Below are 72,089 nucleotides of genomic sequence, written 5' to 3' on the forward strand. Positions count from 1 at the left end.
ATTGCAGACTGCATTGCATCGCATCACATGACCACGTGGCAGGTGGGTCCTATCACCCCCTCGGCATGTTAGAACAGCCCACGTGGTGTCAGGCGAGCTTGATTTTGGCAGTGAACTAGAGGCTCGTAGACACGCCCACATCCCCCCATTGGCTGATTGCTGCCCTTCCCTCACACACCCCCTATCTGTAGCCAATAGAAACCAGTGCCGGCTGAGCGCTGAAGTTAACCCTTCTTACCATGCTCGCGACAACGTTCTTAGAATGAATAGTGATACACAGAATTCGATCGTGACTGTTTTAATAATAATAATAATAATAATAGTGGTTAAACCTGATAGCGCTATACAATAAAATATGTGTTTTATTTTGTGTGATTGGAGTGTTGTAGTATTAGTTTTATTCTTTGTAAGTTTTCTTTTCCCTACAATGATTAATTCAAATTATACATTTTAAAGTCCATGCCCACTACAGGAAGGCGGACTCTGATATGTTATTGGAAGGGCTACTTTCTTGTGAAGTTGCAATTCATCAACCTGGCTGGCTTCATGCTTAAGGCATCTCATTAATGCAGTGTGTGAGCAGCTCGCAATGTATGAAGGAGTTACTGGAGGTTGCATAAGAGAAACCAGGGACGGGTTAAAATAGGCGGGGGTGCAGGATGCAGTGACATCAATGGGGGCTTGGCAGGGATGGGAGGCATCACTCAATGGACCATATTGTAAAACAGAGAGAAGATAGAGGGAAAAAAGCCGGTACTGCTCAGACACAGAGGGGAGAAAGAGGACACTGCCAGGAGGAGAAAGTTTGACTGGTTATTGTTAGAGGCACACTTAATTTATTAATTCATCCAATTAATTTATAGTCATGATAGCTTCCCATTTATTAGCCTATTTCTTCACCGAACTCAATCATGATCAAGTACAGAAGGTAAGCGAATAATAATGTGTATAAACATACTGTTTAACCTTTCTTTTATTATAGTATGAACGTTACATTTATATGTATATAAATGTGTGTATTTACTCAGATCAAAATGATATACAATTACAGCTACGTGTTTAGTGATAACGTGTATGGTATGTAAGTGTGTGTGTGTGTGTGTTTATATATATATTATACAATTACAATGCTATTTGATTCACCAGACGTGTTGTTCTTCCTAATGAAAAATTACAAAATTACATGTGTGTGTGTGTGTGTGTGTTTGGGGGGGGGGGGGGGGGGGGGGGGAGAGGGGCGGAGTGTTGTGTGTGTGTGTAGACTATATTGCACCCATTCCTACTTGAAAGCGCGTGTATAGAGAGAGAGATAGCGATAGAGTTTAGATTTAATGATTTTAGATATTATTTTTTAGCTCGAGGCATACAAAGTGGATACTGTCCTTAAAGATTGAGTTGTGACCCTGTCTCAAAAGCCTTTACATTTGCAATTGTGTTTGTTAATTTAGTAGTTCCTGCTTATCTATGGTACTGACAAAGTTATACACTAAAGTATGAATTGGTGGGGATTCAAAATGAGTTAAAAATCTTAAGCTACTATAGGAAAAATTATATAATTCTCATTTGCCTACAGAAGCAAACCTATGGTATTTGGCACCCAGGACAGAATTGTCTGTTTGTCTCTTCTTAACTCCTTTGCTTGTCTACCCTTTCTTGTGTCTTTTCTTACCCCCCTCAGCACCTACTTTATTAGTCGTTACCCCACATTCCCCCTTGTGTTTCTTCTCACAACCTCACCCTTAGTCTATCTGGTTTGTCAGTTCACCTCCAAGCTCCTGTGTGGTTTCTAAGGGTAGAAACCACCTATTATGACTTTCTTTGCTCCAACTGCCTGCTGGTGATTCTCCATAAAGCATCATCCCCTTTTGTGTTTATTGCAATTCATCCATTGTGTGTCTCGCCTTACCCTCACCTCAACAGTTACATGGTCCAAGCTTGTAATGTGGCCGAACAGGACTGTGAGAGAGGATCCTCTCGGGTTTGTCAGGTCACCTTCAGTCTCCAGATTGGACAGCATGCTAGGTTAATAGAGAGAGGATGGGATATGATCTTCGATCCTCGCCACCTCTCCTTACTCACAATGCCGCTTGGCGACTGCAGCCTTGGTGGACTTGAGCAGAAGAACATGAAGAGCCTCTTCCTTGGTCATGCTACAATCTGGGACAACTTGAGAAGCCTATCACCCAGGGGAATGTGCCCCCACACCCCCGTCCTGTTTGTACGGTACCTTTCAGCTGTTAAGATTTTTTTGGCCCACATTTTGAAATTCACTTTGAATTCCCAACAGTTAACACTTTACTTTAGTGAATAACCCTGTAATTTCAAACTTTGTTGCTCCTTAATGTTAGAATTAACAAGGTGCCTTCATTGAAATTACTCACCTTAATTAAGCATGAATGTTTTTAGTATTTAAAAGAGTTTGCATGCGCAAGGTGACGTCTTGCGTGAGTGGGTTTACTTACATTTCTTGTAAAGGAGTGCATGTTTCAAAAAATGATACATGTTTAATGAATGACGGCACCTTCTCTCACTATCTGCATATTTTAGTGAGTTACGTTGTGCGTGAGAGGCCCTCCCCAAAAACCAGCATTAAGATCCACGCTTAGTGTCACACACAATGAAGGGACAATGAGGGACTGATGCAGCCTTTACTGAGTCAAAATGACCTTTACGCTTCTGTGGTCTTCGGCAAGAGAAACCGACTCTGAAAGCATGTCCAGGTCATTCTAAATGCCGCATTTCTAAAATTAGTTGGCTTCCTGAATTGTGACCTCTAAAGAAAGATGTCCTTGAATTCATTCTTTGCTTACTGAATGTGAATGGCTCACGCTGAATGGAGCAGCTGTTTTATATATATATATTATATTTGTATCAGTGCTCTTGTATTCTCTTTCTACTGGTTTGTTCAGGCTGGTTTATGAAATATGGCTGTAACAGGAAGCATGTTTTATTATAGGGAAATCGTTTTTTTCACATTATTCTTCCCAGTGACATTTGTTTCTGAAGTTCATTTGAAAATCTAATGAATGACATTCCACATAAGCACAAATAAACCATCAGATGAAACGCGCAGGTAAAGCACATTGCGACTTCCTCCAAGATCTCGTTCTTCAAGACTCTGTCCCTTCACCAATTCTCAAACTCCCACTCTGGTTTTTTATCCCTTCATCCACTTTAAAGGCCAGCTACAAAAAATATTGAAATCATAACATACTTTATCCTGATCTATTTATTTAGTGTTTAATTATTGCCTCATCTTTGAGTTTCAAATGTGCATTCTTTAAATTTCTGAATGGCATAACTTAATATAACCGAATTATAAAGCCCCCTCTACTATAAGACACCTGCATCCTTGGTTCTCTCAGTAATTGCTCTGTCTGTGTTTGCATTCTCTGATTGAAAGGTTTTTGTGACATTGACTGCGATTGTGAGACTTGTGTAGGATCGATAGTGAAGGTTGCTCAGCAGTAGGCCTGAAGAATTTTTGGAGGATGGCACATGGGGAAAAGAGAAGCAATTTGGGTATTTTAGTCCAAGTGGCCAGATTGCTGACCTTCTGGAATAGGGCAATACAGAGACAGAATGACCTTGTCCAGATGCATCATCCACATTAAAGTGCGGGCATCCAATTAGAGCTTGCAAATGGAGCGAAAGGAAGACTTATATGGAGCGAAGTACTGCACATTATGTGCATGTATGCACGTTATATACTTCAGTCGATGGGGTTAAAGGAGAGGTTATGTTTGGCAAAAGATATTCTAATTACTGGTCGTTGTTTGGATTAAATAATTAGAAGATGGAGAAAATGTGAATCGGTATCATAAAGCAATAGGTTACGTTTAGCATGAATAGGAAAGCAAGTCTATGAAATTTAGATTGATTTTGGCAAAAACAAAACCTCACTGAATAGGCCTGATCATGGTCATCATGGTTTGTTCTACCGTTTTTATTTCTGTTATTCCATTTTTCATATTTAGTATGCTATGCAGAAAAACCCAATGCATCAATTGTTAATTTTACTAATTGTTATTTCTGTGCTATGTTCTGCAATCTCTTCTTGCATCGTACAGTGTGCTTAGCCTCACGTTCCTTTGGTCCAAGGAAGTTGATTTTTCTTACTCATAGGGTGAGTTGTCAGAGTGACTCAGATTAAGAATGGTCCATTTCAGGCATTGCTGATCACCAGCTCTTAACCTTTTCACTGCTAAGCAACCCTAGAGGGGGGTGGGGGGCAATACACAGTGTTTTACAACCACCTGTCTCCTCCCTCCAGCTGGATGTGTGGTCCATCAAGACCCTTGCAACTGACAAATTGCTACAATATCATGAGGAAATAATTGTTTATTCCTGCCACGCTGCAATGGCATGTTCACAAAACTAAGAATTCAGAAAAGAAGACGTTTTAGTTGTTTGATCCTTTTAATGGAATCTGTGTATTTTTGTCTCCTGGAATACGGTGTGGTTAGACAATTAAGTATATATGGAGGTTTAATCACTAAATAAGAAGTTGTGGTGAGTTATCTTAATTTAGTTACACAATATCGGTCAAAGTAATATAATATAAAAATCCTCCAGGTCATTTGTTAGTCATTTTTTTCCATTAGGATTATTTTGGCCTAAATGCTGCAAGTTGGTTTGTCAGTTTACCCATCCACATTGTTATTTGATTAAACTAAATCAATAGGGGTGCACTGTTAGAATCGGATCGATAAAGAATATATAAAAAGATTAACCCCCAGCTGTGGTTGAACTACAGTTGCAGTGAAGCAGTATCATGGGTGCTGTAGTTCTTCAATGGCTGGGATCTTTATTCGGACCCCCGGCATTAATAATGAATTTTGATTAGTAATTCTGCTAGTTTACTGACCTATTACATCTATGCTAAAGGTGTTTTTGGCTTAATAGTGCTTAAAGAATTAGGGGAATGGGGCAACAGACAAGGGTCTTTTCACTTAATGCTGAATTTGCAATTGCAAATTCAGCTTATTTCATTTGGTGTAATTCATTTGGTTTTTAAACATTGCTCTATGGTTAGGAAACATGGGGGGATGGTTGCACTCACCTAAACATGCTTAAATGGGGTGCTGCTGGGGGCCATATTATACAATAAACAATACACAAGATCCAGCGCCCTCTCCTATCCACTAAACAGCAACTTCAATGTTGACAGATTTTATTAGTTTGTAAAAGTTTTTTTTAAAAACACCTAATCTAGGCAAAAAAATGGGGATTTAGTTACATTATATGATCATACATTGCATAAGATGGGGTACATTGACGTTGTGGCAGGCTTATGCAATGTATGATCATATAATGTAACTAAATCCCAATTTTTTTGCCTAGATTAGGTGTTTTTTAAAAAAACTTTTACAAACTAATAAAATCTGTCAACATTGAAGTTGCTGTTTAGTGGATAGGAGAGTGTGCTGGATCTTGTGTATTGTTTATTGCTCTATGGTTAACTGTATTCACTACTGAATGCTAATCAAACAGAGCCAAAGTGATCCGATATTTTCATTTCCATCTTGTTCCTTCAGGGAGATTCATTTCAAAAAGCTCAACCTAATTCCAAAGTGCAGACACATTTTTATTGTATTTCCCTGCCACAAAAAGAATTCTGCTAATATAAGAGTAGCTTTTTGGATTTAATTTGGGGGTATCCTTATTAGGTGAAGGGGGAGGGGAAGGGGATTGAAAGAGCTGAATTGCCCTTTTGTGAATAGCCAAATAGGTTAAAACAGACAAATTGTTACAACTGAACAGCATTTGGCTCCTGTTTGGCATGTAGTGAATAGACCACACAATTACCAACTGCTGAATAACTTCAACCTCGGTAATGTTCAGCAAATTGTTAGGAAGGTGGGAATCATGGGATTTGTAGTCACACACAGCTAGAGGGCTACCTTCTAGCCACTTGTGCTATACATCAGTCCTGGTGTCCTCAAGGCACATGAATAGCCCAAGAGTAAGGGCAATTCTGTTCAAGTGGGGATACTGACAAACTCTAGACCAGGGTTCGCAAAAGGTAGATGTTTTAAAACTACAGCTTCCATGATGCTTTGCCATTCTAAAGGCATGTAAAGCATCATGGGAGTTGTAGTTCTGCAACATCTGGTGGGCTACCCTTTGAGCACCCCTGCTCCAGGTCATTTTATAGTGTAAATAATGTAGTGAATGTTTAGCTAGCAGCCATTTTTGTTCCCCGAGATGCAGTCTTGCAGAGCAATGTGATGTGATAGTGTCTTTTATTAACTAAAGTGTATAAGCATCCATAGATCTCTGCTGCAATTGGTTGGAATCCAGGTCACGCTTCCAGCTTCAGGGGCAGCTATAAACCTGCGTTTAATCACGTTCCACTTCCTGACATCATCATCTCTTTTTTTCTCTGGAAATTTGAACACCCCAGCAGTCTGTAACATGCGGAGGTGGAGTTCAATTACAGCTCAGCAACACTTCATTGATGGAGTTTCAGTTTCTCATTAACCCTGCTTCTCCCCCATACGGTCTTTCCCCAGCTATAATGAAACTTCTCTGTATATCTATATCTGATAAAGCACAGAATGAATTACTTAAACCAGAAACATGTAAATAGCTGAAACGTACTAAAAATAGGCAAATCATCTTAATGGACAGATCACATGTACAGCATGCCACACAGCATATCCAGTCTAGCTTTTAAAACATTTATTATAATTTAACTATAAACCTAATGGCTGTATAGAGAAGTATAGTAATTATCTGATTTCTGTATTAGTTTTTCCCTACCCTGGTATAGCAATGTTCAGTATTAGCATGGCTGTGTTGGCGTGAATATGTATGAATGTGATGTTTGGTGTGTGTGTTTTATTTTATAGTGAGGTTACTATTTGGATAGGTACGCAATTGCAGTTATATTTCTGCATTTGTTGCACGCTGTTGTTCAGCTTCATTCTGATTGGCCGGCATTTGCACAAATTTCTGCGTTACCTTTTAGTTAATACAATTTGTAATTGATCTCAGATAGTATGTGCCAATATTACAGTGCTACAGTGGCTCATCATTGAGATACTTGTAATCCATAGATGTAACCAAAGAGCGTGCCCCAAAAAACCTTGACCATATTGCTGACATCTATAAGCAGAGCGTTATTTTATGAATGAAAACATTGCCTGGAGGGGTTTAGCAGTGAAGGCAGAGAGGCCTTTACCCCCAAAAAGGTTACAAAAAGGGACTATGCTATACCGAATAACTTGTATCGTGTATGTCTTATCCTGATCTAAGTCACTGACAAGTATAATTGCCAAATTCCCATCACTGTATTTATTTGCAAGGGACTTTTCCTACATTAATGTTACTTTGCAATTAGACTGTGTTGGATATGTGATGATAGAAAAAAACTGCACATCTTTTATTTGGTGAACTCTTTCTATGAAAGATCTAAAGATTGTATTTCTAGCTTACAGATCTAGTTCTTAGTTCTTAGTCAGCTTCCTGTGATATCCTGAGAGCACCATTTATTTTACGTTGTGTGTGTAAAACCCAAGCAACTCATTTTATACAATGTATTGATCTGAATGGTATAAGAGGAAGTCTTAAAAACAATACTGTTAGGAAACGTGTAGTCTTAATGACACTGGAGTATTGGCTCATGTGAGCTTGCAATATACTGGTGTTATGAAAACCACATCTCAAAACGTTGACATTCAAATAGTATTATGAGAAAACTAACCCAGTAGTTTATAATCTGGAAAACTAATAGTTGTCTCCGTACAGAGTTACTTACAAACTAATGGAAGACTGTGCCCCAATTATGGAACTAAGTGTTATAAGCTAACAATTAAATTACAAAGCCTAGGCGATCAGGATAAGAAAGACTTATGGTATAATTTTCCAAGAAATCTTCACATAATGATACAACGCCATGTAAACTGTGCTGTTTTAAGATGATGTGCAGCACTAGTAGTGGTGATTAAATTAGATTTTTTACATGATATTTATCTTAACTGTAGACATTAGGTGATCATGAGATTTTTAATATTCAACTCCTTTTCCTACATCAGTTGCGTATTGCAATTTATATATAGCTCAGTTTGTTTAGCTTTTACCCATAGATATTTATAATTTAAAGGTCCGTCCATATAATACAATTAATCATAATTGTTGGTAAATAAAATTCCAGTCACACAAAAAAAACATTACTACCACTAAAATATTTATGGGCATAAATACACTAAAGCATAACAAAGTCAAAGTATGACGTTTCCTGGTTAAGACATTGTGTAATATTGCAAGCATTTTGGGCCCAAAATAGGGACTGTACTTCCTAAATAGGGACACTTGGGATGTATGATTTAATAGTCCTTGGAAAGGAGTTTAAACTATAAACCAGAATGTGAATTCCCATTATTGGTAAGAAAGCAGAAGAGGAAGAAAGGATGACAGTGAGCCGCAGTTAAAATCAATACACTGTAAAAGATGTGGGGAAATCACTGGCCCCTTACAAATAACTGAAATGTATTTCCTAATTTCGAGAAGCCCATTTACAGTCAGAGAAGTTCTTACGCCCCTTCCTGCACGTTGCAAGGGGTATTGAAACCAGACACGATGCTATGCAAGGAAACTGCATGACTCACTTACAGTGTAACAGCACAGACACAAGAAAATGCCACGCCATGTACTAAGCAGAGAAATTCCTATGATGAAAGCAGAGCATGTGATTCTGTAAGAAATAGGATATTATACTCGCAGGCATTGTATCACATACCGAGAGAACTAACCGGTTTTACATAAGGCGTGCCAGCATAAAGAACAATTAATGTGTTTTTCCAGTTACTTGATATATTTAATGGCATCAATAGAACAATTATTATTTAAAGATCTTAAAGGGGTAGTAACAGCCATATAAATCAGATGGGGAGGTAATCTAGGTTAACTTTACATTTCAATAACTATAAGTCATGTGATTATTGTCATTAGTCTATTATATAGGAAATGAGAAAAACATTTTTTTTTTAGGCATTTAAATTTACTAATTAAAGCCATTGTACAGTGCTACGGAATTTGCTGGCGCTATATAAATAATAATAAAATAATAAAATAATAATAAAAAGCAAGCATATTTCAGACAGACTTGGGTGCTGGGGTCTGTACTGTATTTCTTACTGAATTGCTATGAAAAATCTTCACTCACAAAACTTCACTGATAAAAAAACAATTAAAATTGTTACTTTATAAATTCATCCATGTTTTAATTTTGGTTCAGTTTATCTTTTTTTAAAAGCTCCTCTCATCCTCAAATGTGTGGGATTGCAATTTCCCCTTCACATAAGACACGTGATATACATAGCTTGTTTTTGTTTTATATACTGTATATGTCTGACAAGGGTATGATTCTCTCACAGTGCATACTGGGTGTTCACAAATTTCACACTTCTCCGTCCAAGAAACTCATGTGTACAAATCATTCTGAGATTGAGGTGTGAACAATGTGGGAACGTGTAAGTTCATAGGCGTTTCTGCACTGGGATAACTGAAGCTTAAACCTCTTGGCCCACAGCAGGGGTGCCCAACAGTTAGATCCCCAGATATTGTAGAACTACAACTCCCATGATGCTTTGCATGCCTTTAGAATGCTTTCATAGTTACATAGCTGAAAAGAGACTTGCGTCATGGAAGCTGTATATTTAAAACATCTGGGGATCTACCTTTTGGGCACCCCTGGCCTACAGCATCTGGTTAAATGTTCATTGCTGAATACATTACTTACTATATATTTGTTATCAGTTTGACCAGTACAAGGCACAAGTTCATTTTTATTATCTTTAATGTGCAAAAATGTTATTTTTGCATGGCCTTTGCACTTTAGCCACATATTTATTTATACAATACAAAAACAAACATGGTGTTTGCATAATGTGGCATCCATCTGGTATCTGGGATGCACGTTGTTTTACTGCCGTGAAGAACTTACAATCTAATTCTCTTGCCTAATGCGCATGGAGGTAAAATACATTGCTAAGAACTGGAACTTATTTTATGTACGTTTTCAGTAGAATTGGAACTACAACTTATGTTTCCCTTTTTTAGTAAATATATTAAAAAAATGGTTATTCTTTCTGTGAAGGGAAAAAAATGGAAAATGGGGCAACACACTGGTTAACATGTTTGGTTGTTGAAGGCTGTAGACCCAAAGTTACAGACATGCTAATTGTCTTGGCTTAGGCAGGGTGCAGCTATATATTTAATTGCTAGGTTTAACAGTTAAAATCCATGCTAAGCATGTTTCATTATCTTATGATATCTCTGCTGAAGCCACCAATCAGAAACCAGTGACTGTACATTTCTGCACCATGTATTTTTTACAGCAGAGGCTTACAATCTAATTAGTGCTACCAGCTATTGGTAATTGTACTTCCCTCGCCTATCTGCAAAAAAAATACTAATGCAATGGAAAAAAACGACATTAGAGGATTAGGTCAGTCGCTTTTTTACAGTGCCACATCCTGGAGACATAAGCAATTACCTCTGTTCACAGGGATGGTACCAGGAATTAATCTCTTTGGTAATTATAGTAACTTTCCTAAGTCTTACAATTTAACTTTAAAAATTATTAGTAATTTATGAATATGGCCATCTATTTATGGCTACCCACTTTTGTTTGAAATGACAGATTGCAGGATATTACTAGTCTGACCTTGGTAACGTTTATAGAATGTCAGCGTTATCTGAAGCTATTGGGATAGACATTCTTTTCAAGTGAGTGCAGTTTAATAACACTCAATAACGCACTTTAATATTACGCCACCTTCAGATTTCTGCTGTTCAGACTGGTTAAATTCTGCACATCAATCAGTAAATGTTTGCTTGGTCGAGACCTGTGATCTGCTGCCTTCCCAAGCCTATCCTATATTCCTAGGAAATGACAGGTCATTTTTAATGATATAGTTCTGGTTCTGGATCACTAAGGCATTATTTTATAGCTAACAAAGCACAATTGCATACTTGGCAGTAACTACATAATAATACTTATTGAGATTAAAGTTCCTCAGATATAGCAATATTTCCCTGACAAATGTATAAGAACATTTTTAAAACCTACTTTTTGATGAAAAAGCTGTATGCACCAGGAAACATATTTCAGTAGAAATAAAGACGTGGGAACAAGGCAAGTGCTTTGTGATTCTTGCTGTACATAAAGATAAGTATGATAATTGCTAACAAATTTGAAATTTAAATGTAGCCCAAATGGTTCTCATCTGCCTTCACAATCTAGAATCCAGTGAATTGTCAGTTTTTAAAAAATTTTTAATATGACCTCTAAATCTTGACTACTTGCTCACTGGCCAAAGATATAAGCTATATCCAACCGATGAGGCCAATGACAAGCTGAAACAATCATCTTGGATTGCTGTGTCTCTCTTCCAGAGGAGACGTGTGTGTTCTTGCAGTTCTGTCCTGTCTTTGCTGGTGGGCATTGGTTGATATTCTTAACTGTATTGAGATTACCTGAGCGGTGACTGACTTCTCAAAAAGCAGACAATGAAGCTTTTGTCCATTTTTGGTGATTAGGTCCTGATACCAATTGAGAAAGAAACACCATTGGACAACCTGCCATAAAAATTTAATATATCTAAGATTTCCCTCCTTTTCTCTTACCATTAGGTGGACAAGTATCTCTATCACATGCGCTTGTCAGATGAGACACTTCTGGAAGTGTCAAACCGGTTTGAAAAACAGATGGGGAAGGGACTTGGAGCAGAGACCAACCCCACAGCTTCTGTGAAGATGCTTCCGACATTTGTGCGATCCACACCAGATGGGACAGGTAAGACCACATGTGAAAACAATCAAATAAACAAATAGGATTTCTAGTGCTAACAGAAATATAGGTAGGCAGCTGAAACTACTCAAGCCAGAGTCTCTTCTTTCTGGTAGGGGATATGGTGTAGTATAGTAGTAAGATAGCAGCACCTGTTGATTGTATTCAGGTCCAAGTAACAGTCAGAGGTTATACAAAATAAGAAAACAGGAAAACACAATATAGTGTTTTTTTTATTTTCTTGTGATAAGTGCAGGGAATTAAAAAAAAAAAAAAAAAAACATACTTGCAAGTTTTGGAGCTTCAGACTACCTCCAATTATTTGTGTTTGGGTGGTATTATCCCCATCTGTGAAGGCCATTTTATCCACAGGCGGGTTCATACCACCCAAGCGCAAAAACTACAATGCAAGACATGTGACTTTTAACCCACTGTTACAGTGTCATTCCCACTTATTGCAGGATATTTAGAATATCACACACATATGGCATTGCTTGAATTCTTTAGTTAAAGAACAATCAAATACATAGGATACAGAAAAGAAAAAAAGGGGGTCAGGGGGGTACATTACCATAACAGTTTTTGCAAAATGCATATAAATTTATAAACAATAGCATCACATACAGTAACATTTATCTCTTTTGCATATATTGCAAACCACTATCTTGTCTAAAAGTGTGGGGGGGATTTCTTTCTTTCCTTTCTCTTTTGCCTTTTATTTTTATATTTATTTTAAGGACTCTGTAGCAATGTTCATCATTGGCACATACTGATCTCTTATTTCCAACCACTGTTGCTATCTTCGTTTGTATTGGTCCTCTCTACCCTTAACTCGGCTTGCCATTTTTTCATAAAAGCTAAAAGAATCAAATCTGCTCAGGACCTCTGATATTGTTGGTGCTTGTGTTTGTTTCCATCTATGAGCAATGGTGATTTTTAAGCAATGAATAGTCATATATATTGCTTCTTCCCCAAGTTATGTAGGGAAAATATGGAGTTAAAAACATTCTTGTCTGAATGGAATAATGACCTTCAATGCTACCCTAAAAAATTTGTTTATATCCTCCCATAGTTTGGTAATGCTCGGGCAAAGCCAAAAGGCATGAAGTACAGACCCCTCGTGTTTTAAACAACGCCAGCATAAATAAGTTGCTCGTCCCTGGGTAAATATGTGCTAATTTGGCTGGCACCAAATACCATCGCATAATAATTTTGCAGTAAGTTTCCCAGTGATTAAGACTACAGGAAACCTCTTTAGTTTTCTTTTGTGCCTGAAACCAAGTTGTTAGCGGGAATGATTCCCCTAGGGTAATTGGCAATGTCCGAAAAAGATAGGGGATATGGGGCAGAATCATCATTTTTATTGTTTCCATACGACCCAACCAGGATATTTCTTTGTTTTACCATGTTTTGAGTTGGTGGTCTAATTTATGTATTAGTGGTAGATGGCTTTCCTTTATTATCAGCGTTTGTGTCGTGGGAAGTTTGATACCTAAATAGGATATAGATGTTTTGCGCCAGTCAAATGGGTATAATGATTTTAAACGTTGTGTAGTAGCTGTTGAGAGCCCTAATACCAATGCCTGTGATTTTTTGGAACTATTTTTAAAATATGACAATTGGCCATATCTTTCAAGCGTAATCAATAATTGAGGTATTGATGATTCTGGATCTGAAAAAAATAGTAGGACATCGTCCGCAAAAAGAGCGATTTTTAATTCCCATATTGGCGTATTTAAACCTTTGATTCCTTTCTGGACTTTAGTTAATTTGAAGAATTGCTTTAATTGCTATTTGGAAAATAAATAGATATACTTAGTGCCTACATCGACTGCACCAGATATTCCATAACTTATTAAATAGAATATGAGCAGACTTGTCTCAGGCCTGCATTTTGGCAGCTTGTTCTATATTACAAAAGCAAGAATGCCTCGGGGCTGTAAAACTGGCATTGCAAGAAACACCAACTCTTATTGTCACAAGATCTCTTTTGCATAATTCGTTTTAAGCAACGCTATTATCTATAACTTCACTGGTAACTCAGTTTACTCTATTTTATATGCAAGTGTAATTTTCACGTGTGTACAAGAATATTCATCTACTTGACAAATGAACTTCTTAATAATAATAATAATACATCTATACTGGTTAGAAAGATGCTAGTGCAGGTATAGGCAATCTTCGGCACTCCAGATGTTGTGGACTACATCCCCCATAATGCTCTTACACCTATAATGTTGGCAAAGCATCATGGGAGTTGTAGACCAAAACATCTGGAGTGCCGAAGGTTGCCTATGCCTGTGCTAGTGAAAATGGAAAAATTCTCTAACGCTGCATTTTTTCCAGCTCTGTTTTGTTCTAAAACTTGCATTTTGTAAACGACAACTTATTTTGTCATTGTCTTATGTTAGCTGGGTATGAAAGTTATTCTTAATTTACATTTATTTTTCATGGAGTTTAAATATTGTTTAATGTAAGTGGGTACCACCTGACAAACATTCATAGATACATTCTATAAGTAATTTTTGGAAAACTATTAACTATCAAGTCTGTCCTCCACTCACAGCAACTCAGTCTCTAGTAAATTGACCCCTCCTGCAGTTATAATATTACCATAATTACTAATAGGTTGTTTCTGGACCTAGGATATTCTACATTATTTTATGTAAACGACAGTAAAGTAATCCAAACGTCCATTAACTGTGCCTATCATAAAATAATAATCCTCCACTGATTATAGGAAATGACAAACCTAAACAATGCAATAGCTGGATTGATAGCAAGTGCCCAGTGACCTGTTTGTGATGGCAGCTGTGCGTATAAGGAAACTAGCTTTACTCAGTTATGTTGACATAGAGTGGGGCAGACACGCAGTGTTTAAACATTTCAGACCTTGCAGTGTCACCGCTCGCTACTTACGTAACAGGGAGGTGCCAGCCTGCAATGGAGCAAGCAGTTCATCTCATGGTCATCACACAAATGTCTACATTTACATGCAGGACCTGAAAATGTTCTCCTATGTGAGACTCTCCATAGATGTCCCATTCAAGGTAGAATGTAAAAATGCCTGTTTAATCTATGGAGCCTAGAATTTCATGACATAGTGTTGTCTTAATATGTGTGAGATTTCATATTGCAATCTCACCATAATATGAACCATATGAGTTAAAGTATAAGTCACATACAGTGTGAATGTTCCCAAATCATTCTTTCCCAAGTCAAATAAATATATAACACATGTATGACATATAAATGTTCCTTGCTGCAAAGTCTTAATTTACATTGCTGTACTGATAGTGGTCCATGCGTGTGTTATATTAGTGATAGAAGTGTAAAATACATTTATTTAGCGTTACAGAGGAGATCGCATTATTAGTTGAGGGTCAGATTTAGAAAATCAAATTAGCAGGCATGTTCACAAGTGGCTGCTGGCCCCTGGTGGTTAGTGGCTTCCTGGCCAGTGCTAATGGCAACCTGGCACTAATGGTCAGTGGCCGATTAGTTATACTGCCAGTGGCAACCTGCCTCTGGTGGTCAGTGGCTAATTACCTCTAGTGGTTGCTTACCCTTAGTGGCTGTCTGTTACTAGAGGCTACTGGTTGCATGTAACAGGTAGATAATAGCTGCTTGTAGCTGGGGGCTGTTGGTTGTTCTCCATTGACAGTGGCTGGTTAGTGGCACTTAGTGACTGCTTGCTGCTGGTGGCTAATGATTGCCTGTCTCTGATGGCTAGTTGCCTCTTGCCTTTGGTGACTAGTGGCTGCAAGCAGCTGGTGGTTAATAGCTGCTTGCCTTTGGTGGCTAGTGGCTGCTTGCTGGTAAAACCGCTTAATTCTATATCATATTTAATGCACAGATGAAGCTGCAGTTATTGTGAAATACATTTCCCATGATGCTAAGTCAGCAATATAAAATGCTATAGGCTAACCATTCTTGCTCTTTAGATTTCTATACCACAACTAATTGAGAAATGCTTCTATGTTTGCGAAAGCTTTTCACAGGCACAGTCCGGTAGCGAGGCTAATGAGTTTACAGCCTTTTGAACACACAAGTGTGTAAATATAATTTGTGTATAGTTTTTCCGTCAGCAAATAATAACCAGTTCCTGCTTCCCTTTGTTGCCTAGAAACAGAAGTGCGTATGACATTTGCTTAGTGAATTCCGTAATGTAGACAGGACCGTGTGATAGCATTTTCTCTAACTTGGCTTTCAGGATCAATGCGTTCATAGCCCTACCTTGAGCTATATTATGTCTTTGTAATCAGAGTTCATATGGATATAAGAGAAATGCAATGATTCCTTCATTACACAATGGAATTGTCTATCAAGCTCAATTTCTTTCACCATACCACCCACACTCCACATAATAACAGGGAATGTTCTACTCATCAATAGGAATTCTTTCTAATAAAGGGACACTCTAAGTATCAAATCACTTTATTTTAATCAAGTTATGTTGGTATGGATGCTGCCTCTATAGACTTGCAGATTAAAACAGTACCATTTCTTAGAAATGTCACTGTGTACATTTTGCAGCATCCATTCCTACTCATGACTGTCATTTAGACACTCATGAAGAGCTTTGGCGTACTATAGATTCAGTTATTGAATCTATTTGACATTTTGCATTAGCATGCAAACTATGCTGTAACCAGACACTGGGTGTGCGTCCCATACATTTTGTGCAAAGCATTGGATCCAATGCTTTTCTAAGATGTGGACTGGTGGCTCATGGCAATGCAAAGCATCTGACTGGACAAAAATCATCAAGCTTAATATTTTCATTCAGAAGTAGCAGGCTTGATGCTCGAATAAAGGTGAGTTTAAACAGTAATTTTATTATTTTAAATAAGCAATACTGTATTTACTCAAATCTAGTGCTCACTTATTTTGGAAATTAACGTTTCCAAAATTTGAATGTGAACTTTTCCGTTGAATTGCATTCCGGAAAATTTCATACCAACACATTCACACAGGTGAATTCACACAGGCAAATTAAAACTGGTGAATTCAAAGAGGCGAATTCAAACAGACGAATTTCGGCGAATTCACACAGTCAAATGTTGTTACTTAAAGAGGGACTAAGAAAGAATAGACTTAACAAGTGACACTAAAATGGAAATACCATCAATGTTACTATGGTATATGGCAATAAACATTTTAATCGTCGCACAGTGTTGTATAGTAGTAACTGCGCATTACATTCGCCATCAAAAACATTTTTCAGCAAGCAGGTTTAAAAAATTGAGGTGTGCATTAGATTGAATGGTGCATTAGCTTCAAATAAATACGGGTATTTCATATTTTAAGAATAAGGAACACATCTAATATAGACACGCATATAAAATGAACCCAGAAACAAGGATAACAATATGGCTTTGTGGTAAGTAAAAATGTTAGGGTAGCACCAGTCTACCTGATATTGGTGGTAGTTAAACACACTCTCGGGATATTTACAGCTGCTCCTGTTAATTCAGTCCTGCTCCTGATAATAAATTGGGTAGCTGCTAGCGAGATACATTCACTCTATTTTATGGAACAGGGCTGAATTAAAATGGAGTTGGCTGCAAATGGAGCCGGTATTTTTATTCTAGTATTCTGTTGCAATGAATAATAAACATATATTTTAAAGCCATGTGTTACTTTGTGTTACACCTTGCCTGCTGGGGTACTCTGCTCCTGAATTCGCGCAAACCAAGCTTTACTGAAGCCAAGGGGTTCAGCTCAGGATAGGTTACATGGAATGCTTAATATTAAGTTGCCCCTACGCATGTTCCCTCTAGGTATTTTGTGCAAGCTCCCAAGCCCTAACACTGCTATGAAAAGAATCAAGCAATGCCGTACACTGATGTTTGCATTGCCCATCTTTTGTTCCTATTTAGACTATGAGGTGTGGTTCTTCATAATGACTCATTTCTTTAACTGTTTCAGTTCTGGATTACTCCCAACCATTGAAACGCGGTTCTAGGCTCTCGCTCCCTGTATTTCACTCTTCCTTTCTTTGGGTATAAAAATAAAAGTATCTCAGGGGTACAACATGTGTATAAAAGTATTTAGGGCTTTTTATTTACACAGTACATTTAATAGACACGGCCTAACTATACAGAATATCTAACTTCCTTATGATAAATAATGTGCCTTGACTGTCATAATTTTATAGCATTTTCCTAACCTCGAGTCCTGAAGGAGTTGAAATAAAGTAAATAAGGGGGGCGGGGCCTGGCCGCCAAGATGGATGGACGTGGAGCACTTCAGCTCCCCAATGAATCCCCAATAATGGGCCCAAAACTACCCTTACTCATCTGAAAACTCTCCAGGGGAAGCCAGAAGGCAAAGGGGCACATGTCAGCGCCGACTGATGGGCTGATGGGATTGCGGCCTGCTGTGAGGCTCTGGCGGGAGAAACGGCCGATCTCCTGTGCTTAGTCCGGCGGGACCTCTCTCACTCCTATTGAAGGCCCTGTTCTCCCCCCCATGGGCCGATGGGGGTTATCTTGGCCCCCACCAGGGATGCAGTGCTCACCCAAAACAACTAAGCAGCGGAGAGACCGGCCTGGGCCCGCATGGAAAAACCAAAATGGCCGCCGCGTCTACAACATGCTGGAAAGCAGAGGCTGTTGCACCGGAGCAACAGCTATCCACTTCCGGGAAACCGGTGCCGATCTGAACACTGCACGCTGGCAGCAGCCCAAAGACAAACGGAGTACTCACCTCATCCACCCCGACCACCGGATATCTCTCAAGGGTGAACACTCACCACGCACACTGAGAGTCAATCTGGCTCACTACCGAGAACACTCTCACCCCACCATCACCTCCCATGAGCGCCGGCGGGTCTGTGGGGACATTATCAGAACTCTGACCCTGCCTATATTTATGGAGACAACGAACATGAGGCGCAGGTTCAGCTCTCTGCCTGGGGATGGTGCCAGCAGACACACGGGATCGGACATATTCCTAGCAGTCAGGAAATCAAGCACTCAAGCAATCAGTGTGAGCTCCATAAGACCCGATCCCAACTACGACACCGGCTGAATCGGCTGATCCAGCACAGCTACAGGAAAGACCAAGCGGCTGCTTACCACATATGCCCAAGTTTACACCAGACTACTGTATATTCTTTATTGCATAATTTTATCCTTAATTCCATTTTGTGTTTAGTACAGTCAATCTAATTCTGCAGCTCCCCACTGACAGCACTTAACCCTTTTGAGCCTGCATGTATATCCAACCTGGCAAGCCCAGTGCTCCAATGTCCCTAGGTGGTTAAACTGAATCACGCTAATGTACCCTAGCGAGTAACTATAACTATCTAAGTCGATCCTATATTAACTGTCGACACTGACTCACAGCGCCATGTCTGACTAGCCACGATATGTATCCTCAGTTAAAACTATTAAGCTAATCTAACATGCTAACTTATGTCAATGCTACCTTATCTTGCATAACTCCTGTTTAGACGACTTCTCTGATAAGCTTGTTTGTTTCCTTTGCATAAAAAAAAAAAGCGCAACATACCATCTGTACCATACCATTATGTCTTTGCATTAACTCATGTAACCCGTTAAATGCCATAACCACACAATGTAACTGACTATGCGCTTCAAAAAAATAAAGAATTAAAAAAAAAAGAAATAAAGTAAATAAAGTTAATTAATTATGCATGTAATTTCAAAATAAGAGCCATACTTGCTACAAATTTAAAAGAGAAACTTTGTTGAAAGATGAGCCTGCAATCTAAAGTCCCTGGTGAGTTTGTTTCCTAGAAAACAGAAGTACTGTACAGCTGTATTCTAACATTTATAGAAACCACGTGGCAGCCTCCACTGTTGTTCTATGTTTAAATAGCTCTGTCTGCAGCATGCAGCAATATTGCTTGATTCTTCAGCGCTGGTATCAGATGGGTTAAATGAGCGCTGTCTACATTTGATTTCAATGGATGTAATTGTACCAGGACAATGGTCCTGGGGTGTGTAATCCTTCCCAGTCACGCAAGCACAGCACATTCACTGCTCAGAATAGGGTTCTGATACAAGGTCAGGTCAGGTCTCTAACATCCAGCCCTACCAATGATGTGGTTCCACTGGGCAAATAGCTTTTCATTATGGTAGATAATCTCATGACTTGCAGGTAATATGAGCTACACCATTTTTTTTCAGGTACTGTATAGTCGGCATTACTCATCTGAAATAAGGGGAGGAACGTGCTTGTTCCCAGGTCAGGGAGAACGGCTCAGTATTGATAGCAGAGACCAGAAGGTTTGAATAAATCAAATGTCTACACACTGTATTTGCTTTAGTTTCTGAGACACATGTACACATGAACCTCAGAAAACAAACCCAAAGCATTTATATCCTTGGCTAATGCACTCAGGGTTGTAAGAGAGCTCAGTTAATGCACCAGCCGTAGAAACAGTTAAAAAAAATCAACGCTTCATGTCCTTCTGTGGTTGCCAAAGTGTGCTAATGAGTAGGCTAACAGTATCTTTTCTCTTACAGAATCCTTGAAATTTGAAATTATATTTTTTATTGTTTTATAAACGTCTAGATAAATTGGTTAATATATTTCAAGAGACATGTACAAACAATTTCTTGTTCCCACTTTCCACCATTTTTTAAAAACTATTTTAACTGGGATGAAAAGTTCCCACAAGGCAGACATTTCAATTTTGACTATCTCTAATAAAAGCAAGTGGTTGTCTGTCTCTTCTAATCTGATCATTTTTGACATAATCAACATGCTAATTTTAATATATACCACCCACACTGTAAAATTATATGTTGACATGCTATATCTACTTTCTGTTTTTTTCTTTATTAACCTCTTAAGGACTGAGCCAAATGTACACGTTTTGATTAAAATAAAACATAAACAAAACTTGTAATTTGACTATATGTCTGTTCATCCGCTATTCACCTCTTTCATATTATGTGCACCCACACTTATTATATATCATTTTATTCAGGGCTTTCATTTAACATCAAATATTGAGCTATGAAACATAATTTAATATGAATAAAATATAAAAAAATATGAGAAATTAAGAAATGTTCTTATTTTTTTAGTTCTGCATGACATTTTAACTGTGAATGTCATAAAACTGTTAGCTTACTTCAATAAAATACACATATTTGTATTCAGCGATGTCTCACGTGTAAAACAGTACCCCCCATGTACAGGTTTAATGGTGTTTTGGGAAGTTACAGGGTCAAATATAGCATGTTACATTTTTCAGTTTTTTCACATTGAAATTCGCCAGACTGGTTATGTTGCCTTTGAGACCGCATGGTAGCCCAGGAATGAGAATTACCCCCATGATGGCATACCATTTGCAATAGTAGACAACCCAAGGTATTGCAATGGGTTATGTCCAATCTTTCTTTTTGTAGCCACTTGGACAGTGTATGTGTGTATATGTACTTAGATCATATCTATAGTGTGTCTGTGTGTGTGTGTGTGTGTATATATATATATATATATATATATATCTAAGTATATATAATTTAATTTTAAACTGTTTTTAACTTATATTTAACTTTATTACAGGCAGCATTACTTTATTACAGGCACTCCCCCTGCTGGCATTGCTATGGACGGCTATTCCGTCCATGTGATCGTGAGGTCCTCGCAAGGACCTCGCGATCACATGGCCCAAGAGTGCTGGATCAGCAGCAGGGGGAATCCCTGGGATGCCAGGTAAGTCCCCCATCGGTTAATGTAATATGAAACTCAAGAGGCTGGTATTTTAATACATTTAACTTTTAAGGTGCCAATTTTGCTTTACCAACTTTTTTTCAAGTTCTTAATTGTGTCATCCCATTAGAGGTAAGTATAAGCCCCACTGACCTCTGCAGTACTTCAGTGTGCGGGTGACATCATCACACCATGACACTCTAGGCATGCTCGGGTTATGACCCAGGACATACTTGAAAATGAGAGAAATCTCAGTGTATCCTTCCTGGTACAATATTTTATAAATAAATAAATACATGTTGAGAAATGCTGTACCAGTGCATGGTTGCACAGTTACTTAGTCCATGGCACTAAGGGAGTTAAAATGGCTGTGTCAGGACAATCAGTTATATAAACTGATCAGTTACCAGTGGCGTACGTACCGCGGTCGCAGGGGTCGCAGCTGCGACCGGGCCGGCACTCCAAGGGGCCCGGCCGCCCTGCGGCCCCCCGCGACCGGGTAGCAGCTGCCACGCTTTGCGGCCCCGGCCCGTGCGGCAAACCGCCGGGGCCGCATGTTAAGGGGTCCATCGGGTGGCCCATGCTGTCAGGGCCACCCGATGGACATGGATTACATCATCACTGCTGGGAGGAAGTGACCGCACGTCACTCCTCCCAGCATACTGAGAGCCCGCGCGGGAGGAAACAGAAAGGAGTCAGAGTGGGAACTCTGACTCCCATCAGGCTGAGCCACCACTGGACCCACACATGGTAGGACACATTTTGTGTATTTGTGTTTCTGTATGTATGTGTGTATGTATGTCTGTGTCTCTGTATGTGTGTATGTATGTCTGTGTCTCTGTATGTGTGTATGTCTGTATCTGTGTGTATGTGTGTGTGTATCTGTATGTATGTCTGTGTCTCTGTGTGTGTGTGTGTGTATCCATATGTATGTTTGTGTCTCTCTCTCTCTGTGTGTGTATGTATGTGTGTGTCTGTGTCTCTGTGTGTGTGTATGTATGTCTGTGTCTTTGTCTCTGTATGTGTGTGTGTGTGTGTGTATCTGTATGTATGTTTGTGTCTGTGTCTCTGTATGTGTGTATGATTGTGTCTCTGTGTGTGTGTGTCTGTTTCTGTATGTGTGTATCTGTATGTCTGTGTATGTATGTGTGTCTGTGTCTCTGTATGTGTGTATGTATGTGTGTGTCTGTGTCTCTGTATGTGTCTCTGTGTGTCTCTGTATGTATGTGTCTGCGTGTGTGTCTCTGTATGTATGTGTCTGCATGTGTGTATGTATGTATGTATGTATGTGTCTGTCGGGGGTGTGTGTATGTGTTTGTGTCTGTATGTATGTGTCGGGGGAGGGGCCCACAGTCAGGGGGGAGAGGTTCACGGTAGGGGGGGGGCCCACAGATCAGTTTCGCACCGGGGCCCCATGGAGTGTGTGTACGCCACTGTCAGTTACAACACTAAAACCACCTGCCTGTAGGCTCCCCTTGCGCTACCAAAACAGCTCTGATGCATTGAAGCATGGACTCCACAAGACCTTCAAGCGTGTACTGTGATATCTGACACCAAGACATTAGCAGCAGATGCTTTAAGTCCTGCAAGTTGCGAGGTTGGGCCTCTATGAATCTGATTTGTTTTTCCAGCACATCCCAGAGATGCTCAATCAAATTGAAATCTGAAGAATTTGGATTTTAAAACATCCCTGAACATTTTTTGCAGTATGACAGGGTGCATTATCCTGCTGAAAGAGGCCACTGCCATCAGGGAACACTATTGCAATGAAGGGATGTACGCGGTAAGCTCACTTCCCCATTGAAGACGTTTTTGGAGGCGAACAGGAGTCATCATGGGCACTCAGATTGGTCTGTGGTTACTCAGCCCCATACGCAGCAAACTGAGATGCACAGTATATTGTGACATCTTTCTATCTTGGCCAGCATTATGTTTTTTGTTTTTTTTGGTTTTTTTTAGCAATTTGAGCTACAGTAGCTCTTCTTTGTGATAGAATAAGACGGGCTAGCCTCTCCCCACATGCATCAACGAGCCTTGGGCTCCCATGATCCTGATGCTTAATTTAACCGGTTGTCTTTCCTTCCTTGCACCACTTTTTTTGCAGTTTTAGAGATGCTATTTGGTCCTTATCATAGTCACTCAAAGACCGACTGTACAATAGCTGCCTAATGTATCCCACCTCTTGACTGGAGCTATTGTAACAATAGAATCAATGTTATTAAATTCACCTGTCAGTGGTTTTAATGTTGTGGCTGATCAGTGTAATATAAATAGCAAAATAAAATGTAACTTACATAAAATAAAAAGATGTCAAGCAAAATGTTCGCAAACTCCCCCCCGCCCCCCCCCCAACACACATACACAACAGATGTGACCATACCCCTTTGTAGGGGTTATAGTCATTTGTACACTGATTTACACAAACATAAATTTCTTGGCACCAAAGCTCTGTAGACTGTCAGAAATATGTCTTTGATGTGAGTGGTTTTGTTAAAAGGTTTCTATCACCATGTGCTTATGGAACCTTACAATGTACACTTCAAAGAACATACGCTATAATAATGCTGTATTGGCAGAATTGAACAGAACATATTGCAAATGCTAAATGTGCACATTAAATGTTTAAAGTTGCCTCAGTTGTTACCTGGTGTTATCACCGTGATAGTGTTTACAGATTAACAACATGGAACACATTCTTCTCTTTTAGAAAATGGAGACTTCTTGGCATTGGACTTGGGAGGAACAAACTTCAGAGTGTTACGGGTGAAGGTTTCAGATAATGGGACAAAGAAAGTGGAGATGGAGAATCAGATTTATGCCATTCCAGAGGATCTGATGCGAGGCAGCGGAGCTCAGGTGAGACCGTTTATATGAATTATTATTATTTCATAGATTATCAGCAGATTCCAGAATGTTGATTGATTTTCTTCATATTATTCCAACAGAGCACCTGGAAGTGTGATAGCCGAGTATGTAATGGTTACATTTCGTTTGAAAATGTTTACAAGTTTTTTCCAAGGCATCTAATTCTCTGAGTATTTTTCCTATTTGTTAAGTAATTTGATGATAGGTCAGCAGGGTGTAATTAATGCAGTATGCAGTTACCCTCCAAAATTTGCCCTCCTCAGCATTTTGCTCAGCTCCTCGGCTGTGATAGCAGCTTATTGCCTGAACACAAGTACAGTTTCCCTGCCAGTAAGTGATTTGGGAATAAAAACACGGCTGTCTAACTACAATAACTTGCACAGTCCCGGCTCCATTCTGGCTAGCGCTTGCCATCTTTAGTTCAGTGATTTGCTTTGACATGCTATGTCAGGCGCCTGCCAATGAAAACACCCAGATTAAAAAAATCATGTCCTGTAAATACTGGCCCAATCTTCAACTATTCAAATACTGCTAAACTCCTGGATACCTTAGGAGCTTGAAGGAGGGTTTTTATCAGGTGAATGCTTTCATTAGCTTCTCAGTCACATTAAGAAATGGTCAAAGATAATTTCGAGATTGAAAACCCTCTCTATCTTTTTTTTTAGATAATTTACCAGATATATTTTATTGCAGTGGAATATTTTGAAGGCACTGATAACAGCACAGTATAGATGCAACTTGTGTTCTATAGCTCTGGATAGCACTAAGCAGTACATACGTATATATTCCATAAACACTTGATAATGTGCCACTTTCGTGATTGCTCTGGGGATTACTAACATGCCACAGCAAGTTGATCTCTATATGTAATAGCGCAAAACTCTTACATATATGACTTAAGTGCACAATAAAATGACAATGCCTTGGGCTCACTGGTTGTATAGGATTGGCCATTAGAAGCCTCTTGGAGTGTTTCTTTAAAAAAAAAAAAAAAGAAAAAAAAAAAAGTTCATTGTAAAATAAAAGTAATTTGAAATAAGCTTATTATACATCTTAAGTGAGATCAGGTAACATTTTTAGCTTTGTCTTTCTAAGTCTGTCTACGAAGTCATGTTTCATTAACCTTCTCAATGCCCAAACAGGGAGCAAGGAATTGGCCATCTGTGTCTCAAAGTGCAGTGTAGATAAGGGGCTCTTTCATACATCCTGTGTCACGCTGTGTCACAGCCGTATAATAATAATAATGGAGCGTTTCCTTTACTCAAACTGCCTGAACTGTCAGAAGAGCTGAACAGCAGGCCCATGCACTTTACAGTGACCAGGTGTAGCTTCCAAAGCAAGACATCTATGGCATGCAAAATGCTAAGCCTAATTTACAACTTACTCTGCACATGGACATATAAGCAAGGTTTACATTTAACCCTCTGCATGACTGTTTATTTTGTGTTGACGTACTGGATGTAATGACTGGAGCACAGCTAGATGTCGTAATACACCTTTTAACTACGCTTGTTTTCTAAAATCCAAATATTTTGCTGAACTGCATTTCTCTGGGACATTTGCTTTGAACACTTTTCTTGCAGACATTTTGCCACTAGCATCTTACATGATGAGTGGTAATTGTTTCCATGCATATTCCACACTCCGTAGACGGTGTGTTTAAATTACATTTTACATGTGCTAATGTAAGATGTATATTGCAAGGTACATCAATATGTCACATACATGCAGTTCCTATCTGTATACGGAAAATGAAATGTTTTAGGGATTACACTGATACTGAAGGACATTCGACTTACAAGTTCTGAATATACAGCATTAGTAGTTGCCCTATATATGCTCTGTACAGAGCCACATATTGATAGAATTCAGTAATCTTTATATGTTAATTGACATCCTCATCATTTCGTCTGATTGCCCTTGGAACCTTCAATGAAAACTGAAGATTTGAAGGCTAGCTAGCCCTGCGTAATATTTTGTACTCCCAGCTTCATTTATATGTTTGTTTTCTGGTGAAATCAATTAACCTAGAATAAGGTGTGAATGTTGTAGATTAATTAGAGTTGTTCTTTTAATTGCAGCTGTTTGACCATATTGCTGAATGTTTGGCCAACTTCATGGAGAAGCTGAACATCAAAGACCGGAAGCTTCCTCTGGGATTCACGTTCTCGTTTCCCTGTCATCAGACCAAACTGGATGAGGTAATTTGATTGTAATTAACCTATAGGAAAATATGAAGCTTAGCAATCACTGGGCTAAGCTGGCTTCAGGACATGGCAGCTTGAATTGTTAATATTAGTGGAGTCTCGTGTCTCGAACATTCAAATAGTCAAATTAGGGTGCTTTTTTTTGTTGGAGAAGTGATGAGCGATGAAGTCCTACTTATTAATATAATTTAAAAATGTAAAGCAAGGTTAAAAATGTTTAATTTAATAAACTGATTCCTAAACACATTCACTATAATTTCAAGGCCAGTTTGCTATATGTGTGATACATTCATACATCAAATATTCTGAGCACCTAGAAAAGAGGCCCTCTAGGAAAGAATAGGGGATAGAACGGTACAGGTCCTGGAGAGGTTCACCCAGGAGGTATGGAGTCTAATATAAATAAATCTATGATCCTTGTTAAAGTGTGCAGACCACGCAAAAAACACAGGCAACCAGCAAAACACACCACAGAAACTGACATAAATATATAATTTATTCTATGTTAAAGAGACTTTTACACAGCTGGTATTTAGATAATGCCTTAACTGAGATTAATATGCACTAAGTACACAATAGACTGGAAGATTATTTAGTGTACACTTTCTATACACTTTGAAATTAACTCTTATGGGTGGTGGAGTTTACTGTTCTCGTTTTCTTTATTACTGTGCGTGTGCAGACATGTATGAAGTTATATCACAGATGATTTTAATTTACAGTATATTTAACTCCTTTTGTGAAATTCAATCTGCGTGCAAAAAAAAAAGCAAAAGCAAAACAGGATGGTATGTCTGTCCTAAGCAACACCTGACCAGATTCGTAGACTGTTTTTACATGTCTATAATTGCATAACATCTAGCCCATGAATTAAAACAATTATACCTTTCCTGGAGTGGTATTCACGTTCTGGAAAATGTAAATATTGTTGTTGTAGCATAGGAGTTAAAGATTTTATTCACTTGTTACACCTATCTATGTTAATTTTATTTTATTCTCTTGTTCTGTTTGAAGAGCATCTTGGCAAATTGGACCAAAGGATTCAAAGCCTGTGGGGTAGAAGGAAAGGATGTGGTCACATTGTTACGGAAAGCAATCAAGAAACGTGGGGTACGTATGCTCTCCACTTTATTTAGTTAGAAACCAAATCCAATTGTGGAAATATTTGGTTACTTATTTTATGAGATGTATGTATTTTGTGGTTAACAAAATAGGCCCACCTCTGCTCCAGATTATTGATGATGCAGCAATGCATTGGCACTGTGTCTGCAAATGGTTTCAATTATGAAAATATTGTGAACCTTCAGTTTTTTATTAATTAATAACAGCCCACAGCTCATGTGAATTAGAAGGATGACCCTACTATTGAAAAAGCTTAAGGGGAAACTTCAGGCAACCAAAACAACTTAATCTAAACTAAGCTTCCTGGCACCATCACAACTTATTTGTGTTGCCTGCAGTGTCCATTTAAGGTGGCACTCTCAAATACACAATCAAAACATCATGAGAGAAAGTAGGAACTATTTTACTAAATACCAACACTGCATCTTGGCATTTTCCATCAGTTGTCACTAACCATCTCTGATAGGAACAGGCTGCTTATCACAAGACACTCTGTAAATGCCACAGGTAAAGGCAAGATAATACGTGTGGTGGACCTGTGCCCCATAATGTACTTTTCATGTGTGCTGGTGGCTTAGTCTGCAATAAACTTAGGATATCCTGGTTACTGAACATAAATGTGTAAATGAGGGAGAGCCTAAATTCTCGTTTCTTTCTTCCTATGTGAAAAATACAAGGACTCTATGAATGACTATGGTAAACTATCTTGCTGCCTATGTGCCCTCTACTGGTGTCAGACAGAAGTCACTTGTGCAAGTCACAAGTGTGACACATGTCTGGCCTAAATGTAGTTTGTATGCATGTATTTGCTGTAGTCAGTGATGTGACTAAAGGTGCCTGTTATATTTCTAATCTTTCCTTTCCTTGCAGGATTTTGACATTGACATTGTGGCTGTTGTAAATGACACTGTGGGAACCATGATGACTTGTGGATTTGATGACCACAATTGTGAAATTGGTCTTATTATTGGTAAGTATAGAATGACTGTTCCCATATAAGTGTGTGAGAGAACAGGAGTATTGAATGCACCAACTGGTTTGTAATTGATACTGCTGAATCTTCAGGTCAATCATATTAATAAATGGAACTGGCAAACCTTAATGATTGAGGTTTATTTATCCCTTTATCCCACTGCCGTACTTGCATGTTTATTGCTGTGTGCTCTCGGGCTAGCGCCCCCTTTATTGATATATCAGTTGTGCTGTATCTTAAAACTGAAGTTTGAATTGAGTGTAATCAGTTTGTACCTGTCTCCCTGATTTTTGTTCAGCCAATATTGGGTTAGAACTCACAGGTCTTATGGTCGATGGTTGTGTCCTGTATGCTCCCATGGAGTGAATACTTTAAATGTTTCTTTGTTTATACAGGTACAGGTACTAATGCATGTTACATGGAAGAAATGAGGCATATTGATTTGGTGGAAGGTGACGAAGGACGGATGTGCGTGAATATGGAGTGGGGTGCATTTGGAGATGATGGATGCCTGGATGATATTAGGACTGAGTTTGACCGCGAAATCGACATGGGATCTTTAAATCCAGGCAAACAAATGCAAGTATTTCTGTTAATTGTGGTTTGTGCAAAAGAACATAGCACCACTCATGGATATTGTATGAGCATTGCAAAAGTAATTTAAAAAGGAGAAGAAATTATGTTGGCATAAATAAAACAGAAATACAGACTATATATCTCTCTCTTACTATATAAATTACTATTTACATTGCTAGCTTAGGGTTACTGCAGCAGCTCAAACAGTGTTTTCTTTTTATATGTCTGGAGGAAGAGTGTGCAATAGACATCTTTCACTCCAATTTATGACTTGCATGCAGGCATACATACATCATTCTATACATATACACAATCATGGTGTATGCTGAATTCTCTAATGTCAGATTGGCAAAAGATTATCAGCCTGCATTTCGCTAATTTGTACAAGGAGCAGACTGATACTGATACAGTATTATTTTATAAATGTATGTATTTACATGTTTTGTTTATGTATGGGGAATATCTGTGCTCAATACTTTGAGTTTATACTCTGTCTTTAGTCTTAGTGTTAGTATGTATCCATAATATCGGATGCAATGATGTTTTTCAGTAAAACAACAGCGCCACCTGCTGGTTATTTCCTGACTTCCATAACGTAAATGAATTCAAAGATAAGGGGGAGATGTGGATTGATAGAATAAGATGTAAGCAGGGGTATTATAGAAATGGGATTCAGGAAGGGTTTCATGATTGTTTTTTTTAATGTTCTCTCTTGTAGGTTTGAGAAGATGATTAGCGGAATGTACATGGGAGAGTTAGTCAGACTTATCTTAGTCAAAATGGCCAAAGAAGATCTTCTTTTTGGCGGCAGGATTACAGCCGACCTCCTGACTACTGGACATTTTGAAACCCGTTTCATCTCAGATATTGAAAAGTAAGACAGAACAGAACTTGTCACTACCGACCTAATGATTCTTTTAGTTGTTTTTTCTGTAGTAAAGTAAGTGTTCATTATAAACCTGGACAAGAGTATGATCTGTTACAGTGATGGCTAACCATGACACCATAAATTGTTTCTGGACTACATTTCCCATGATGCTCAGCGAGCTTTTAAAGTCAAAAAGCTAGCTGAGCATTATGGGAAATGTAGTCCAGAGGCAATTTATGCTGTAAAATTTAGCCATCACTGATCCATTTCCTTCACCTGCATGATTCCAGGACGTGAAAACCCTTGTACAAACAAGGATTATATATGAATACACACTAGTCATAGACTGATAAAGCTGTAAAACCAGCTCAGTGAAGACAAGCCTGTACGTAGAAACAGGCTGCAACTCGAGTGGCTGATGTAATGCCCTTGCAAACTCAGACGACTCTGTCCACCTTCATTTCACTTCTACTTATTAATGTGACTCTTAAGAGTCCCTATAATTTATAGTCAACATTTAAATATAAGGCGATGTGCTTTGGAATGCTGAATTGTGATGTATTAGCCTCACTGTGAATGTTTTACAACTTTATTTTCAGGTTTATATAATACTGAACTCCGTTTATTTACATCTAGATAGTGCTGCCTCAGTCGCATTGTCTTGATTGATGTATCGTATGTTGAAACTCAGTGACTAAATTACTGACAGGGTTATTCGCTAAACAAGGAACTGACCACAAAATTGCAAATAATAGAGCAAATAAGTAAACATTTAAAATAACTCCACTGTTACATTGGGGAGATTTATCAAAGTGTTTTGTTTCAAAAATGGTGTGTGACTAGTGCTGTATAAACAAAGTGATTTAACTCTTAAATGGCAGAGAATAGAACAATGAGACTGCAGGCGCATGATCTATACACCAAAATTGTTTTATTAAAGGACCACTATAGGCACCCAGACCACTTCAGCTCAATGAAGTGGTCTGGGTGCCAGGTCCATCTAGGGTTAACCCTGCCTGCTGTAAACATAGCAGATTCAGAGAAACTGTTATGTTTACATTAAGGTTAATCCAGCCTCTAGTGGCTGTCTCATTGACAGCCGCTAGAGGCACTTCCGCGCTTCTCACTGTGATTTTCACAGTGAGAAGACGCCAGCATCCATAGGAAAGCATTAAGAATGCTTTCCTATGGACTGACTGAAGGCGGTCGCGGCTCTTGCTGCGCATGCGCAATTGGCGGAAGAGGGAGGAGAGTACCCAGCGCCGAGGGAGCCTGGCGCTGGAGAAAAGTAAGTGTTTAACCTCTTCCTCACCCTAGAGCCCGGCCGGAGGGGGACGAGTTTGTTTTCCTGGCACTATAGTGGTCCTTTAAGCTAAAGTTGTTTTGGTGCCATTTAAATCACTTTTGTTTTTGTCCATGCAGCCCTACCACACTTCCCCTGTCTGTAACTCACACATCTCACATGTAAAATGGTTTTCAATCAGATGGTAAATTACTTTAGAGGTTTTTATCTCCTGCTCTGTAAATTGAACTTTAATCAAGCTACTAAACTATTAACAGAGCAGGAGATAAAAAAACAAAACAAATTTAAGCAGACTGTACAATAAAGGATGTGTGAACTTTAGGCATCACTAGAGGAAGTGTTTAGGAAGCCTGTGCAATTTACATGAAGGTAGGTGTGCTAAGGGCTGCATAAACAAAGTACTTTAACTCCTAAATGGCAGAGAATTGAGTAGTGATACTGCAGGGGCATGATCTATACACCAAAATTGCTTCATTTAGCTAAAGTTGCTTTGGTGACTATAGTATCCCTTTGACGTTGTCCATTAATCATGATTCCTGGTTTAGTATATAAACATATTAGGGTGTTAGCAAATAAACATATTAGGGTGTAGATCACTAATTTACACATTGGAAACTAGCATGCACGTAGTTTAATCACATCTTGGAACCCCACATGTAGAGAACTAAATCATATATTTCCTAAATGTACATACAATGCTGAGCTAAGATGCCCAAACATTTTTCCTCACTTTGCTTTTACCATTGTAGGGATAAAGAAGGGATTCAGAAAGCCCATGAAATTTTAAGCAAATTGGGTTTGGAGCCATCCCATGAGGACTGTGTGGCCACTCACAGAATCTGTCAGATTGTATCTACCCGTTCTGCCAATCTTTGTGCTGCAACTCTAGCTGCTGTGCTGCGGCGGATCCGGGAAAACAAAGGTGTGGAGAGGCTGAAATCCACAGTGGGAGTGGATGGATCTGTCTACAAAAACCATCCACAGTAAGTGAGATTCTGGTACCGGCAAAAGTACAATGGGTTTTCAACAAACCAACAAGCATTGTTTTAATAGATAAACATTGTACACAGTTTTCCAAAGAACTTTATTCCAAACATTCTAAGATTAGTATAGATAGAAAAAGACAATTTCCATAGTTTGCAAACAATGTCATCTATCTGCATGAGAAATCTCATGAATGTTAGCTGGATGTACCAAAATCTAAGACAATGAGATTTATATTGGAGCCAATGGTAATTGTAAGTTAAAAAAGGGGGTCGGAATCGGTTCAGCGGTGGTTGATTCCCAGTTCCATAGAAGATAAAATAAAATTCTTCAGTACAGTATGTTAGGATAGAGTTGTAGGAGAGATATTACCTATTCAAATGAGTTTCTGGTGGTTTTAGAATTAAAACTGATGTACTTTTGCTTAGTGGGTCAGATAAAAATGTATTTTAATATTTTTCCAGTTATGCTCGGCTCCTTCAGAAGACTGTTCGTCGTTTGGTACCAGAATGTGATGTCCGATTCATCCGGTCTGAAGATGGCAGTGGAAAAGGGGCTGCTATGGTGACTGCTGTAGCTTACAGATTGGCTGACCAGAAGCATGAAAGAGAGAAAACACTTGAAGCTTTAAATCTCAGCCACCAACAGCTCTTGGAGATTAAGAAAGTAATGAGGACAGAAATGGAGAGGGGCCTGCAAAAAGAAAGCCACAACAGTGCCACAGTGAAAATGCTGCCCACCTATGTACGAGCAACTCCTGATGGTACAGGTAAGAGAACCCCATTGTTTGAAATAAAAAGAACACATTCAAATCAATGATGCCTTTTATCAAATTGTTTATCTAAGAAAACAACTCAGAAAGCAAAAGTGTCATAGTTATATTCATCGATACCTACAACGTGTTCCATCCAACAGAGAAATGAGGCAATGTTCCATTCCCAGTGAAATTACTTTCTGAAGTTTTGAAACACTATTTTTTTATAGGTGAATCTAATATTTATACATCGCCATCGGTATTTTCCAAGATAATGCATATAATATATTATTCAGCCAATATTGAATAATTCTCAAGTAAGACAATTATCCAGGGAAGGCTAAGAAACTTTCTGAAGTTTTATACATATAATATTTATGCATTGCCACCAGTACTTTCCAAGATTATACAGGACATATGCATAACAGATAGTGTATATATATATATATATATAATAAACGCTAGCCAGTACTAAAAGGTTCTGAAATAGGGCTATATTCCAGTGAATGCAAAGTAACTTTCTAAACTTTTAAAGTACTTGTTTTACATTTTACTTTCCATGATGAAACAGGACGTGTACATTTAGGGTAATGTAGTAAAAAAAAAATGTTGTGTATTGCAGACTTATACAGACTGTCTACTGAAAATGATTTCATAGTTTATCTTTCGGAACACAGAATTGGTTAGTCTTAGACCCATGGGTAAGGAAGTGAGGTAGATGGGGGAATTAATCCATCCCTGGAAATCTAGTGGGAGGACTGGGTGGACCAACTCTAAACATGACGGTGAAGCTCTTAATATCATATGTTTTGTCGTTTAAGGAAAACACGTCCTATTTTAAAAGGGTCGGTTGTACTCTCTGCTTTATAAATAGCAAAACAATATTACAAGAACAATAAGAAGGTACAAAAATATCAGTGGCGAGTCGAATGTCATATTTGTATATTAAAATGTGAGGTCAGGTCACTATGTAACACACAGAGGAGCCAAATTGGGATTTGTACTTTTGTAGATTTTTTCCATTTTAACACAAAACATAGTATGCACAGTGTTCATTTTCACCTCTCTGCACTTTCAGAGAAAGGAGACTTCCTGGCTTTAGATCTAGGAGGCACTAATTTCCGTGTGCTCCTCGTACGTGTTCGAAATGGCATGAGACGTGGCGTGGAAATGCACAATAAGATCTACACAATCCCCCAGGACATTATGCTGGGCACAGGCGAGGAGGTGAGTAGACATGGGGATATGGGAATTACAGGTCTGTTATTTATGTTCTCACGACGTACAACTTCTTATGTTTAGCTCTTTCTGTCCAGGAGACATCAGCCATTTTGTCCCAAAGAGAGTTATATGGTCATTATGTTTACATTCATTGTTTACTAATATTGGTGTCCCTTTATCAGCTGGGAAACAGCAGGTCTCTTGACTCTCTTCAATTGCTAACTGATCTGGAGCTATATTTTCATAGTGAAAGCATGTCTGTCTGCTAATGGTGCTTCATAGGATCACGTTCATATTGGAGATCTTTCTCTTATTTCAGGAAAAGGGCCACCAAGCTCATTTTGTTGGAGATTTGTCAAGGCATACACTGGGTGCAATCATCGTGATCACTTGTTATTTATCACCTTACACAAGATTAGCATGTTTAAAAAATAATTATAAATCTCCCCTGTAATCTTTTTCAACATCACTGCCATAATAAACAATGGTAGTGCTCATTCAGGGCAGCTGGGTGTCTATGCCAGGCATTTTGGAATGCTACCAATTTGGTTTCTGCTTGCCTCTGTTTCAAGAAAATGTACTGCAGCCAAAACTCTTTCTATAAGCAAAAAGGAGCTATTACTCTAACCATGCTCTCACTTTAAATAATCTGAAGTGATAATCGGGGGGGCTTAACTCTCTCGGTCTGTTACAAATTTTCAGTTGTTTTCCCATGTTCTCCATATGTTCTTTTGGATAGGAAACTAAACATCCCCACATCTACTGAAGGCTGATGTTGGTGATGCACCATTATGTTTCCCTCTTCTACAGAGTATTATGATTGGATTGGCAAGGAGTATTATTCTGATTTGACTGGCAGTAGTATACATTTTTTCTTTTTAGAACTAGATTTCACTATGGTTACATGAAGAAACACTATAGGGCTAGGTATATAAACATGTAATCCTAACCCAATAGTATTATACTAATGATTTAGATTATTGTGCACATCCAGGCTTTGCTGGTTTAAATAATCAAACCTAGGGAAGCATTGGGAGGCTAGTGCACATGAGCATCAAATTGCTGCAATGTGCCAATCATCATCTTTTCATAGAGATTAATTGATGCAATGCATGTTTATGTGTGTTCAGTGTCTCCATGTATAGCGTGGAGCAGGTGCTGAACATTGGTCCCACAATCTTTGCAGGACCAACCCCAGGAAGTCCCTCTATTGGCTGTTGGAGTGACTGCCATTAGGGATGGTTTTAGGCAGCAGTGTAAACAATTCTTTGTCTCAGAAAAGGCCGGGTTTACATTGCTCAGCTTGCAGGGAAGGCTATTTGTTCCAAAACCACTACATTAAGCTGTAGTGGTTCTGGTGCCTATTGCGTCCCTTTAAAGTGTGTGTTCTTGTTGGATTTAAATGCAATGTTTTAATAGTGCTATATTTTTCTATGCAGCTTTTTGACCACATTGTTCATTGTATTGCGGATTTCCTGGAATACATGGGCATGAAAGGAGTGTCACTGCCCCTGGGATTCACCTTTTCTTTTCCTTGTCAACAGAATAGCCTGGATGAGGTAATTATTGAATTCCATGTAAATAGGTTGGTAATTGTCATGGGACTTTAATTTTACTTCTGAGATCTGTAGGATAAGATAAACAGAGTTATTTTGAGTGGTGTTGGCGTTTCAGCCATTCATAATACAGCTATAAATAATAGCAAAGTCCACGACAAGACAACAAACAGAAACTGGCAGTTTTTGTCCTTGTGGGCAAGAACAAAGAAGAGGCATTTTTGAGCACTAAATGGAATGCACAGCATGACAGAGCATTCATGGAGATCTTTTCATAACTGCAACTTCATTGCCACCAATAACAATTCTCATGTATTATGAATGTTATGAGCACATTCTCAGCCACCAGCCAACGCATTAACCCATACAGTACTAAAATAGCAAAGGCCCTTCACAACACCTACCCCACTCCTGCATTACTATGCCAACACTCAAACCAATGCACATCCTGTTAGAAGTGGCAATTATCCCCCTTGCTAGACTTCCCATGGTTTGGTTAGTCAGTAAACCTTGAACAATGCAGAACTGAAAACAAAAGTGTAAAATTTAGACCAAAATATTCAACAATAGTCAACAAATTTGGCTATTTTGGTGTCCAATTCCCCTTTCTCCTCTTTCCATTTCCCAGTTTATATATGTTTCTTAAAATATTATCTTATGTATAAACTGAACATCAGTTGAATTCTATAGATGTCCCCCAGTTTTACCACTAGGAGACATCAGAAACACCATACCATCAATTTACTTTGTGGTGTGGCCTAAGCAATGTCAGCACAGCCCTCTGGAAAGCAGCTACATTTAAGAAGGCAGTGATTGGAAGAAACCATTACATCTCTGTCTCCTGTAAAGCAGTTTACTGTCCCTATGGTTTTAGAAGTAGTTGGCTCTTTCAAAATGAAGTCTCTTATAACTTATTCTGTGCATTTCGGCTCCTACAGGGTGTAGTTCAATATAAGGAGTCTCAATTACATTCTTTACTAGTGACACAGGTTCAGGTGTAATCCATTTCTTTAAACTGTCCATGTGGCTTCATCCATTCCAGAAGTATGATAATGTTCTTATAGAATCAAAGTAATGCTTAGTTTGTGACATGCTCCTCCTCTGATCTTCTCTAGGGTATTCTTCTTAAGTGGACTAAAGGTTTCAAGGCATCTGGCTGTGAAGGAGAGGATGTTGTGAATTTGCTAAAGGAAGCCATCCACAGACGGGAGGTAATTATGGGACATTATGGTCTTGTGCATGGGCTATGTGAATTATATAATCAGTTCATGCTTGATATCAACTGCACAAGATACAATTTTGCTGCCAAGAGGTTGGATCATTAAGGAGTCCAGGGGTTCAGGAGTATTGGAAAGGTCCCACCGTAATGAATACACATTTTTATTGTCTATATCAGTGGTTCTCAAACCAGTCCTCAAGGCATCCCTACCAGTCCAGGATTTAGGGATTGTGTCAAAGGTGTTTTTAGAAAAACAAACAAATAAACAAACAAACAAAAAACCACAGTAGACACAACTGTGTTATACCTAAATCCTGGACTGGTATGGGTGCCTTGAAGACTGGTTTGGGGACAATTAGTCTATATGGTTTGCATTTCATGTCTTTTTACAAAACAAAACATGACAACATTCTCTGAAAGTTTATTTGTGAAACAAACAGGCATCTTTCACTGATTTTGCAGGAATTTGACCTGGATGTAGTGGCTGTAGTAAATGATACAGTGGGCACTATGATGACCTGTGGCTATGAAGACCCTTACTGTGAAATGGGATTGATAGTTGGTAAGAATCTTCACCTGGTTAATATTTTGGCTCTTTATATGCTATTAACTTTCACGTGCAATTGAACGAGTGCATTTTTGCCTTAGCTGCCCCAGTATTGCAGAGGGATTTTTCTAGCACTTCCAGAACAGTTGAAAAAGAAGGAAAACCACAATAAAATTAGATGGTTTAATCTGAATAAATAGTTCTAGTGGTAACTCCTTGTAAGTTTTCAGAAGCTGCAGAAATATGCTGCAATCTTTCGCACTAGGATTTAGAATTTCTTCTTAAAGGAACACTCGAAGCACGATAGCCGTTACAATTTATTGCAGTAATTATTGTGCAAGAAGTCTTTGGATACTGTTTTTTTTTTGGTCAACTATTTTTAAAGGTATGATAAATATTGGTGCTTTCCTGACATTCAAAGCCTGACCCTTTCATGCTGATAATACGAAAGTTTCAATTCCTCATTATCTCTTCAAAGTCACCCAACCAATAATAAGGTGTGCGCGCTGTGCGCAATAAAGTGGCCAGGCTTTGGAAGATCCCCCAAGTTTTATCAAACTTCTCAAATGGTTTGACAAAAAAGAGACGCAAAAAGCAAAGATTACTTGCACCATGTACATTATGTAAGCTATTGTAGTAATGTTGCTTATAGTGGCCCTTGCAACATGCTGGTGAAAAAATATTAAGATAAATTACTGCATTGACAGTTTGTATATTTAAAAGCATTGTTTTGGTTTGTGAGAACGTATATGTCTCAGATTTTGTAAGCTATTGTAGTTATTGTGCTTATAGTGTCCCTTTCAACATGCTGGTGAAAAAATATCAAGAAAAATCACGGCATTGGCACTTTGTATATTTAATAACCATTGTTTGGGTTTACAAGAATGTATACATCTCAGATTCTAATCAGAATATTGCACTTATAATAGAGATCTGTGAGCACACTGTCTAGGTTACATATTATGATATATCCGGTGGCATAAGGCCGTCCCGGTAGCAGTCTCATTTTACTTGGCATTGATAATTAATGCTATGCTGCCGTAATGATCCATTTGAAAAATATCCTGAACAAAATACGGTCAGAGAATACATATATTAATTTCTGATTGGCAGGAACTGGGAGCAACGCATGTTACATGGAGGAGATGAAGAATGTTGATCTGGTGGAAGGAGTGGAGGGCAGGATGTGCATTAACATGGAGTGGGGGGCATTTGGAGACAATGACTGTCTGGAACCATTCCGTACAGAGTTTGACAAAGCTGTGGATGAATTGTCTCTTAATCCTGGCAAGCAGAGGTATGTGTCAGTTACTGCCTATGGGAAACAAGTTAGCTATGTGTAGGAGAGTAGAAGGGCCTGAACCGTATTTGCCCAGCAGATAACTGACACTGCAAGATTTGATTGTGGTGAAGCAGTGTCTGTTGGTGACTCACGGGAGAGATTTTGTATGACTTGACAATATTTGCATTAACTCTTAATTAGTTTTTCTGAGCTCTACTTTGCATTCTATTTCATTCTCATTTATATTTCATTATACATGTGATGTAGAAGCAGTAAAATTAGTACAGGCATGCTGCTTGCATTATCATCAACATAGTCCTTAAATATGGAACCTTAGAGAATAATAGTGGCAGAACATATATCAGTTCATAAGCTCACCCATTTATTGAAAATATTTTTTTTTCTGTGGCTGTAGGTTTGAGAAGATGATTAGTGGCATGTATCTTGGGGAGATCGTCAGAAATATATTGATAGATTTCACCAAACGAGGGTTTCTCTTCAGAGGAAAGATTTCAGAGAGGCTCAAGACGAGAGGCATCTTTGAAACCAAGTTCCTGTCTCAGATCGAAAGGTGAGTAAAAAGTCTCAAAATGCAACAGGTGTTTGAGATTAAAACTATAGGCCAACTTAGACAAAAAATGTCTACTGCACAATTCACACACCGTACTGTCAGGTGAATCACAGATAAGTATTTAGTTAGTTTTTCACTGGCTAAAAATAAATAATATGAGTGGAAAAGTAAATCCTGACAATGTTCAAGATCTCGTGGTCCTGTTGGTCCTACTTTAGTCAAAGCATCCTGTAGCTTCTAAGAATTGAATGCGGTTCTTCCTCTTGACATTAGCTATGCCTTTAACTAAAAATATCACAGTATTATTAATGATTCTATCCTAAACAGCAGGTGGAAAGTTAGTATTTTAGATGTGATATAGTGCTTTTCTCCATGTGAATATACCCATTGGTGTGATGTCCCACACTGAAACATGTTTTTTCTTTTTTCATTCCAGTGACCGCCTGGCATTACTGCAGGTCCGCTCCATCCTACAACATCTTGGCTTGAACAGCACATGTGATGACAGTATCATAGTAAAGGAAGTGTGTACAGTTGTAGCACGTAGAGCAGCACAAGTCTGTGGGGCTGGTGTTGCAGCCGTGGTGGACAAGATCAGGGAGAACCGAGGGCTGGACTTCTTGAAAGTCACAGTAGGAGTGGACGGAACACTCTACAAACTTCACCCACAGTAAGCTACTAGACCTTTCTTGGCCATTCACTGCTTTATTTACATGAGTGTTCTCCAGCTTTTAATTATAGTTTTTAAGCTAGGCACTTATTAAACTTTGTAGTACAATAAATCTTATACATTTTGTAAGGAATCATATGACGACATTAAAATTCATCCGACATATGAAGCCTTCGAAAGGAAAGTTCTGTTTTACTCAACTCTGGGCAAACTCAATTCTCTCTGGTATCAATTGGTATCAATTCTAATTCTAATCACTTTATTATATAAAAGTCACAGTAGATAACAAATGGTGTTGTAGTTGCCTGTTTTTTTCATAGATCAATACAATTCTGTAGAAAATAGTATTTGTTGTGTGTTCTACCCTATCCTGATTGCCATGATCAATCACACCATGTATGACTTCAAAACTTAATTAAATAAATGTCTAGACAATTCATATTCCAGACCCAATGTCTGGCTCCAGCTGGTTAATCGTGTTAATTTGTAGAAGTATTGATAAGATATATACCACATATTTTCCAAAGGGTTCTGATGAAAGTATGTTCTGCTCTTGAGAGTGTTGTTCTAAGTTTAGTTATGCCCTGACTAAATTATTTAACCAAAGCCCCCAAATAAGAAGAAATATGATCTTCTTCATATATGTTGAGGTTTTTTTTTAAAGGTTAGTCCAACCAAAAAACAGTGTTTTTGATTGTAGTATCCTCTTGTGTGCTGTTTGCCAAAAATGCCACCCACACCCCCAAAAAAACAAATGTACTTCTTTATCCCTTGCCAAGGACAAGTTCCACCTCAGCCCGATCCTCCTTGCCTGATGTCCCTCCCCCTTAAAGAGAGGATGAGCTGAGGGGAAGACAGGGGTGCCATGGATGGGGGTGATCCAAATCAATGAAGTTGTAATTTTGCTCGGATAAACCCTTTAACTGAAGGGTCACATGATTCATTTAGCAAACACTTCTACCTTTATCACTTCCGGTGTAGCAAGATATCCTCATGTTAGCGAGTTGTGCCTATTTATACGTGTGTAGTTATTTACAAATTGAAATAATGCATTTTCCATTTTTTTTTCCAGTTTTTCCACCATCATGCGCCAGACAGTAAAGGAGCTGTCCCCTAAATGCCAGGTGACCTTTCTCCAATCTGAAGATGGTAGCGGGAAGGGAGCTGCTCTGATCACAGCAGTGGCCTGTAGGATTCGGGAAGCAGGCCAGCGTTAACAACTTGCTTGTGTGCATTCCTGCACAGAGACCGCTTGCAGACATTTACCATGTCCATCTTTAGCATAGACTCTAGTAGACTGGATCCTGCGTCCCACTGATCCACTCTCCCTGGAGACAGAGCACATCATCAGTGATTTGGCACTGAGTAATAATGGAAGCCAGCAAATATTTCATCTTTATGCGAAAACTGTACCAGGGAAATGTGTACCATGGGTGTATATTTTAATATTTTTGTAGGATAGCTGGGGGTTTCCAAAATAATTTATAGCTAACTTTATTATTGGTGATCTGTAGTTCTTCAAGGTGGCTGATGGAAGATGCCCCAGTAGGGACATATAACTGATGTTAACATGCAGAGATGGCAGTGGGCTCTGTTCCATGGTTTGAATAGGTATTTATTCTGCAATATTTCAACGCAGTTAGTACTTTTTGTTCCTATGCAAAGTATTTTTTTTCTTTTGGTGTTTTACAAATTCCAGATCTGTAGCTATGGGTGAAACCAGGAATTCATTTGTAGAAATTAATGGTGGGCATGTCATGCTTTAAATAGATTAGTGTGCTCCTGGTCCTTAACAGCCTTACGAGTTTGCATTGGCATTACAATATACCTTCAAACTCACTTTTTATTTTCCAGGAGGAAGACAATGAAAATCCCTCTGGAAACTATGTTTTTTTTTTTTTTTTTTTAAATTATGGTTTCTTTAACTAAACTTTATTTCCAGCCTTAAATGATTTTTAAATCCCATTTATTAAAAAACAAAAGATCAGCGATTAGTAATTACTATTCACCATCTCTGCGCGCAGCAAGATGAACACCAGCTTTTTTTTATTCTGCCATTATTGGCTAGTGTTAATTGAAATGAAACTGGAGACGTAAGCTTTGTAGTGTTTTCTTGTGCTCACAGAAATCCTGCTACTCATTTCTACTGAGAAACTGCATAACAGTAAGTGTTTCTGACAAGCAAGCCTTAAAATTATGCAGATACTTAGAAAACGCAAAGCTTTTATTTATCTTTCAACAACCTCTAATGAAAGGCTGATTACATCTGACCTCGAGGTCCTTTAATCATTTTTTTTTTCTATAATGTAGATGGCCAACCTGCAGGAAACCATCTATCTGTGGACTTGCAGTGCACAGTGGCTGGCTGAGAATGATAGGAACTGCAGAGCCGATTGCCCCTTTTTATCAGACGTTTGGATTCTGACTTAAATATCCTCAAAAGCCATAACCGATTTTAATAAGCACCACTACATTCATGCTTTTTTGTTTTTTCTAGAAAATATTTATTTATTTTAGTGTTTTTTACCTAAATGGGACTGTTACACAATTGTAGTTTAATATTTGATTTTAAGGTAACAACATGATGTTGGTTTGCAGACACCTATTTAACGGAATATAAGACTACTTCCTCTTGAATGAAACATGTTCTTGATAAAGGAATATTACAAAGAAAAAGTGATCTCCAATGAAGACTTATATTCTGATAAATATGGTTTATTTTAGTATGTAAACTAATTTGAGTGGTGATTATATCCTGCAACACTTGAAGGCTTTCACCAAACCTTGGGATTTAACAGCATAGGAAGCGTTCTGAGACTGTTTTAATAAACAGGCATCAGCCAACTTAGGGTACAAACGATACCTGTCCCCTGGGCTCCTCTGGCTTAAGGCTTTGAACTAGCAGCAATAAGTATACTGTTGCATGTGAAATAGAAAATATTTAGCCCAAGGTTATTGTTTATGTGCGTCACATATGTGCAAAAATAGAAGTAGGAAATTATTATGTTTATTTATATTCATTTTAGATTTAACATGTTTACTCTCTTAGAATAGCTTTCCTGGAAATCTCAGTTAATGCTGCTCTTAGTAAATGTCTATCTTACAAAGGATAGCTGATGTACAACGATGTACAGACAAATTGAAACACACACGTATTCTACAATGTATATAATATATATTTATATAGATGTATACAGACCAACATTATTTCTGTCAAATTAACCTAATACAGGTGCAAGGTTCCCAACAAACAGATTATGGGTGGTACAAATATTTTTCAAATGATTTTTTATCGCACTTGAGAGATTTATAAATGGTATTGCAACATTTCATTATTGGATTAGTAATGTACATTTTACCTTAAAGGACACATTTGGAAGTATGATCTGTGATGAGTCTATATAAACACACAAATTATCCTAAATTTGTTTCCTGAAGTTGCACTATTTGCAACTATTGCTACATTCTATTGTGTGGACCCCAGGTTAAACCTAATGATACCTAGTAAGGCACAACCTTTCCCTTTCTCTTATTAAAGTACCATTTTTATGCTAGTCTCCCAGGGACAAGATCCCATGGAGTCATGGTAATTGTAGTTCACTAAAGACTGACTGTTATTGCAATACAATATATGAGACCGAGTGATTCGTCATCTTTACTGGGTCCCAACACATCGTACTCTTTAATGCACTGTATATTTGTCTTTCACAAAACAGGTTGTCTGTCTCATGTACATAAATAATGAAATATGTCTGTTTATATTTGCTATTTAAATGGCTTCCTGTTCATAAATTGCTAAATGCTTTTTAGAAAGTTGAAGTCTGTCGTTTGTGTCATTCTTTTATTTGATAACTGTAGAACTTGAGGCCCAAGTGTTAAGATGTTGCATAAATGAGCTGAATTGGGAAGCAGGACGTACCTGTCTTTTGAACATTTAATCAGTTAGTAGGTCATCGTTACTGAGCTCGGTCCGGCATAATTCGAATTCAAGTAGACGTACACAGGGCAAAACTTACATTTACTGAAAGTGCTGACACAACCCAGTAAATATACAAAAAACAGTGTAACAGTGTAGGCGCTAAACAGCATGCAGCTATGAACACTGTGGAATCAATCACTCCAAATTCCACCAAAGATAAAATTATACAATAAAAAGTGCGCTGAGCACTTTACTTTTATTGTATAATGACACAACCCAGTGTCTGGATCTAATATAGACTTGTGCACAAATCCTGTGCTGAACGAATCAAATCGTTAATCACTGTCTGTAAGAACAAATCGATTGTTCGTGTTATGCCGAACATATTAATTAGTTCTCTGTGAACAAACAACCAATATATTTGACCAAAATAGGAAAGCGCTTAGATACATAAGGTGTGTGTATGTGTGTGTGTGTGTGTGTGTGTAAAAGTGTATACCTCAAAAATCAATCATACTTTTTTTTTGTGTATAAAATCCTGCCGCACTTCACCAAAATGTGACATATAGTGACCAAGAAAAATCAGAAACAAACAGCGGTGTGCTAGAAATAGTACTTAAGAAACCGTCTCCTCAAAATCAGTCCTGTAAATAGTTATAAAGATACATATCAGTAGACTTGGGCATTCGTATTCGTACGAATGGATTTTCGTACGAAAATATGCATTTTCGGTCATTCTTCCGAATACCGAATTACGAAAGGCTATACAAACTAAAGAACGAACAAACGAATAGCCGTTTGCCGAAAATCTTTCGTTTGTTCGTTCATTCGGCTTTTTGAATTATACTCTGGGTGAATTTACATTTTAGCACCTCTGTGTAATGTATTGCAATGCAAACTACCGAACGAGAGCATACTACCGAATTCAAACTACCGAATTCAAACTACCGAATTCAAACTACCGAACGCACAAACCATTCGTGCTTTTTCATTGCTTTACATGGGGATGGTAGAAAAACGAATGAACTAATGAACTAATGAATGAACTGATTTGCCTCAATTCGTGTATTAGTTCATTCGGATGCCTTCTTGTATGAATCAAAGAGGAGGGGTATGGGAGTGAGCTGATTTTCATTTATCTAATCAGCTCACTCCTTTGACATGATGCTGTAGGGGCTTATCCAATGGTGAGTGCTTTATCGTGGATTTAAAAAATAACTAAACAGCAGTATAAAAGCAGGCAGTGGATCTTTCTATGCCCTTCTTTGACTGAGTTTTGTTGTTGACACACTGTGCTTCTGTGCTGTGTTAGCCTCATTGCTTGTCTTAGAGATTTTCTGTGAGTGAGTCTTGGTGTGCCTACCAGTTCTCACTTGTTGAATTTGAGTCTATTGCTGAGAATTTTTTATTTTATTTTAGTGCTTTTTGAGAGCTGTGCTGCTGTCAGTGTGCCACACGGTGCCTGGCTGGCACTGCCAGTGCCTGCCTTCCCCCCCGCTTGCTTACTGCCTACAGCAACCAGGTATTACTTTTTAAATCTTTTTAAATCTGTTTATTTTTATTTAATCAAAATTAATTAGCTTAAATTGATTTAGATTTAGAGTAAAGGTAGAATCAGTCCAGTACTTTAGCGTAGTGGGCCTGAGGGCTTCTGCCCTAGGGGTAGACTAGCTTGTTAGCCTAGAAGAAAAGAAATCTAGTTTATCTGTTAATTATTTTTAGCAGCAAAGTGGATTTTTGTTAAATTGATTTTACAGAGGTGCTGCGTCATTTTGCAGGCAGTCAGTATAAAAGTTAAGTAATATTTTTTTATTCAGTTAATAGAATTATCTTCAGTTTTAATTAAAACATTTTATTAAGTTGATAGAATTATCTTCAGTTTAGACTATATATTTGTTGTAGTACAGTCTCTTTGTGCTTTGTTAGAACAGAAAACACACTAGTCAATCAAACAGTCTATTTTTTGTTTTACATTTTTCACACTTTTAGTGTCATTTTCTTTTTGTGCTCACATCAGCATCAGCAGTGAAGTTAACTGTTCTGACTGCTGTTGTGAAGAAATTCCTTTTTTCATTAACTGATTTTTATTAGTTCAGTTAGTGTGTTTGTTTAACAGCAATCAGTGAAGCTAACTGGTTGCTGTTTTTATTTGGTTCATTTTAGTTTCTGATTGACTGTGTGACTGTCCTAACCTAAGCTTCAAGGTAGCTGTAGTAAACCTTTTATTATTTTATTTTTCTAATATTAGTAAATTTTTTCATACGCTGTTTTTTGCAGTAGTCGAGCAGGGAGCACTTGTTGTTGGCAGACAGTGCAGTTTTGTATAGTTCCTCAGAAAGCACTAGAGTGAAGAAATCTGCCTCAGTACTAGTGTCTCTATTTTTTTTTTTTTTATCTGTGTTGATCTGTATATTAGCATAGCACCAAACTTCAAATAATCCTTTTTAATAAAAATATAAACGTTAGTTTAAAAACACCACATAGTACATACATTACATTATCTCTTTCTTTTCTTTTCTTCAACTTCTTTTCTTTTCTTACTATTTTAAAATTCTAAATGGATCCTCTTAAACGTTCATCCACTAGTAAAGTGAGGGAGGGTCAGTCAGCCACCACCACCACCAATACCACCGCCACCACCACAAGTAGTGGTAGTTTGAGTACGCAGCCTATGCGTCAGCCTAAGCGGTCAAGGAGTGCTGCTATGTCAGACTCACCACCTAGGAGGCCAAAGTCTGGTCAAGGAAAGGCAGTGGCACCAATAGCAGGCAGCAGTGCAGCAAGGCCCAGAATTGCAAGTCTTTTCTATGGCAAAGGGAAACCAGCAGGGCTTTTAAGGGTGAGCACTATGGCTACTAATACTAAAAACACAACTGGTAGTAGGAGTAGCCCAATAAGTAAGAGGAAGCGTGTTTTTCCCCAAGCATCTTCCAATACCACAAGCAGGCCTGTGAGTCGTGCTGCTAAGAAGCGTCCTTCTTGTACACGGAGGCTGTTTCCTAATCCCCCTCTCAAGACCACCACTTCCACCACCACCAGTGCTGCGCCTGCTTCTACCACTGACAGCGGCACCTCAGCACAGGAGTTGTTGCCATTGCCAATGCTACCCAGTGCTCCTAGTCCTATTATTCCTGGAGGTGATATCAGTCTTACCCCCAACCTTGCAGGAATTGCATTTAGTCTGGCTGATGAAGAGCTTGACTATGAGCCTGAGAATGAGGATGAGATAGTAGAGGAAAGTCAGAATTCTTCAGGGAGCAGTCCAACCTTTTCTCCTGCTACAAGTGCACATTTTTCCCCTTCCTCTCCACTTTCTCCAATAGTAGCACCTGCTACTTCAACCATTAGCAGACCACCACCACCACCACCACCACCACCACCACCACCACCACCACCCCCACCACCAATTATTACACCACCATTAGCAGCAGAATCCCGAAGGGCAAGTGCCAATGTTTTGCGCCGCAGCAAAGTTTGGGATCACTTTGAAAGTGTTGGAGATGGGCGCTTTGCAAAGTGCAAACTTTGTGGGAAGGAAGTTAGCAGGGGGAGAGTGTTGGGTCATCTCACCAGTGCAGGGATGAACCATCACCTTCGCAGCCATCACAAGGCTGTGTTATTGAGGGAAGAGGCAGAAAGTACTAGGGCAGGCAGCATAGCTTCTACTATTACAGTGTCCAGTACCATGGCAGCTAGGAGTGACATGGGAGGTGTTGCAGAGCCAAGAGCTACTGGTGCTGCCAGCCAACAACCAAGACTGGTTGGAGCATCACAATGCGTCCAGCCCACCCTGGAACAATTTGGGGGATTCCACTCCAGGGCTATGTCTAAACAGCAGGCCAATAAAATTACGCGACTTATTGGCCAGTTAATTGCTGTTGGGGGTGCTTCATTTTCTATGATAGAAGGGCAGCCTTTCAAACAGTTGATGGAGGCTGTGGCTCCACAATATCATCTTCCCTCACGCTCCACTTTCAGCAGGAGGATAGTCCCTTCACTTTACCGGTCCTGTGTTGGAGTAGTTAAAAGGGAGCTTTCGAAGGCTGCTGGTCAGTCTGTGCATTTTACCACAGATTTGTGGAGTGCACCAAGTGGCCAGCATGCCTTCCTTTCCCTGACAGCACACTGGTGGGAGCCTGGTGTGTCTCAGGAAGCTGCTGCTGCAACTTCAGCAGCAGTGTCTAGCAGAAAGGGAGGTGTATCTGATCAGCTGGGCTATCGCTCTTTCCTTCTCCATGCTGAAGTGATGGATGAAAAACACACTTCAGATAACATTCTGCAGGCAGTAAGGAGGATGGTGTCTCTTTGGGTTGGAGCGGAGGCAGGCACCAATGTAGAAGTGGGCTTTGTGGTTACTGATGGAGCTACAAATATGGTGAAAGCTCTGCGTGATGGTAACCTTGTTGGTGTGCGCTGTGCAGCGCACATTATCCATCTAGTAGTAAAGTCAGCAATCCCAGAAGGTAATAACAGAGTTTCCAGTGTGATTGAAAGGTGCAGGAGGATTGCTGGGCACTTCCACCGCAGTGTGAAGGCTAGCCAACTGTTGAGGCAGGAACAAGAGAAGGCAGGTCTTCCCACACACTGTCTACGACAAGATGTCAGTACACGGTGGAACTCTACTGTAGAGATGCTGGAGAGGATTTTAGAGCAGCAGAGGGCAATCCATAGTCTGTCATCAGACCAGTACATTGGTATTGGTTCTCCACTAGGTAGAGACGATTGGACAGTGATTGCTCAGCTAGTGGCAGTCCTGAAACCCTTCAGGGATGCCACTGAAAATTTAAGCTTGAACACTGCCAATCTGGGACAGGTAATCCCTGTTTTCACCCATCTAGGGAGCAAGATGGGTGTCTTCCTTGAACGCCAAGAGGTTGTTCAAGGTGATCCTTTACATCCTGATGTAGTAACTCTGGTCAGGAGGCTGAAGGATCAGCTTAAAGTTCGCCTACGTGAGTGATTGGATAATTCTCCTGAACTGATGCTAGCTTGCCTGTGTGATCCAAGGATTAAGGGAAAGCTTGCACTCAGATCCAATAACTTAACAAATTGGAGGGAGAAACTGATCCAGAGGGTGTGTGACTGGCAGCAAAAGAGGGGAATGCTGTATGAGGGAGTAGTTCAGCAGGAGGCTGAGATGTCGGCCACTTCTTGCAGAAGCAGTGGCACTACCACCACCACCACACAACTGAGTGGAGCAGCTGCATTTTGGGAAGAGTTGCTTGAGGATATAGTTGGACCCACTGAGAGTGCTAGCAGCAGACAGGAGAGCACTGCCTCAGAAATGGTCAGAGTGTACCTCTCTGAACCTCCTTTGCCCCATAATGTCGACCCTCTTAGCTATTGGGATGAGAAGAAGAGTGTGTGGCCTGCACTCTCATTGGTTGCGCAGGAGCTGCTTTCATGTCCGCCAACCACTGTCCCAAGTGAGCGTGTGTTTTCGGTAACCGGTAATATACTGAATCCACAGCGCTCACAAATGTCACCTCATCTCATGGAGCAGATTGCCTTTCTTAAATTTAATCTGCCTAAATTGGGGTACCCTGCTCTACACTTTGACTGTAATTGAGCTTAGGGTTTCTCAAATTTCTTTCTAGTTATATGGTTGTGTAGTGGATGATGTGTATGGTTGTGTAGTGGATGATGTGTATGGTTGTGTAGTGGATGATGTGTGTGTGGTTGTGTAGTGGATGATGTGTGTGGTTGTGTAGTGGATGATGTGTGTGGTTGTGTAGTGGATGATGTGTATGGTTGTGTAGTGGATGATGTGTGTGGTTGTGTAGTGGATGATGTGTATGGTTGTGTAGTGGATGATGTGTATGGTTGTTTAGTGGATGATGTGTATGGTTGTGTAGTGGATGATGTGTGTGGTTGTGTAGTGGATGATGTGTGTTGTTGTGTAGTGGATGCTGTTTGTCTGTTTGATGTGTGTGTGTGTGTGTGTGTGTGTGTGTGTGTGTGTGTGTGTGTGTGTGTGTGTGTTGGATGTGTGACAAATGCTGCTGGGATTATTTTTTTTAATGTAGAATTTGTATAATTAAAAAAAAAAAAGTATTTCCCCCTCCTTGCCTCTTAACTGTAGCCTGTAGTTGGGGCAGCAAAGAGGAGCCCAGCAGACTCCCTCCACGTTCTCCCTCCTGCCAGCCACTGCTCTATGCGAGCCCAGCATGCTCTGCGTACTCCCTTAGCTACTGAGCTCTTGTTCCTGATCCTGCTTCCCTCTACAGAAGGAAGAGGTTCACCCACTAGAACCTGGTCATAAGTCCAGGGTGGATAGCAGACAGAGTGATTCCAGCCCAGCAGCGGCGGTTCATGAAGTCAGCGGTACTCATGGTGTCTACGGTGTTGATGGTCCTTTGGTGAGCGCTAGGAGCAACGTTTTTGGGGAGGGGGGCAGTAATGTATTGTGGAGGGGACAGTAATGTATTGGGGAGGGGGCAGTAATGTATTGGGGAGGGTGCAGTAATGTATTTGGGGAGGGGGGTCAGTAATGTATTTGGGGAGGGGGGCAGTAATGTATTGGGGAGGGTGCAGTTATGTATTTGGGGAGGGGCAGTAATGTATTGGGGAGGGGGTCAGTAATGTTTTTGGGGAGGGGGGCAGTAATGTATTGGGGAGGGGAGTAATGTATTGGGGAGGGGAGTAATGTATTGGGGGGAGGTGAGTAATGTATTGGGGGGAGGGAGGGCAGTAATGTATTGGGGAGGGGAGTAATGTATTTGGGGAGGGGGGCAGTAATGTATTGGGGAGGGGAGTAATGTATTTGGGGAGGGGGCAGTAATGTATTGGGGAGGGTGCAGTTATGTATTGGGGAGGGGGGGCAGTAATGTATTTGGGGAAGGGGGCAGTAATGTATTGGGGAGGGGAGTACTGTATTTGGGGAGGGGGGCAGTAATGTATTGGGGAGGGTGCAGTTATGTATTTGGGGAGGGGCAGTAATGTATTGGGGAGGGTGCAGTAATGTATTGGGGAGGGGAGTAATGTATTTGGGGAGGGGGGCAGTAATGTATTGGGGAGGGTGCAGTTATGTATTTGGGGAGGGGCAGTAATGTATTTGGGGAGGGGCAGTAATGTATTGGGGAGGGGGGGCAGTAATGTATTTGGGGAAGGGGGCAGTAATGTATTGGGGAGGGGAGTAATGTATTTGGGGAGGGGGGCAGTAATGTATTGGGGAGGGGAGTAATGTATTTGGGGAGGGGGGCAGTAATGTATTGGGGAGGGTGCAGTTATGTATTGGGGAGGGGGGGCAGTAATGTATTTGGGGAAGGGGGCAGTAATGTATTGGGGAGGGGAGTAATGTATTTGGGGAGGGGGGCAGTAATGTATTGGGGAGGGGAGTAATGTATTTGGGGAGGGGGGCAGTAATGTATTGGGGAGGGTGCAGTTATGTATTGGGGAGGGGGGGCAGTAATGTATTGGGGAGGGGAGTAATGTATTTGGGGAGGGGGGCAGTAATGTATTGGGGAGGGGAGTAATGTATTTGGGGAGGGGGGCAGTAATGTATTGGGGAGGGTGCAGTTATGTATTGGGGAGGGGGGGCAGTAATGTATTTGGGGAAGTGGGCAGTAATGTATTGGGGAGGGGAGTAATGTATTTGGGGAGGGGGGCAGTAATGTATTGGGGAGGGGAGTAATGTATTTGGGGAGGGGGGCAGTAATGTATTGGGGAGGGTGCAGTTATGTATTGGGGAGGGGGGGCAGTAATGTATTTGGGGAAGGGGGCAGTAATGTATTGGGGAGGGGAGTAATGTATTTGGGGAGGGGGGCAGTAATGTATTGGGGAGGGGGCAGTAATGTATTGGGGAGGGGGCAGTAATGTATTGGGGAGGGGGGGCAGTAATGTATTTGGGGAAGGGGGCAGTAATGTATTGGGGAGGGGGCAGTAATGTATTGGGGAGGGGGGGCAGTAATGTATTTGGGGAAGGGGGCAGTAATGTATTGGGGAGGGGAGTAATGTATTTGGGGAGGGGGGCAGTAATGTATTGGGGAGGGTGCAGTTATGTATTTGGGGAGGGGCAGTAATGTATTGGGGAGGGTGCAGTAATGTATTGGGGAGGGGAGTAATGTATTTGGGGAGGGGGGCAGTAATGTATTGGGGAGGGTGCAGTTATGTATTTGGGGAGGGGCAGTAATGTATTGGGGAGGGTGCAGTAATGTATTGGGGAGGGGAGTAATGTATTTGGGGAGGGGGGCAGTAATGTATTGGGGAGGGTGCAGTTATGTATTTGGGGAGGGGCAGTAATGTATTGGGGAGGGTGCAGTAATGTATTGGGGAGGGTGCAGTAATGTATTGGGGAGGGGGGGCAGTAATGTATTTGGGGAAGGGGGCAGTAATGTATTGGGGAGGGGAGTAATGTATTTGGGGAGGGGGGCAGTAATGTATTGGGGAGGGGAGTAATGTATTTGGGGAGGGGGGCAGTAATGTATTGGGGAGGGTGCAGTTATGTATTTGGGGAGGGGCAGTAATGTATTTGGGGAGGGGCAGTAATGTATTTGGGGAAGGGGGCAGTAATGTATTGGGGAGGGGAGTAATGTATTTGGGGAGGGGGGCAGTAATGTATTGGGGAGGGGAGTAATGTATTTGGGGAGGGGGGCAGTAATGTATTGGGGAGGGGAGTAATGTATTTTGGGAGGGGGGGCAGTAATGTATTGGGGAGGGGGGGCAGTAATGTATTGGGGAGGGCAGTAATGTATTTGGTGAGGGGCAGTAATGTATTTGGGGAGGGGGGCAGTAATGTATTGGGGAGGGGGCAGTAATGTATTGGGGAGGGTGCAGTTATGTATTTGGGGAGGGGCAGTAATGTATTGGGGAGGGTGCAGTAATGTATTGGGGAGGGGGCAGTAATGTATTGGGGAGGGAGGGCAGTAATATATTGGGGGGCAGTAATGTATTGGGGAGGGGAGTAATGTATTTGGGGAGGGGGGCAGTAATGTATTGGGGAGGGGAGTAATGTATTTGGGGAGGGGGGTAGTAATGTATTGGGGAGGGTGCAGTTATGTATTGGGGAGGGGGGGCAGTAATGTATTTGGGGAAGGGGGCAGTAATGTATTGGGGAGGGGAGTAATGTATTTGGGGAGGGGGGCAGTAATGTATTGGGGAGGGGAGTAATGTATTTGGGGAGGGGGGCAGTAATGTATTGGGGAGGGTGCAGTTATGTATTGGGGAGGGGGGGCAGTAATGTATTTGGGGAGGGGGGCAGTAATGTATTGGGGAGGGGAGTAATGTATTTGGGGAGGGGGGCAGTAATGTATTGGGGAGGGGGCAGTAATGTATTGGGGAGGGGGCAGTAATGTATTGGGGAGGGGGGGCAGTAATGTATTTGGGGAAGGGGGCAGTAATGTATTGGGGAGGGGGCAGTAATGTATTGGGGAGGGGGGGCAGTAATGTATTTGGGGAAGGGGGCAGTAATGTATTGGGGAGGGGAGTAATGTATTTGGGGAGGGGGGCAGTAATGTATTGGGGAGGGGAGTAATGTATTTTGGGAGGGGGGGCAGTAATGTATTGGGGAGGGGGGGCAGTAATGTATTGGGGAGGGCAGTAATGTATTTGGTGAGGGGCAGTAATGTATTTGGGGAGGGGGGCAGTAATGTATTGGGGAGGGGGCAGTAATGTATTGGGGAGGGTGCAGTTATGTATTTGGGGAGGGGCAGTAATGTATTGGGGAGGGTGCAGTAATGTATTGGGGAGGGGGCAGTAATGTATTGGGGAGGGAGGGCAGTAATATATTGGGGGGCAGTAATGTATTGGGGAGGGGAACAAGGGGGTCAGCAATGTATTAGGGGAGGGGGGTCAGCAGTATATTAGAGCAGGGGGGTGACAGCAGTATATTAGGGGGAGGGGGGCCAGCAGTGTATTGGATAGGGGGAGGGGGGATGAGAAAGATCTGACTTGGGAATTTGAGATGAGGCAATGATTACATTTTTTACATTGATATTTGTGGCCCAATTAATATTTTATATCTATGGGTTAATCTCATAAGAGCAGACATTAGACTGTGAGAGTAGGACCTGCCAAAGATTGGGTACATTGACGTTGTGGCAGGCTTATGCAATGTATGATCATATAATGTAACTAAATCCCCATTATTTTTATTTGCCTAGATTAGGTGTTTTTAAAAAAACTTTTAAAAACTAATAAAATCTGTCAACATTGAAGTTGCTGTTTAGTAGATAGGAGAGTGCGCTGGATCTTGTGTATTGTTTATTGTATAATATGGCCCCCAGCAGCACTCCATTTAAGCATGTTCAGGTGAGTGCAACCGTCCCCCATGTTTCATATATATATATATATATATTTGGGAGTCTAGCCAACTCCTTGGTTTTGCACCCCTCCCTGTTACAGGTGCCTCATCTCATGTCCCTATTTAGCCTTGTACTGCAGGGAGTCTCAGATGGAATTTTTTCCCAAGTTAGTTTGTTAATCTCATTAGAGCAGACATTAGACTGTTAGAGTAGGACCTGCCAAAGATGGGGTACATTGACGTTGTGGCAGGCTTATGCAATGTATGATCATATAATGTAACTAAACCACCATTATTTTTATTTGCCTAGATTAGGTGTTTTTAAAAAAAACTTTTACAAACTAATAAAATCTGTCAACATTGAAGTTCCTGTTTAGTGGATAGGAGAGTGCGCTGGATCTTGTGTATTGTTTATTGTATGTATTGTAATGTGCACACTTCCTTTAAGTCCCGCCGGAAACTGGAACCTGAAATTGAAGTTCCAGTACCGCGGTGCGCGCTGAACACCGGCCCGCGCTTCAAGACAGGTAAGTAAATATGGTATATCGGCGTATAACACGCACACATCATTTCCCACCTATATTCAGGGAGAAAAAGTGCGTGTTATATGCCGATAAATACGGTATATTTTTCGTTCAAGTTTGTTTGTGTGTGTGTATATGTAATGTATATGTATATGTATATGTATATGTATATATATATATATATATATATATATATATACACCCACACACACACACCATTAAAGAAAAGAGGAGTCAGAAGTTGTAATCTAATATTTTTTTTTATTAGAAAAGCAAGTGGGAGAAGCAACGAAGCAGAGAAAGCCCAGGTTGTTAGGAGCAGTCCTGGGAGGATATAGTGCAGAGGAGAATAACCAATGTATATTCAGGGGAAGGATAGGGAAAACCAGGAGAAAATTGAGAATATAACAACCTATAATGAACAGCGTCAGTTGTGTTCACATTGTGGATGATAATGAGAAATAAACATCTGAGTGCATTCTTCCCGCAGATATCTATTCATCATCATCATCCCTTCTGGGAAGACCCTGCGCACGTTGTTCACGAACTAGGCTATCTACATCAGCAAGGGTTATGCCCAAATTATGGGCAGCTTGCGCGCGCATTAAAATGCACTCTTCCTCCCTCATTTCCATGAAGCGCTGACCATTTTGCTGCAAGCAAACCATTGCTGATGTAAATTGCCTAACGCCCTCATTCAAAATGCTTGACATGGAGCGTACCTCGGTTACCACATTCTGCAAAAGTTCTCGCAGATATTCCCTATCCTGCTGTATGGACGTGTCCGGTTCAGCTTGACGAGCCGGGCTCGTCGCATACAGCGCAGCCATCGTTGGAGGAAGTTGCGGCAACTGTTCTTCGGCCACTGATGTCTCTGAATCAGGATCCACTGCTGTTAGGGTAATGGTACCCTCCTCTTGCAGGGGGAGAGTACCATCAGAACCTATAAGGGAAAACAGAGAAAGAACATTGTTAGCATGTGTCATATGTTGCAATGCTTACTATTATCTGTACAACAATATTATTTAAACTTGGAAATAAGATATATGCAGTCATGCTATTAATTTAATATTATGTCTATGTATAGTTATGCATCTTTGTCCCCCCTAGCCCCTTTTCAGTCTATTTGTGGCCTCTCAACGCATTTCTTTGTGCCCACCTCCCTTTCCTTCGAATCTCACTACATGTATCGTGTCCGAGCGTCCCCAGGTAGAGAATCTCCTGTTTCTTCTGCATGACAGGAAGTTGAGTGCAACAATCAGCTTCCTGTCATGCAAAAGAAACAGGAGATTCTCTACCTGGGGACACTCGGACACGATACATGTAGTGAGATTAGAAGGAAAGGGAGGTGGGCACAAAGAAATGCGTTGAGAGGCCAAGTAGATGGTACAGAAGATCATCCACGTGGTACACTCAGCCACAGTACATAAAGTTAACAGAAGGAGAGGAGCGATGTGCGCCCCCCCACCCCTGCTGGTCACCCAGACATTGAGCCCCCTGGCCAGTGCGCCCTAGGTAGACGGCTAGTTTGCCTAGCGGTCGACCCGGCCCTGATTGTTACATAAACTAGTATGCATGTAAAGAAAATGTGTACAGTTAAAGCATTTTTTACTTACGCTCAGCAGTGGATCCCTGTTCCTGGACACCAGTGGCCGGCTGTTGGAGGGAAACCACACTCATACGTGGTGAAGGAACATCGACAAGTTGCGGATGGTCTGAAATACATGTATGTGATAAATTAACTTCATATACAGTAAAATCATACGTGTGTGTGTATGTATGTTTAAATGCACGCACACACACACACATATATAACATTCATCTTACAATGCTATGCAAATACTTACCAGAGGAAAGTGAAGCCAGGCGCATTTCCAGGGAGACAGGAGGTGAACCTGCTGCCCTGCTCTCCATGGAGACCACATCTCCTGCAGTTCCTGGTGCCTCTTCAGGGGATTGAGGGGCTTGCACTGATGGCATAGAAAACACAAATTGGAGGGTTAACACAAGAAAACTGATATATGTACATTTTGACTGACAAATATGAATTTAAAGGAGCACTATAGGCACCCAGACCACTTCAGCTCAATGAAGTGGTCTGGATGCCAGGTCCCTCTAGTTTAAAGCCTGCAGCTGAAAACATAGCAGTTCTAGAGAAACTGCTGTTTCACTGAGGGTTAATCCAGCCTCTAGTGCCTGTCTCACTGACAGCCACTAGAGGCGTTTCTGCGATTCTCACTGTGAAAATTACAGTGAGAAGATGCTGGAAGTCCATAGGAAAGCATTGAGTAATGCTTTCCTGTGGGCGGTTTGAATGCGTGCACGGCTCTTGCTGCGCATTCGGAGCTGACGTCGGCAGAGAGAGGAGTGTTCCCCAGCGCCGAGGGAGCCCGGTGCTGGAGAAAGGTAAGTGGCTGAAGTGGGAAGGGCACCACGAGAGTGGGGGGGACCTAATTACCCTATAGTGCCAGGAAAACGAGTTTCTTTTATTGGCACTATAGTGGTCCTTTAACAACATACCTTCAGATGTTTCAGTGCCAGTTGTCCCCTCAATCCCAAGGATGTTGTCTCTTCCCAGGAACTGCAGGAGCTCCTCTTCATAGGGCAGCAGGTTCGGTTCTTTGTCTTGTGAACCACCTCCTGTCTTCCTGGAGGCGGCTGCTGCCTTCACCTTCCTCTTCACCATCCGCCTGATGTCGTAGTAACTGCAATGACATGTGTGATTGATTAATTACTTTAATATGTTTCTATATATATGTATACCGACATGTTTAAAGGGATACTATAGGCACCCAGAACAATTCTGCACATTGAAGTGGTCTGGGTTCAGTGTCCCAATTATTGCAACTGCAATAATTATCTTTAGGGGTTAACTCCACCTCTTGTGGATGTCTGATGGATGTGTCGCGCGCATGCACAGTACACCCATCCGATTGCTATATCTGAATGGTAGTACTTTGTGTGCTGTCATTCTCATTATCCCTGCACTGACTGAGTACTACCATTTTCATTATCCATGCACTGACTGTCAGTGCAGGGATAATGAGAATGGTAGTACTTGGTCAGTGCAGGGATAATGATAATGGTAGTACTTAGTCAGTGCAGGGATAATGAGAATGTTAGTACTTTGTGTGCTGCAATTCTCATTATCCCTGCACTGACTAAGTACTACCATTCCCATTATCCCTGCACTGACTAAGTACTACCATTCCCATTATCCCTGCACTGACTAAGTACTACCATTCCCATTATCCCTGCACTGACTGAGTGAGTACTACCATTTTCATTATCCCTGCACTGACTGTCAGTACTACCATCCTCATTATCCCTGCACTGACTAAGTACTACCATCCTCATTATCCCTGCACTGACAGTCAGTGCAGGAATAAATGAGAATGACAGAACGCAGTCAGTGCAGGGATAATGGGAATGGTAGTACTTAGTCAGTGCAGGGATAATGAGAATGGCAGCACACAAAGTACTACCATTCTCATTATCCCTACACTGACTGAGTACTACCATTCTCATTATCCCTACACTGACTGAGTACTACCATTCTCATTATCCCTGCACTGACTGAGTACTACCATCCTCATTATCCCTGCACTGACTGAGTACTACCATCCTCATTATCCCTGCACTGACAGTCAGTGCAGGAATAAATGAGAATGACAGAACGCAGTCAGTGCAGGGATAATGAGAATGGTAGTACTTTGTGTGCTGTAATTCTCATTATCCCTGCACTGACTAAGTACTACCATTCCCATTATCCCTGCACTGACTGAGTGAGTACTACCATTTTCATTATCCCTGCACTGACTGTCAGTGCAGGGATAATGAGAATGTTAGTACTTTGTGTGCTGTCATTCTCATTATCCCTGCACTAAGTCATACTGTTACAAATTGCTATTTGTAACTGGCCCTTTAAATGATAAATTGCCCTGCTTCCCTGGATTGTGTAGAAGCCTATTTGCCAGCCTCCTTCCTCATGACTATGGCCCCTGGAAGATTGTGCCCCTGAAAACTTATGGACTTTTATTGGGTGTGTATGGCCCTTTAAGAACCGTCTGGGGGACATATTGTGACTTTGCTGAACAATGTCCCTTTAAGACTATGTCCCCAGACCTGTAAAATAACTTGCCCCTGGCTTTCCCCCACTTGGTTCAGTAAATAGGGCTTACTGAACCAAGTATTACACAGGCAGACCACCCAGAAGCTAAAGTGTGCAGGCAATTTACCTCCCAGGCTGTGAGGTTACTGCAGGTTAATTGCACGTGGCGGCGGCCATCTTGGTTTCCTCGAATGCGGTCAGCGGTGTATGCTAAAGATTCTGTGGAACTAAAATCGGCTACACATTCTGCCGAACACCGCTGACCCTTACCTTCTCCCATACGGAACTTGCAGCTCCAGAGACTAAGTCCCGTTCGAAATGGGACTTAGTCGTTTTTTCGCATGAAATTGACCGACCGCACAGCCCAAATCTATGGAACTGTTTTGGGCAGGAAATTGTGCTTGCGGTCGGTCATAAAGGACTTCCAGCTAACTTTTGATCCACTGGGGGGATTTGGCTGATTTTTGGAAGTGTTTATGTTTGATGTATGCTGAGTCTGACTGTCAGTGCAGGGATAATGAGAATGGTAGTACTTTGTGTGCTGTCATTCTCATTATCCCTGCACTGACTTAAGTACTACCATTCCCATTATCCCTGCACTGACTAAGTACTACCATTCCCATTATCCCTGCACTGACTGAGTGAGTACTACCATTTTCATTATCCCTGCACTGACTGTCAGTACTACCATTCTCATTATCCCTGCACTGACTAAGTACTACCATCCTCATTATCCCTGCACTGACTAAGTACTACCATCCTCATTATCCCTGCACTGACAGTCAGTGCAGGAATAAATGAGAATGACAGAACGCAGTCAGTGCAGGGATAATGAGAATGGTAGTACTTAAGTCAGTGCAGGGATAATGAGAATGACAGCACACAAAGTACTACCATTCTCATTATCCCTGCACTGACAGTCAGTGCATGGATAATGAGAATGAAGGAACACAAAGTACTATCATTCTCATTATCCCTGCACTGACAGTCAGTGCATGGATAATGAAAATGGTAGTACTCAGTCAGTGCAGGGATAATGGGAATGGTAGTACTTAGTCAGTGCAGGGATAATGAGAATGGCAGCACACAAAGTACTACCATCCTCATTATCCCTGCACTGACTAAGTACTACCATCCTCATTATCCCTGCACTGACTTAAGTACTACCATTCCCATTATCCCTGCACTGACTAAGTACTACCATCCTCATTATCCCTGCACTGACAGTCAGTGCAGGAATAAATGAGAATGACAGAACGCAGTCAGTGCAGGGATAATGAGAATGGTAGTACTTAAGTCAGTGCAGGGATAATGAGAATGACAGCACACAAAGTACTACCATTCTCATTATCCCTGCACTGACAGTCAGTGCATGGATAATGAGAATGAAGGAACACAAAGTACTATCATTCTCATTATCCCTGCACTGACAGTCAGTGCATGGATAATGAAAATGGTAGTACTCAGTCAGTGCAGGGATAATGGGAATGGTAGTACTTAGTCAGTGCAGGGATAATGAGAATGGCAGCACACAAAGTACTACCATCCTCATTATCCCTGCACTGACTAAGTACTACCATCCTCATTATCCCTGCACTGACTTAAGTACTACCATTCCCATTATCCCTGCACTGACTAAGTACTACCATTCCCATTATCCCTGCACTGACTGAGTGAGTACTACCATTTTCATTATCCCTGCACTGACTGTCAGTACTACCATTCTCATTATCCCTGCACTGACTAAATACTACCATCCTCATTATCCCTGCACTGACTAAGTACTACCATCCTCATTATCCCTGCACTGACAGTCAGTGCAGGAATAAATGAGAATGACAGAACGCAGTCAGTGCAGGGATAATGAGAATGGTAGTACTTAAGTCAGTGCAGGGATAATGAGAATGACAGCACACAAAGTACTACCATTCTCATTATCCCTGCACTGACAGTCAGTGCATGGATAATGAAAATGGTAGTACTCAGTCAGTGCAGGGATAATGGGAATGGTAGTACTTAGTCAGTGCAGGAATAAATGAGAATGACAGAACGCAGTCAGTGCAGGGATAATGAGAATGGTAGTACTTAAGTCAGTGCATGGATAATGAGAATGAAGGAACACAAAGTACTATCATTCTCATTATCCCTGCACTGACAGTCAGTGCATGGATAATGAAAATGGTAGTACTCAGTCAGTGCAGGGATAATGGGAATGGTAGTACTTAGTCAGTGCAGGGATAATGAGAATGGCAGCACACAAAGTACTACCATTCTCATTATCCCTACACTGACTGAGTACTACCATTCTCATTATCCCTACACTGACTGAGTACTACCATTCTCATTATCCCTGCACTGACTGAGTACTACCATCCTCATTATCCCTGCACTGACTGAGTACTACCATCCTCATTATCCCTGCACTGACAGTCAGTGCAGGAATAAATGAGAATGACAGAACGCAGTCAGTGCAGGGATAATGAGAATGGTAGTACTTTGTGTGCTGTAATTCTCATTATCCCTGCACTGACTAAGTACTACCATTCCCATTATCCCTGCACTGACTGAGTGAGTACTACCATTTTCATTATCCCTGCACTGACAGTCAGATAATGAGAATGGTAGTACTTTGTGTGCTGTCATTCTCATTATCCCTGCACTGACTGCGTTCTGTCATTCTCATTTATTCCTGCACTGACTGTCAGTGCAGGGATAATGAGGATGGTAGTACTCAGTCAGTGCAGGGATATTGACGATGGTAGTACTCAGTCAGTGCAGGGATAATGAGAATGTTAGTACTTTGTGTGCTGTCATTCTCATTATCCCTGCACTAAGTCATACTGTTACAAATTGCTATTTGTAACTGGCCCTTTAAATGATAAATTGCCCTGCTTCCCTGGATTGTGTAGAAGCCTATTTGCCAGCCTCCTTCCTCATGACTATGGCCCCTGGAAGATTGTGCCCATGAAAACTTATGGACTTTTATTGGGTGTGTATGGCCCTTTAAGAACCGTCTGGGGGACATATTGTGACTTTGCTGAACAATGTCCCTTTAAGACTATGTCCCCAGACCTGTAAAATAACTTGCCCCTGGCTTTCTCCCACTTGGTTCAGTAAATAGGGCTTACTGAACCAAGTACCACACAGGCAGACCACCCAGAAGTTAAAGTGTGCAGGCAATTTACCTCCCAGGCTGTGAGGTTACTGCAGGCTAATTGCACGTGGCGGCGGCCATCTTGGTTTCCTCGAATGCGGTCAGCGGTGTATGCTAAAGATTCTGTGGAACTAAAATCGGCTACACATTCTGCCGAACACCGCTGACCCTTACCTTCTCCCATACGGAACTTGCAGCTCCAGAGACTAAGTCCCGTTCGAAATGGGACTTAGTCGTTTTTTCGCATGAAATTGACCGACCGCACAGCCCAAATCTATGGAACTGTTTTGGGCAGGAAATTGTGCTTGCGGTCGGTCATAAAGGACTTCCAGCTAACTTTTGATCCACTGGGGGGATTTGGCTGATTTTTGGAAGTGTTTATGTTTGATGTATGCTGAGTCTGACTGTCAGTGCAGGGATAATGAGAATGGTAGTACTTTGTGTGCTGTCATTCTCATTATCCCTGCACTGACTTAAGTACTACCATTCCCATTATCCCTGCACTGACTAAGTACTACCATTCCCATTATCCCTGCACTGACTGAGTACTAACATTTTCATGTTTTTTTCCCTCTATGTGCTTAAGTGACCCAACCCTCACTTTTAAAAGACTTAAAAGCATAGCTGCCACTGGTGGGGGTGGGGGTGTAGCAAAAGCACATGGAGGAAAAAAAAAGTTTTAAAAAACATGGCATAAAGAAAATTATTTTTAGGAATATAAGTGCACTTACCGTTTCTTCACCACCTCCTGGGTGCGGTTGTTCCCTCCAACAGTGTTCACCGATGCCGCAATCTTCCTCCACATTTTGTTTTTTCTTGCTCTAGAAGTATTTTTGGCTGCTCCCCCAAACATACATTGGTAGTACTGGCAAAGCTTGTTTACCAGTACTTTATTCTCCTCTGCACCAAAGCTGTCAGCATATTTACTCTTCCTCCCAGGACATGCTACTTTTAAAATCCTTGGCTCTCTCTGCTTCTTCTTGCTTCTCCCACTTGCTTCTCCTTGATCTTGGCCAGAAGGGCCAATGCCCCCCTCCACTATATCCATAGCTGAATCACTAGAGGAGCTGGAGGAGGACATGACCACTTCTGGCAAGGTCCCAATAAAAATGACTAAAATGGCTGACACAGGGTAGTGGGCTGGCTGAGCTCCAAAATGGCTGAATGGCTGGCCTATAGAAAATCTGGATAGATTTTGCATTGAAGTTGATACTTTTATTTTTTACAGTTTTGTCTGGCAGTATGTAAAAGCCCATTTAATTGGCTCCTACTTTCCCACTCTCTGCTAAAATGATACTGTGTTGCCAGTACCACCTGTCAGGGAAGCATGACTCATGTCTGAAGCCAAAAAAAACCTAGACACTAGACAGTACACCCCTATAGTTGAACTAGATGACCTATTGACACAGTAAGATGTAGGTATCCCTATGCTAAGCAATGAAGCATTACTGATGCAGGTTATTAACAATCATTAACAATCAATATTGAAAGAATATAATATAACCAACGACACAGAGTTAGTAGAGCTTAATTCAGTAACTTAACTCAGTATATGCCGTAGTGTTGATGACGGCAAACACCAGAATATCATCCCCGGCCGTTACCGGTCTCTATTTCCTGAACGCATAACGCTTCCAAAAATTTTACTAATCTTCGTCCACCCATCTCACCACCTAACCACATAATCCTCTGATCATCTAAATGTCTATGGTGTCCTCCATGGTATATATATGTAGTCAGTCACTCATGTTGTGTAACTAATCTATAATCTGTAACCATTACAAAGTTGACAGGGTAGGATCTTGTGAACCTAAAGCCGTAAACTTATGTTTTTGTGAATATGTTTCCTTGCGCAATCACACTGGATGTATATGCTGTACTGGATTATATATTTGATGTATGTTCCCCTTTTTTCCTCCTTCTTCCCTTCTGTACCCCCCTACTGAAAATCTAGATAAAATACAAGTTGAAAAAAAAAACTAAGCAAAAGCAAAGCAATGCATTGCATTTGCAATGTCATTCGCCATGCGAATGACTATAGTAAGTGGTGTTCGGTAGTTTACTAATAGAGCCAATTCATTTTCATGCGAATGGCAGCGTTCGTACATTTGAACATTCGGGAGTTTTAGGCGTAAATTAAACGAAATTACGAAATACACTACAGCATTCAATGCCATGTTGTTAGAGAAATGTATGTTCCCCTTTTTTCCTCCTTCTTCCCTTCTGTACCCCCCTACTGAAAATCTCAATAAAATACACGTTGAAAAGAAAAACTAAGCAAAAGCAAAGCAATGCATTGCATTTGCAATGTCATTCGCCATGCGAATGACTATAGTAAGTGGTGTTCGGTAGTTTACTAATAGAGCCAATTCATTTTCATGCGAATGGCAGCGTTCGTACATTTGAACATTCGGGAGTTTTAGGCGTAAATTAAACGAAATTACGAAATACAGCATTCAATGCCATGTTGTTAGAGAAATGTTCAACATTTGAAACGAATGGTTTTACTGAGTTCGGTTGAAGCTATTCGGTATTTAGGGATTAGGGAACATAGTGTTATGAATATGAATGAATTCATTTGGTTCAATTAAATGAACAAGCCGAATGAACGAACGAGTTTATCCGAAACGAAAATACTAACGAATATCGTACGAAAACGAATGAAAGAATTGACGAATTTCGGTTCTGACTAAACTACTTTATTTTTCGTACGAATACATTCGTACGAAACGAAAAGTTCTGAAATGCCCAAGTCTACATATCAGTGCAGAACATCCAATCTTAAATATTAATAAAATGGTAAAAATAATTTACATCTGGTTTTCCCACTCACATTTATATCTGGTGTTAACATTTATAAAATCCTCTGGCTCTTGGATTTTATGACTCCACTTAAGAGAGATATATCCCACACTTTGCACACAGCTCCAGCAACACAGTGTCTTGGCTTAAATATCTATCAATGCGGGAGATAAGAGACACCAGGACCCAATGGTGCAATATTAACACACTTTATTAACATAAAGAAGATAAAAAGCAGCTTACTAAAATCTGTAATGAGTTTCCCCGCCAGGTACTCACAATCTCACATAGAAAATATTATAGTGCACGTCAACCAAGCAGTCTTTTTAAAGCTTTGCTGAGTTACATTTCATAGGACTTCTGCTTCCTAGTTATGTCAATTATGACGCGTTTCGCTACAATCCCTCTGACTTCTTTTGACCCTGCTCTTGGATGATAAACGTTTTAACGAAACTTACCTCTACAGATAGCCTGTATTTCACAAAGAAGTTCCCGGGATACCATTATTTCGTTTGACCATTCAGTTGCTGAATAGGAGCACAGAGCATTACAATTTCAAGTCCCTGAGTGCAAGATTTTGTAAGATATATACATAGCGCATCATCTCACTCCTAGCAGTAAACTTGTATGAACTGCTCAATGAATTATTAAAATTTTCTATACTGAACACTAAAATAATACACACAAAGCCAAAGAATAAAAGAGAGGCTGGCACTGGTTCATTCATCCATGGAAAATGTTAGCTTCTAGTAACATTTTATAATCTGGAAACTACAGATTAATAATGATAGTGCCGGTATAATTTGATTAATGTTCAAAAAAATTACCTTAATTATACTGTAACGAAACATACATTCAGTCTTCACAGCTGAAACCTGAAAGACATGATTCGAGGGGTTAGAGATGTAATGGGACCACTTAAATGCAATTAACCAGTTTTTCCTCGGGAGGAACAGTAATGCATATAAAATCTTTCTCCGCAGCAGTGTCCTCATGATACCTCTCTTTTAAAAGCCGACATAGGAACACTTAGAGGGATTATTATCTAAACATTTGGACCCATACAGCTTAGTTGTATTATTTTTTCCCCCCTGTATTTTATAAGTTGGCCATCGAATTATCACAATTTGCAGTGAATAAATCTCTCAGTATCAGATGTTGTGACTACTACTTTACCTATGATTCATACTGTTCCCAAAACGTGCATGTTGTATTGTTCTCCAAGAATAACATAACAAGAAAACTACAGATACATCAGAAATAATTTTATTTAATTATAATTTTTTTTATTCAAATATTAAACAAATACAATAAGTACAATAAGTAACCACAACAAAAAACACGAACGTAAGGAACCACAACAAAAAAACACGAACGTAAGGAACCACAACAAAAAAACAGGGCGACGGCATAATACCTGTTAATAGCAGGCAGTTCCAGAGAGAGTAGAACATAATGACAAAATGGAGAGTATATAAGGGAGCAAATTGTGTAGAGAGGGATGTGAAGATTGGGAGAAAGGAGTGTAACAAGAGTAGAGACAAAAGCCTAGCTAAGAAAGAAAAATAGGGCATAGTAGAAAACCTTTTAAGTTGGAGAGGTTCACGCCATATGAGACCTGGAGCTCTCAGAGTACTTATATAATATACAATATGGATTTTAAAAATATACTAATATTGCATGTATTTTCTTTGAAAAAACAAAACCTATTTCCGATAAAAGCTGATGAATGTTGTTTTTACTGTTATAAACTTCCAAATAACCCTTTTTATATACTAATTATATATTTTTCATAAGGCAGTCATAATACTAACAATATGTAATGTTACATTTAACAATAATAATTTCCTAAAAAAATGGTAACAAATGATTTAACTTTATTTGTATTGGCTTGTAACTCGTAACAGTGCCTGTAGAAAAAGTAACCAGGGCAAATGTAACCGTTCCATTATCAAGCAATACTAGGCAATGAGGAAATTGTGTAGATGAAAGTCTCTACACAATTAAAATGTAAAGGAAAATAGAAAAAATGATGACTTCTTCCCAAGATACAAAGTGTCAGATCACAAGTCCTCAGGCCCTCTGATTTTTGTCTAAGCACTGTGCAATGCAGTACCAGGGCAGTAGTTATCTTGCTTAGGCTAAATAACGTGACACATATTTACCAAAAAACATTGAGACTAAAGTAGGGGGCGGGTCCTGCCTGCCATGCTGATCGGTCGCATTCTGGAGAGGCTCCTGCAGAATCTGTCCCCTTTATGCAGAAATTCAGGGATTACTGCTACCATCTATGCTGCGTGAACTCACTAGCTGTGAGAGTAGTTGTTGGTGCTACTGTGGACTCTGAGACCGGGAGTTTTGAGGCCCATTTGGGAGTTCTGAAACTTTGGAGCCTGCGGCCTACTCAGGAGAGGAGCGGGACAGACGGCCGCTGCCCTGCTTAAAAGCCCTGCTGCCATGCAGCAGCTCTCTGACACTCCTCACAAGCCCCAATCCCCCTCCCTATGGACTGGTGGGGGTTATCCCAGTCCCCAATGAAGGGTGCCGACACCCGTACAGATTACCTGGAAGCCCATCCACCAGTCAGACACCCGCAACAGACCAACAAAATGGTGACTATGCTGCCTTCAATGGGCGAAACTGCGTTGACTGTTCATAGATGCTTTTTTGAGCTATGGCATCTGCTGGTTACAGCTCCTATTATTGGACTTCTGTCTCGCAAGCCGAGCCTCTGTACCGGGTGATTGAGAATGGTCCCCACGCCTGCCTTCCTGGGCTTTGAGCCCCCAGAGGTTATCCCTTGAACCACTGTCCTAAGCATGGGCAGGACACCATATCCAGGACCCCTTTTGTTGGCCCCAAATGGTGCCGGAACCGAGGGCACAGGTTGAAGGCTCATGTTGTGCCTGGGGCTGGCAGAGTGGAACCCCCCAGACTTAGCTTCATACCGGAACTCTGATGTTAATGTACTCAAGCAGGAGGAGGGAATGGGTTGAGCCCAGAGGATCCAGCGGACTTACCTGCACGCAGTCTCCTGGAGCTGAGCCCGAAGGCTACGCAGAATTCCATGCAGATGTCCAGTGGCTCCTACTCGGTTTTACTATGCTTGTGTTTACCTACTTTCATTTATTAATTTTTTTGTACATCTCTTGTTACTCGACTCTCTTTTCTTCAATCTTTAAGGCTCAGTGCATATGCCTATGCCAGCTACTAGTATTCAGTTGTCAAGCCTAGCACTGTGTTGATTTGTTTATCTCTCAAAAAAAAAATATGTGCAGTATATCTATATCTACATTGTTTACTAGTTATTACCGCTTACTATTAAATTTGCAATGTACAAGATGATATTTTAACTATACTATACACATAAAAAAAAAAGAATTAAAAAAAAAAAAGACTAAAGTAGTTCAACCCCTGGACATCTTTGGAAGGGGGCGAATAACACCTACACACACTGCTAGGAAGAGGGATTGGCCAGTGTTTAAAAAGTGTTACTTTTTTCTATTTGCTTTGTGACATAAAATAGTATTTAATGGGTGTGGCTTACAAGTCTGCAGCAGGAAGGTTGAGTTGGGGACAACTGAATCTTCACCTCCACTGTCTTTAGGCTTGTGAGGGCAAGCACACCATTTTTCATCTTTGATTAATGAAGGCAGCGTCAGTTACTAAAGAGGCATTGCTGGAAATACTGGCCACTTACCAGTCATCCCATGGTGAGGATTCCCTAAATGTCAAAGAAGTGGTGCTTGTTAGATGCAATGGTGGTTCAGAGGAGTAAGTTGTCAATCACATACATCATGGAAGGAGGGCCAAGCAGTCGTTGCCTCCTTCATGGCTGTCTCCCAGCCATCCGAGGAGTCAGGGAAGAAGAGAGGCAACACTTTAGCCAGATATGGCAGTGCCCCAGTCTCCATTAAGTATTTTGAGGGTTGTGCAGAGTCGGCAAGAAGGTCTCATTATGTCCCAAGATGGAGGCCAGTTGCAGCAGAGAGTTATCCCAGTTGCTTAGAACAGTTTTGTAGTGCTTGCCTGCAAGGGTTGAGATGGCCTCAGTGAATATGCATATTAAGTCCAGCTTCTTTGGGAGTGGCTAGGGGTACTTGTTTCTACGATGGGAGTGCTATATTTCAGTCTCCTTTGCATGAACTTGCGCCTTTGGGAATGCATGCATCCCTTGGAGGTTAGTGGTTTTTGTCTCTCTGGTATCTCCTTGCGCCTTTGGGAATGTGTGGATTTTGTCTCTCTGGTTACAGGGGTGTGCTATTTTTGTTAGCATTTTGCCCACCCATTTTCCAGAAAGAAGGTACTTCCCTTTTAGGCTATTTTGATCTTACATGGTGTGTCTACTAAATGTAGTGTTCAGAGCTGGTGTCATTATGACCAGCAGTTCTGTCAGAGGATGTCCTGTCCTGGCATGGATTTCATCATGCAGGATGGAAAATTATGGCTGTTACTGACGATGCCATGTCACCCTATGCCCTTTTAGCAGGCAATCATTGCGTGGCACATTGCCTTACCCAATAGTTCCTTAGATTTTGCTTTTTCTAAAGGTCTTTCTGATACACTTCTAGATGAGATTTACCTGAGCGTTTGGAAGATCATATCTCATACATGTTGCTTATTGACAACAGACACAGGGACAGAGAAAACAAAAGAAATAGACCTAAATGTCCATCTATTCATCAAACATTTTGTTTAACTCCTTCTACTCCTGCAGTTGCACCCAAAATTTAACCTATGCAATTGAGAGTGATGAGACTATCAGAAGCTGAGAAGCAATTTGTGACAGAAGCTTCCATGCCATGACCTTTTGGAGAGGCTTGAAGGCAAGCCTCTTGCCCATAGACTATAGACCTGGTCCCAAGAGCCCCTGGAAGTGGCTTGTGATGGTAGCAATTGAAAAACAAAATATTCATTGTTACTTGATTACTCTGCTGTGCCCTCTGCTGGCTGAATGGAAGTTTGTACATTTGTATAATGCTGATGTATATATTATTGTGTTTTAGTGTGTTTAACAATGTTATTTGTATTATATTGTATTAATTTTAGTTGCTCGTTCTCCATTGTTCTATATATTTGTATTTTAAACGTTTGTCACCACATGTCTAAGGACTAGTACTCAAAGACTTGTCCTTATCCAAAAATAAAAAAATTATATGTTCGTTCCTTTTGGAACTGTGTGTCCAGTGTTTATTTGTTCAGAGATCCCAGTGGCAGAATCTTCAGACCTGCTGGCTGGTTACATGGTCCCTGTAGCTAGCCCAGGACAAGTGCAAAAGAGCTAGACCTGAGAGCCGCAACCACCTTTATAAATGCAGTAGCTAGAGGAGCTGGAATCACTATAAGCAGAAGTGTTGATACCTGCTTGGAAGAGGAACTGAAGAGACAGCAGGGACAATACTTGCCTGGAAGAAGAGTTCCGGAGAGACCCCAGTCAAACTTTGGCAATTAGGGCTGAAGCTGTTCAGGGCCCCCTGTGGCAGCTAGGAAGACAACCTGGTGGAGGTACTCGGTCAGAGTACGAGAGCTCCATCACACAATTCCATCGTTGTGAGGGTTTATGCCTTTACTGTGGAAAAAAGGGACACCTACACAGATCTTGTCCGGCTTGTCTGGAAAACTCATGCACCAAACAACAGTTTGGGGACCGGCTTTAGGTGTTATGCATATGTCCCCTGCTATGCCTCACAATAAATTCTTCCTGTCCATTAACTCCTCTTGGGGTACTCACAAAATTATTTGTAAGGCTCTCATAGATTCTGGAGCTGCATACAATTTCACTGGTGACAATTGTATTGCTCTTCACAACATATCTCTTAAGAAGAGGTCCACCTTTGAAGCAGCACATTCACAAGTGTCCTAATCTTCTGGAGCTTTAAATCAGCTACTAGAAGATTAGGACACTTGTGAAGGCACTGCTTCTCTGCATTCTTTTTCTATATCTACCTACAGCCAGAAGGAAGAGAGTCTGGTTTGGGAAGTCGGAGCTGTCACATAGACTTTGAACAAGCACTAGAATCCCACCTTTTTATTTATACTGTAATTACTATTTTATATACACAAGGAAACCATTATTTTTCAAGTAATCGCTTCTCCTTCTTGTCCAATTATACTCTGGTTTCCCTTGTTGGCCATGCATAATCCAAACATTATAACTCTCAACTGGATTCAAGGGGAGATTTGTTCATGGGGAACTGGTTGCAAGGAGACATGCCTCTCCAATATTGGAAACAGGAAATTATTGGTTATAATTCTTGCCTTAAAAGAGTGGAGGTATGGTAGTTCTATGCCTCCCATTATGATTATCACAGACGATAATAATCTGGCATACTAATCTGGCATACATTAAATAATTGTCTGCCAGACAAGCAAGATGATCTTTGTTTCTATGTCTTTTCAATTACGCAATAACGTAATTGAAACCAAGTCAACGTGAAAGCTGAGGCATTGTCTAGATTAAGTAGAACAGTTCTGGTGTACCTAATGTACCACACAGAGGAGAGGGAGACGGACTAGCACTAAGCTGCTCAAAAACTGGTAAAAATAGGGATTCACTAAAAACCTATATAGAACAAGGGAAAAAAACTCTCTAGAGGAGTGGGAATACCAGGAGCTGGCTTGGTGACAAATGGCTAAAATACTACTAAGTAGAGAATAAAAAACTGGTACCATGCCTTTAAATCTGGAATAGACAAAGTATCCCTATAGATGTGCAAAAATGTAGAAAAAAGTGCTATGTGTGAAGATCTCAAATGAACGGAATATCCCTTTAAATGTGAAAAAATATACAGAGGGAATACTGCTATACCTTTAAATAACCTTAAGAATATGCAAAGCAGTGCTATATAAGGGGGTAATATATATAAAAAAATAGATAGAAAAAAAAATAAATAAATATATATATATATATATATATATATATATATATATATATATATATATATATATATATATAAATAAATAAATAGATACAAAAAGGTGAAAAAAGAAACCAAATTCTCTGCTGGATGACCAAAAAATATGTATGAAACTAGTGTCTATATCCCAAACAACGTAAGGGATAAATGATACCTGTTGCAAATAATATACTTTGTGAAAGATAGAAATAACAAATAAGCTAAACAGTACAAG

At 40.3% G+C, this 72,089-nt stretch overlaps 1 protein-coding gene across 1 annotated transcript; it reads left to right on the forward strand.

The window, feature by feature from the left end:
- The first annotated feature begins 746 nt into the window (after window positions 1-746).
- On the forward strand, window positions 747-41,951 carry HK2 (hexokinase 2). Its single transcript, XM_063448666.1, has 18 exons — window positions 747-928; window positions 11,641-11,803; window positions 24,198-24,346; window positions 26,437-26,556; window positions 27,577-27,672; window positions 28,555-28,654; window positions 29,053-29,236; window positions 29,952-30,107; window positions 32,154-32,387; window positions 32,853-33,157; window positions 34,221-34,369; window positions 35,803-35,922; window positions 37,035-37,130; window positions 37,601-37,700; window positions 38,799-38,982; window positions 39,383-39,538; window positions 39,975-40,208; window positions 41,281-41,951. The coding sequence occupies exons 1-18, from the start codon at window positions 866-868 to the stop codon at window positions 41,423-41,425; spliced, it is 2,754 nt and encodes a 917-aa protein (XP_063304736.1). The 5' UTR covers window positions 747-865; the 3' UTR covers window positions 41,426-41,951.
- Window positions 41,952-72,089: the final 30,138 nt, after the last annotated feature.

The sequence above is a fragment of the Pelobates fuscus genome, chromosome 3 (assembly GCF_036172605.1).
Source record: "Pelobates fuscus isolate aPelFus1 chromosome 3, aPelFus1.pri, whole genome shotgun sequence".
Classification (NCBI taxonomy): Eukaryota; Metazoa; Chordata; class Amphibia; order Anura; family Pelobatidae; genus Pelobates; species Pelobates fuscus.

Bases quoted from the DNA above. Each gene is read 5' to 3' on its own strand.
- HK2 (XM_063448666.1), top strand. From the start codon at position 866: ATGATAGCTTCCCATTTATTAGCCTATTTCTTCACCGAACTCAATCAT. The intron at 37,131-37,600 runs GTAATTATGGGA...CTGATTTTGCAG, and splicing joins AAGCCATCCACAGACGGGAG to GAATTTGACCTGGATGTAGT. The intron at 37,701-38,798 runs GTAAGAATCTTC...TCTGATTGGCAG, and splicing joins TGAAATGGGATTGATAGTTG to GAACTGGGAGCAACGCATGT.